The sequence below is a fragment of the Lactuca serriola genome, chromosome 4 (assembly GCF_051521515.1).
Source record: "Lactuca serriola cultivar US96UC23 chromosome 4, Lser_US96UC23_V15, whole genome shotgun sequence".
In the NCBI taxonomy this organism is placed as follows: domain Eukaryota; kingdom Viridiplantae; phylum Streptophyta; class Magnoliopsida; order Asterales; family Asteraceae; genus Lactuca; species Lactuca serriola.
Window position 1 is genome coordinate 112,986,138 of NC_136411.1, and position 72,089 is coordinate 113,058,226.

General features: G+C 36.4%; 1 protein-coding gene and 1 non-coding gene across 2 annotated transcripts; both read left to right on the top strand.

Moving 5' to 3' along the window:
• The first annotated feature begins 13,162 nt into the window (after positions 1 to 13,162).
• Positions 13,163 to 13,269, top strand: LOC145103559 (small nucleolar RNA R71). The gene has a single exon (XR_013706643.1). It is a non-coding gene; the product is annotated as a small nucleolar RNA R71 (small nucleolar RNA).
• Positions 13,270 to 24,696: 11,427 nt separating this feature from the next.
• LOC145102349 (uncharacterized) lies at positions 24,697 to 25,881 on the top strand. Its single transcript, XM_079039736.1, has 2 exons — positions 24,697 to 25,294; positions 25,518 to 25,881. The coding sequence occupies exons 1-2, from the start codon at positions 24,842 to 24,844 to the stop codon at positions 25,743 to 25,745; spliced, it is 681 nt and encodes a 226-aa protein (XP_078895862.1). The 5' UTR covers positions 24,697 to 24,841; the 3' UTR covers positions 25,746 to 25,881.
• Positions 25,882 to 72,089: the final 46,208 nt, after the last annotated feature.

Consider the following 72,089-nt stretch of genomic DNA (forward strand, 5'->3'; position numbering starts at 1 on the left):
TCGCTTGTTAAAACTAGTGCCAACTATTACTACACCAGGTAAGGGTTCTTGAGCTGCTTCAAGTTTCATGTACATCTCATTTGTTTTGTCATTAGAAGCTTGCTTTCTGCTAACTCAACTACCAGAGGGATAAAAGAACTTATTCTTGGTGGGTTTTAATATAATAATCTAAGCCACATTTAGAGCATTATACAAATATATGTTTGGTAGATTATAGGTTTAGAAGCTTTAGTTCAACATAGGCTTTAAATCCATAAAACATTTAATAAGATAGGGATGGAGCCTTTCCATACAAAATCTTGTGAAGAAAATTTTATATCTACAAATTAGTTGGTGTTTATACTAAACGTATAATTGATAGTGTTCTAGGGATTATCCCAAGGAAATAAAAAAAGGACATTTCTACCGATCATAAAGTAAATCACTCCAAGTAAGATTTAATTCATCCTTTATTATCAGTAAGGCCTTCGATAGTTCCTACTGGTTTGTATTTCAACTTTATATTTGAAACTTTCAACAAAGATTTCACAATTATCTTTTAACATGTAAAATATAATTTATAACTACTATAGTTGTCCATAATGTATAGTTCCTTAATAATTATTTTCTCTACTATTTAGTGAAAATATCATTAGAAATCTTTTATATATAAATAAGATTTACATATGTCAAATAAACTATATTATTTGCCTTCAAATATCCCTTTCTTGAAGTTGGAATGTGTCAATCTTATTTATATAATAAAGATAACAATGTCAAATATGAGTTTGATTTAAAATAAGTTTAAGTCAAAAATATTTTTTTATATAGAACTTGTTATTTATAAAACATTGATATTTACTTTATAATTCCTTTTAAGAGATCTAGTCTCATAAAAAAAGATTCTAATCATTTCCGAATATGAAGGTAATCGTTATGAAAAACGATTTAAGTAAATATTCAATTATTCATAAATTGAACTGAGGCATATATTAAGACAAGCTAAACATACATTGTTCCAAAACAAACATTGTTTCATAATACAAGTTAATTATGTTCCTAGCATAATTAATAAATTAAACTCCAAGAGTATAGTTTCAACTTGGTTATGCTCAGCTGGTTGTTTTTCTATAAATATTTGCAAGCCATTTACAAATATTATATTAACATTTAAGTACCAAGTACCTAAGTGTTATATGAAAAGTACGAGTTATATCTAGTAGATACCTAAAGTACTAGTCTTTTCCAAACTTTGTTTGCATATAAGAGGAGAAGTTCCTCTTCCAGTGTCTAGTTTCTCCACAGTAGAAACAAGATCCATCTATGTGGACCTTATTGGATTTCTTGGGCTTAAAGGTATTCAGTCCATAAAACATGTGCCTCTTAGATCACACAAGGTGACTCTCTTTGGCCTTGTATGACTCCTAGTTTGATGTTAAAAACATCTTTAGAATCACGGTGATGCCTTTTCTAGGTATCATGTTCAGGCTTATTGCTCAAAGCAAATAGTTTAAGAATTGGACTTTTAAGTGTATACAATTTCATATCTCTCATGAGATTGTCTCTTAAGACATGAACCTATTCATTGAAGTTATATCTATTGAATGTTATTATTTTATTAAGTCAAAAATGAAAATTTCATGGTAATGAGAATGAATTATTTAACTACCAAATTTTAACAAAATTCATTTAGTATTTTCAATATTTAAACTCTTTAATAATTAATACCCTTTTAGTTTCCAAAAACATTAATTATCAAAGTCTAGGATCCAAGGTGCAAAACAAATAAATGGTTAGGTATCCTTTACCCCATCCATTTGAATTCAACCCGGTAGATATCGATTATCAATTATATCTTACTATGTAATTCCTAAATTTATGGGATCGCTAATAACAAATTTGATTAGACATGTTTGATCTCATCTATGCCTCGGAACTCTCTTACTTAGGTATCCTTTATCACAAAAGATTTCCGATGAAATCGTACAATTTGGAAAACATGTGTAATCGGCCTATAACTCGGTTATTGAAATCGCGAAGACACCCCGACCATCAAAAGATAACACTAAACGGTTAGGTATCATTTATCCCAATAGTGCATGCAAGAGATGTGCAAGTGTTCTTCAAAATGGATTGCATATATTTGAGGTTTGTAAAAATGGTCTTTTATATGTTTTATAATTCTAGTTTTACAAAAAAAAAAAAAAAAAAAAAAAAAAAAAAAAAAAAAAAAATTATGATATCATGGTTATTACATGCATATAATAAACCAGGGTACCGATTTTTTTAAAAGAATATTACTTTTAAAGGTTCTATATAAAAAGCTTGTTTTTATATAATTTAACGCGATTCAATTGGAATAACCGATATTAAGTTTGAGTGCATTTGAACTTTTATATCTTTAATAAAGCTTCATTTTATTACTTGTATATTTGGAGTTTGTATAAGTTACAAAAAATCACCATTTTAAAGCTTATAATTGAGTATTTCAAAATTTGACGTTATTAACGTTTTATAAAACCGGATTTTATTTTAAAATAATAACTTGTTACATCCTATATTCACGATATAAATTTTGAAAACCAAACTCAATGTGATGTTTATTTTGTCCAAAAAAAATTTAGCATGTGAAAAACTAATTTATCAACCACACATAATAATAGCATATAATAAACAACACAAACATGTATAAAATTATATATGCATAAACATAACCAACTAATGACATTTTTGTGAGCCAACACAAAAGTGCCAAGTTCATTCCTAAAGGGACATTTTAAGGGACCAAAAAATATTCTTGTAATGTTGCTGTAGAAGCTCCCACTTGAGAAAACACCCAATTGCTTGCAATAGATTGGAAAAGTCTCTTGGAAGCAATATTTCAGCAACTGTCGCTAAAAGTCCAACAACTCTTAAGAAACAGCGTTAGTGACACTTCTCAGAAACTGTCACTAACTTTCAGCATCTTTCTTAATCACGAAATTTGCTCTTTGGTCTTCAAAAATGGCTTCAACTTCATTTCTTGTTACATTTTTGTACAAATAAATTATTTCTAACAACTAATCTATTATTTTACAAAAATAAACCAAGAAAACTAATAAATTTGATTTATTACATTCCATATGAATAAATAAATTATTGCAACCATTTTTATAATAAAAACAACCAACACAACAAACACAATGGTCATGGGCTAGTTTATGCACATCATACATATCAGCATACACATTAAACAACCTTTGTTTTTCTAAGACATTTTTAAAATGACAAAAGATGCATGAAATTTTTTGTCACATAAAATAACAATTATAAAGTTGTCATAAAAAATATGTATGAACTTGTTGTTTATACAAAACCAAGTTATCCATATTCTCTAAAAATACGATTTCCAAAAATCAAAAATCTAACCAAACTTGCAAGGTGGCTCTAATACCAATTGTTGGGTTTTTATTCAAAAACTAGTTTAAAAAACATAAGATTTAGCAACAGAAGACTAAAAAATTAGAATAAACATAAAAGAAGTTTATACCCACCAAGGATCTTCTTGCAAAGTTTGGAAAGAAAACAAGCACCAACGAGGAAGAAGTGTTTAACAACTTTTGTAGACTTTGAATCCTCAAGGGGAGGCTTGGAAGTTAATGGAGAATATGAAACCTTTGAGACACCAACAATAACTCAACTTGATGTAGATGCTAGTCCATAAACTCTTAAGAACCTTAAGCTTTAGTTCATATCAAAATATGAACCAAAGAGAGTAAGGAAATGCAAGTAAACTTCAATACATGAGAAGAAAAGAGAGAATACCCATGTTAGAGAGCATGTTATGGTTTTTAACTCTTGAAAGGGCTAGTGAAATGCAAGCCTCAAGTCTTGTATATATCGTAATAAAAAACCCTACTTTTTGAATAAACTATTCAAAAGACCATTCCCCTTCCTTTTAAATAAACTATTCAAAAGACCATCCTCTTCCTTTTGAATAAAATAATCAAAAGCCCATGCTTTCAACTTTTGAATAAACTAATAGAAAGTCCATACCTCTTCACCCCTCTCCAATTTTCAAAAATATCTAGTAAAAAGGAGAATATATTGTTTAAATTTTATAAACCCAAAGTTTATAAAATATAAACTTTGTCTTTTTGGTAAAAGACAAAATAATTTCAACAAGTCAAAAAAGTTGTACACGATTTATTAATTCATACCATGTGAATTATGTAATGTTACTTGCTAATGAAAATTATTATTCCCTAGAAATAAATAATTTCCAATTTAATTTAAGAGTTTATTGAATATTTATTAAAATCAATTTCTAATAAATAATCAAGTATATCAAGTTATTGTTAGTGTGACTCATTCGTATCATATGTTAATTAGCAATATCACTTTAATATGAGTCTTGAGCATACTAGATCTTTCACAATTAACCAAATTATAGCTTAAAATGTATTAAAATACTGCCTAGAAATGTGTATAAATATGACACTACCAATTATGTAATTTGTAATTTGAGTCCAAATTTACTAATATTTTCACTAATTCATGTATGGTCATACACAAGCAAACACAGAACTAGTTATTAATTATAGATGGGCTATGTAAGATTTTTTTAAGCAAACACAATTATGGTCACAAATATGTTCTCCAGCACAACTAAATTTGTTACCTTTATTACTTATCTAATATGTGGTCAATCCTAGCTTTAGAAATTTAATAGTCACTAAATCACTTGGTAAACAAATTCATGTAATTTAATGGTCACTAAGCTACACTTAACTTGAATTAAAGCAACAAAGTCACAAACTTTAACATGCTAGGTAATGATAATCAAAGACAAGCACACAACCAACTTATAAAATCCATAAATTAATAAACTAAGCCATAGATTCAAGGTTTCATCTAGCTAAACGAAAGCAAACGAGTCTAGCTAATCATGGCTAAAAGCAAAAACACAACTTCAAAAGAAATTGACATGACTAAAGTAAATCAAACCGATGTGATGATTTGTTCTTCAATTTCTTAATCTCCAAGCAATTTCTGCTTCAAAGGTATGTTTCGTGCACTTCTCTGACCTCTAAAATTGAATATCTAAGACTATTTTTCTTCCAAAAAGCTCTCTCAATCGATAACGCAAAAGGCTTTATATAGTTTTGGAAAATACACAGTTCACGTCGTGAGATAGGGTCTCACGTCGTGAACTGGGTGTCTATCCGTATCGAGCAAGGATTCTGACTTCCCGCGTAGTAATCTTCTAGAATTTCACACATCATGTTGTGACCTTGAGTTTTCACGTCGTCAGATCGGTTTTTCTGCCAAATTTTTTTCTTTTAAGCTTCAATCCTCCAGAGTTCCTATCCTTGTCATTTCTGGTCCATATTCTTCATGAGTGTCTTTATTGGCTGCAAAATACAATTTAATTTAATAAGTATCACATATCTTTGCAATTAACCAAAATATTACTTAAAATGTATTAAAATATTTCCTAAAAATGTGTATAAATAAGACAATATCAAAATACCTCACACTTATCTTTTGCTTGCCCCCAAGCAAAACTAAATTATTTTAAGTTAAACTTTCATCACCAACATCACATAAGACAATCCATTTTTAACTCAACCATTATACCAATACCTTAATGCTAATATTTGTGTCTAAGGTTCCTAAAAACTTCCCAATTATAAATACTCACAATCCTTATGAACCTTCACCCCTTAGTTTATACGACACTTATTTTTGTAACCCTCCGAATCCATCCTCAAAAATCATTTTTAACCTCAAGGTATTTTTGGTTAACCTACCCAAGCATACATAATCTAGAAAGAACTACAATTTTGATTCCGTAATGGAGCTCTTCGAATTCATCTCTTCTTTGATATTGTATTCTCGATTTCTTTGAATTTAACACATTCTTGTTTGATTTTTGATCTTCATACTAATTCCAAAAGTCTTACAACTTTTGCAATTTCTCTTATATATATATATATATATATATATATATATATATATATATATATATATATATGTATATATATATATATATATATATATATGTATATGTATATATATATATATATATATATATATATATATATATATATAACTCACTTTTTCTGCTCAAATCATACATGCTTAAGCAATGGTGCTTAACTTCAACCTTTATTGATTAGAGGTGTTAGTCTAAGTGAAATGACTTTATAAACTCTCCTGGATATATTTTAGTACACGCTGCAAAACTTATTATGCCATATAAACTACTAGATTATCTTTCATATCGCAGGATTTTTCAATAAAACTTGGGAAGTCACAAATATACTATAACATATGTTGGCTCAAGTAAACATTTGAGCTCGCCTTGGATCATCCCACACAACACTAGTAATTTAAGTTTTTAATCATCACTAGATTTAATTTTAAGATTATTATTTCAAATCAATTTTTAACTTTTTAAAATTTTTAAATTTCTATCAATTTTTAAGTTAAATTCCTTTTTCAACCCTTACCCCACACTTATTTCATACAATGCCCTCATTATATGCATAAAACTATAAAAATAAGAATAAAAAGGAGAAAAAGGAACATACTCCCCTGGGGTAGTAGTGGCGAGATCGAATTCTAACCGCATGTGGAAAACTTGAACACCTTGAATATGTATTGGAACTTGGACTTCATTGATACATGTGAATGTGCGTGAAAGATGTGAATCAGAAACTTGCATCTTCAAAAAGTGTGGTGCATAAAATCTTCAAAGCAAAACATTAAGCATACGCCACTTTATAAGAAAGGGTAGAGTAAAATGTTATATTTAACCACTCACGACATGATAAGAGAAGCTCACAAAATGATTATGGTTTAGATCGATTCTGGAAAACGTGAAATCATCGACTTCACGACGTGATAATAGTGGTCACGTCATGAAAACTGGGTGCAACAAAATGCAGCTTCGTAAAAATTCCACTTATTCTAGTGTGATTCAATGGAACTTCTTAATGGATTAAGACTCTTCAAAGACCCTTATGTTTTTGGACCCTCTGTTTCTCTAATCTTTTTTAGCACACAAAATTCACCTCACACTTATTAAAAATTATGGGCTTCGACTCGTAACTCTAAAACACACGACTTCTCTCGATTTCTCTTTTTTCTCATTTTTTCTTTTCTCTATCAATACTCTAATAAATCTGCAACAAAACAACCATTAGTGGAAAAATATAAAACAATCATTAAACATCCGTTACATGTCTTTAAATCATGCCAAACTAAAAACACACCAAAATAAACGAAGAAAACAAAAATAACTAGAAACAAAAATAAAAAGGATAAAAATCAATAATCATCATCTCCATCGTTTCTAGCTCCACTCGTCCCTGCGCAATCTCCTGATCAAGGTCGTTGTCTCGGTCAAAAATAAACCTCACACACACTAGATAGCTAGGGTAAGTAAGGGTCGAATCCACGAGGAGATTGTGGTCAAACATTGCGTTAAAATAGTCAAAAAGAAAGAACGAGTACTTGCAATTGTCACGAAAAAATATTTAAGCTAAGATTTAACTAAAAACTAGAAACTTTATATTCCAAAGGATTACCAACAAAAAAATAAGGTTACTTATGTTTCAGTGTCGGATGATTAAGAGTCACGTGTTTATCTTCTCTTAAATTCCAATTAATTATGAAAACATAACTAAGGTCAATTAATATACAATAAATAACATTGGGCACACAATATGTTATTCCTACTAATTGTCTTACTCCCAATTTCTAATTGGATTAGGACCAATGAGTGGTTTAGCAATATTGTGTCTAATGGTTACCTTACAATGTTTAGCATTTAAAATCACAAGTTTGGAATAGTGCATGTTGATTCAACCGATCATCTTAGTTCCTAAACAATATGAACTCTGCACGATTAGTGAGTTTGACAATATACTATCTTAATTGTAAAATCAAACACATGAATAATACCCAACTTCAATTATCATTAATCAAAATCATAACTTTAAGAACATATAATAACCAAAGTTGATTGGAATAGAAGTAGTAATCAAAACACGTTCATCAAATCATCCTAAACATTCCCGGAAGTAACCTAGGCAGTTTAGCCTTCCATAGAATTCACAAAACACAAAAATTGAATAAAAACAATGTAATTCATAATAAAATGCATAAATCAACTTGAAATCATAGAACTAAAAAAATCTAATGATCAATCAATCATGGAACGATGAAACCTTGGAGAAGAAGTAACAAAATCTGGAGTTTGATGAAGATCCATTGGTTTAACGACTTCAATTGTTGAATGATGATGAACTTGGTGATTTGTAGCCTCGGATTCGGAAATTGATGATCAGAAATGCGTTTGGAGAAGGTTTTAATATGTTTGGAACCCTCCAAAAGTGTGTAAAATCGCAGGGTAGAAGTCCAATTTTGATTAGGGTTAAATCTCTTAATAGGTACTGAAAAACTTATTTTCGGAGCTATTTTCCGCATCGACGTCATAGAGGGTGTCTTAGACGTCATATAGGACGCCCGAGCATCCTTCAGGACGTTTTACATGTCTTCTTCCGTCCTTGATTTGCACTTGAAAATGGCCTAAAATGGGTAGGCGTCCTAGGGGGCGTCTTAGACGCGTTCTAGGACGTCCCTCATCTTTGTCGCTCCTTTTTGGTGATGAAAACGGTAGAATCAGTAAAAACGCAAAACATGAAAGTTGTAGGAAATTTTATCTAGTTTCCATAACTTCTTCATTCATGTCAATCGGAGCTCTATATCTTGAGATATGATCAAAACATTGAAGAGTGGTCAAATTTCTCAGCACCATTTTTCTTCATTCCTTTAGCAATTCTTCTCCCACGCTTGTTAACTTCATTTTGCTCATTTTTCTTGCAGTTCCACCCAATTTTATTCGTATATAATGACCTGCATATAAAGTTCAACAACTCATCAAAGTAGTGTCATTCTTAGGCAATCATACATTAATTCAACATATTTAGTACAATTTATTGTGTTATAAATATAGACCGATCATCTCCCTGTCTCGACCATAGCTCCTCCCATGTCGGACTATAAGGATAATGAGGTGGCATGGTAGGTGGTCTCTCAACCTTAAGGTGTGAAAATAAAACATCGATTGCTTGATTATGATAATTGATACCGCCACAGAGATTATCCGAATATGTACCAACCCGACTTTGGAACAAGTCGGTTGGTACTCCATCCTCGAATTGTTGAGGTGGTTGTTGTGGCATACCCTAATCTCCACGTGCTCTTACGTTCTTCCTTCCTCTTTGCTTCGGTTGCTCATATGGTTGACCAATTTGTTCTTCATCATCTTCCGGGGATATGACATATCCCCCACCTACATTTACCACAACTCGCATAAGACTCAAAGATTGAGTCGTCAAACCGAAGTCCTTGAAACGTGTCAAATTCTGAACAAAGTGAGGACTCAAAATTCCATGTGAACGAGCGAGTCGTGTAACCAAATGTCCACTATGAACAGGACTACCAGGCTGCGAATTTACAACCTTCGTCCCCAAAAATCTCACTAGCATATAAGGAAGATCACAAAAGACTTACGACGTGATGATGCTCCAAAGATAGAAAAGATTCTAGGAAGGCACCTTGTCACCGTGATGTTTGTGATTTATGGTGAAGGTGATCAAGCGATGCAAGAACTGATGGATGTGTGACTGAATCTTTCCTTCGCAAGCTTTCCACGAACTATAATCATGATTGGAAATGGATCTCCAAAATTGCAAATCAACCAATACCGTAGTGAAGTCTTGAACAAAACCCTATAAAATTGAGATGCAATGTGGTGATTGTGTTTCTGCTTCTATGTACAACCCCATTCGCCAAGCAAACTCACGCAGACTACATTCTCGATAAACACGTTCCAATCTAAATTCAAGGGCTCGGTTGAACGTTGGGTCGGTCTTCCGTTCTTCAAAACTAATTGTGGCAAAGAACTCAACGGATAACTCTTTATAAACCTGTTCTTGAATGGAAAATAGATTACGCCACCCATTGCATTGGAAAGTGAACCCGTCTCCTACATATAGATTTGTCCAATATCACTCCAATTAAGTCACCATACCAACCCCAGTCAGCCAAGACCAATCAATCACGGGTGCTAACGCGTACTCATGATTATATAACCATCCTAGTTTATTTGAATAATTTTTTAGCATGGATTGTGAAATATTTTGTGGGAATCAATATACTGGATGTACACTATGAGCATCAATATGTTCTTGTTCATCAGGAAATGCACGCCTCGGTCTCATGGAACCTGAAGAAGAAATAACAGCAAGCAAAACCAACAATACAAAACAGATTAAGCAATTAAGACAAAACAGGAAACTGGAAACCCAGATTTCATGTCGTGGTTTTGAAGACCGTTTCATGAAATCGTTGCGACTTCAATCTGTTCATCGGTCATTTTCAAGGCAAATCTAACTCAAATCCATGTTTCCGGTTTGTTTAGGCTGCTATTATAAGGATTTAAAACATGCATGCATCAATGATTCCTTGAAAAATCGACCCAATTTTGAAATTTTGATTCAAGAACAAACCCTAACTTCTAATTACTAAAAATCTAAGGAAATTAAAGGTTAAGGAACTTAAAAACACATACCTTTGATTATATTAACGTAATGGAGAAGTAGGAAAAACAAGATTGTGGCTGGAATAAAAGTGTGGGGGACCAAAAGCAACTTCAAGTTGTAATGTTGGAAAAGAATATGTTTAAACGAAAGCGACCGGTGTTCTGAACATACGTCCGTGACTTTGACTGCTCCACATCGTGGGCTTGGTCTCACATCGTGGACTTGACTTTGTCGAATTCTATGGGTTGTTGCATGTTGGTCTATATTTGGTTGGGTTGTTTAGTCTAAATGGTCCATATAGAAACTAGTCTTTTCCTGTTATTTAATTTATGACATCATTATTATATGTTTTTTTTAAATGTTGTTCATAAAAATATTTTTTCTTTATGATATGAATCCCACACTTGATTTTGAAAATATATGGAGAGTGACCGAGAAAATTTATCCTAAAAATTCAAAACAAATAAAAGAAGAAAAGAAAAGAAAATGTAAACCGAGCTCGGGTTGCCTCCCGAGAAGCGCTTCTTTTTTATGGAGTCATAAGCCGAACTTCGTATGCCCTACATGGTATTGGTTGGAGGTACGATCTCCATATGCACCTTCTGTTCTCTCCACCTTTTCTTGTACTCTTGCACCCTTCTTAAATACGCTTTCTTAGAATTTTCCTTTTATCATTTTAGAATCGCCTTCCTCAAGCTTTCGTTTCACCCCTTTTTTCTTCATAACAAGTTCAAGTTCTCCTTTTTCTTTTTGTAGCTCCCTAGCTTCAACATCCTCCATATACAAAATTGGATTTCTCAAGTCTTGTTTAATTTCTTCTTCTTCATCACTTGATACCAAACTTTCTTCACTTTCTTCACTCACTAGAGACTTTTGTAGTTTTAAAAGCAAAGACCTCAAAGAACATTAGAATTCAAGCTCTAGGCTTAGTACGCTTGACTTGTTCTCTTGTTTCAATTTTTTCTTCCATCAATTTCTCTAACTCCTCAAGCTCGTTTTCTTCATCCATAAAGAATACTCCATTTTGAGCACAATCCTTCTTGAATCCGTCTTCCACTCCAAAATTCATTTCATCATTACCCACTCGTAAGGTAAGCTTTGACTCACGAATATCCACCAAGGCTCGCGCGGTATTAAGTAAAGGGCGTCCAAGGATAATTGGGACATCTTTATCCTCCTTCATAGCTAGCACCACAAAATCGATTGGAAAAACAATTCCAATTTTTAACAAAGTGTCCTCAATTATGCCTCAAGGATGAGTCACTGAACATTGGCCATATGAATTGTCATTTTAGTAGCCTTCAATTCTGGAAGGTTGAGCTTTTGGTAAAATTAATATGGCATCAAATTTATACTCGCTCCAGAATCGGCTAAAGCATATGTCTTCATATTATTTCCGAATTCACATGGAATTGTAAGGCGTATAGGATCTCCAATCTTCCTTGGTATCCCCTCCATAATGACCATGGAACTTTGCTCATTAAGTACTACCTTGGAGGTCTTCTCTAGTTGTTGGCGAGTTTCGAGTAAATCTTGAAGAAATTTGGCATATTCTGGAACTTTTGCTAAGGATTCAATAAAAGGAGTATTGATCAAAATTCCCTTAACTTTATTCATAAACTTGATATGTTATTGTTCTAATGGGTGAACTCTGGCTCAAGAAGGAAACGGTAAAGGAGGTTGATAAGCTTGAGCACCAGAAAAATTTTTCTACCCAGACAGAGACCATGTCGTGAGGATTGAATTCTCACATCGTGATGACGGTATTTTAGCAACATTTTTTTTCGTTGATTTTCGTTCGCTTTTTATGTGGTTCGGGCTGCTTTGTCTCTTCTTCCATGGGCTCCAAGAACTCACAAATAGTGTCTTCTTCAGTAGCGATGGCCATGACATGTGGTTGCAGTTTATTATCAGGATTTTTAGTAGGTAATCGTTCGTTAACCAATGTGGTTAATTGCTCGAGCTGAGCTTCAATATTTTTGATGGATGCTTGATGATTTCTAATGGTAGCTTCAATTGCATCGTGACATTTTCAGACGCTTTCATGAATCTATGAAGCATTGACTCCAAGTCCACCTTTTTCTCGGGTGGTGTTTGCTCCTTTTGGTAAAAGCCCCAACCAATTTGCCCATATTTCTCTTCTTTTTGCTTTTTATACTCATCATATGGAAACTATTCCTTCTTTGGCTTCTTCCAATCTCCATCATAGCGATCTGCACTTGAGTAGTAATCTTGAGCTTTCCTATTCCCATTTCCGTCCAAATGGCAATCTTTTGTCAAATATGGCCCATCGCAATTTTCACAACCCATGTATTGTCTGTATGGATTGGTCCATCTTAGTCATTCTTCTATCCATGCTACTCAACATTTCCAAAATCACCGCCATATATTCCGAAGCACCATTCACGATCCCCTTAGCTCCATCATTACGAGGTTTGTGATATTCCCATGAATGCTTTGAAAATTCTTCCATTAGTTCTTTAACTTAAGTGGGATTCTTCTTTGTTAAAGGTCCTTGAGAATCAAGGAGTTGGCTTGTCATGATGTTCACCCCATCATAGAATATCGAGACATCTTGTTGCTCGTTTAGATCATTTTGGGGACAATTTCTTATTAACCCTTTGTATCTCTCCCAAGCCTCATACAACGACTCCCCCACTTGTTGCTCGAAATTTGCTATGGCCTTTATGAGTTTAGAAACTTTTGATGGTGGGCAAAAGTGTTGGAGGAACTCTTCATGCATCTCTGCCCAAGTGGTGATTGAACCTGGTGAAAGTGCCTTCAACCAATATTTTTTTGCTCCTTTAAAAGTAATCGGAAGCATTCTTAACAAGATTGTCTCTCGTGGTACATTAGGAATGTTGAAATAGTCAGCAATGTCATTAACTTCATCGAGGGGCTTGTATGTATCTTCATGATCTTTTTCAGAAAATGGAATATCCTTTAGTGTGGAAAGGATGTGTCCCTTAAGCTCGAAGGTAGCAGTAACGTGAATTGCGAGTTGCACAAGTCCTGGACCGGTGTCCTCTCGTTTTCTTTTCTTGTATGCCTCCATCGTCATGCTAGCAATGTCCGTCATGATGCTTTTTGGCTCGCTTTCGGGTTCACTACTTTTTTCTGTTTCTGTTTCTATTTTGGGCTTGTAACCAGCTTCCTTCTTGTTAGAAGTTATTTCAAAGCATTCGAATGTGCTTTCATTTTTCAGGATGTTGCTTGATACTCCTACGTTCTTGTCCTTCTTTTAATGAAAAGTTGAATCTAGATCTTCAAGTGGTGGTGTCAATGGTGTGTTTGATCTGCGGGCCATATACTACTGAAACAAAAAACAAAAATAAAAATGTAAAAACGAAATAAAACCTGAAATATCAGAGCTCACGTCGTGAGTTCAATATTTCAGGAAAAAAAACTAATGCTAAAAATTAACTTTTTGCAGGTTTTACCTCACAAAAGGATCGATTAACCTAAAACAATTAAATTAAAAACTAAAATAGCCGTTCCCCGACAACGGCACTAAAAACTTGATAAACGTAATATTATACTGTAACATCCCCCTCTGGCATGTATCACAATATTGTTCGCTTTGGGCCACTCGGCACGAGGACTTCCCAGGGGGTCACCCATCCTGGTACTACTCCCGCCTGAGCACGCTTAACTGTAGAGTTCTTATGGGATCTGCTGCTCTCACGGCTTTAAAACGCGTTGTGATAGGGAAGGTATCCACACCCCTTATAAAGAATGTTTAGTTCTCCTTCCCAGCCGATGTGGGATCAGATCTAACCCACTTCACCCCCCATTGTCGAACACATCGACACGTGCCCTGGCTCTGATACCATTTGTAACATCCCCTTCTGGCACATATCACAATATTGTCCGCTTTGGGCGACTCGGCACGAGGACTTCCCAGGGGGTCACCCATCCTGGTACTACTCCCGCCCGAGCACGCTTAACTGCAGAGTTCTTATAAGATCTGCTGCCCTCACGGCTTTAAAACGCGTTGTGATAGGGAAGGTATCCCCACCCCTTATAAGGAATGCTTAGTTCTCCTTCCCAGCCGATGTGGGATCAGATCTAACCCACTTTCACCCCCCCCCCCCATTATAGGGTTCGACGTCCCCGTCGAACACATCGACACGTGCCCTGGCTCTGATACCATTTGTAACATCCCCTTCTGGCATGTATCACAATATTGTCCGCTTTGGACCACCCGGAAGCGTAAATAGTGAATTTACGATAGAACGAGACTTAGCCTTAGCGATCTAAACGAAAGTCGTAGAACACGTTAAACTAAGAACATCGATAAAAAGAACGCCCAAATCTGACTTCGTATGAAGAAGTTATGATTTTTCGAAGTTTCGGACTAGCAGTGTACAGCCCGAAATTCGAATATTAGATCGAGTGATTTTTAACCGACACGACCTAAACAGGAATCGAATATCTCGTTATGAGTAGCGTAACGAGAAAAAGATGGGCGAAAACGGACGTCGGATGAAGAAGTTATGAGAATTTAACGGACCAATCCTGTCTCGGCCTGTTAATAATATAAAATTTAAAATCGAGCCAAATTTAGCTGACGGAGTCTAAGCGAAAGTTGTAGAGTACGTTCCCACCTTCGCGTGGATATAAAGAACGTCAAAAACGGAGCTCGTATGCGAAAGTTACGATTTTTAGAAGTCGAGAGTGAAATTTGCGAAGTCTGTTGCTAAATCGATGACGTGGCATGATCTGGACCGTTGCTTGCTGATCACGCCTCGCATCCGATGGTCGCCACGAAGCCTCGTTTTACGCCCAGCGTCCGAAGCTCAGTACGCGCTGCGTACAGCTGCCACCCTCGGTCCACAAGCAGCCGCGTAGCTCCAGCTGATGTCCGACGCGTGTCTCGTACGAAGCCATCTGGTAGCCCAATGCGAACTACGCCCAGCGTACCTCGGAACTACGCCCAGCGTAACCGAGGCTGCTGAGGCTATAAATAGATGCGAAGATTGCCAAGCAAAACACACCATTTCCTTTCTCTCTCTAGATTTATTTCTCTCTCTAGGGTTTCTAACCCCCCCCCCCCCCTAAGCCCTAGTTAAACCCCTTAGCTCCCGAGGGAAGCCCCGAGGCTCCCGGATTCCCGAGAAAAAGAGCCTTTCGGTTTCGAAACGCTGCTCCAATTAAGTTCCGGTTTTCGATAAAATTCGCTGTAAGTGTGCTACGCTTACGCAATTTTTAATATAACTTTCAAATAATTATAGGAATGTTATTAGGTCCTTTAAAATAATTATTTGGGCTATTATTATGAGTTATATTGAGTGTTATTAACGCTTGTATAATAATAAAAGCCAGACTATTAATTTGTCGCGGTTATCGTTAGACTAAACCCTAGTGGTATTGATACTAGGTTTTATCGAAGGAAAGTTGTTTTGAGAGTATCGAAGCGCTGCTCGAGTGCTGAGTCACCACCTTTCAGGTGAGTGCATGGTCCCTTTCATCTTACACATAGATATGAAGTATTTTATATAAACTACGTGATATGTGTGCATATTAATAGAATACTTGCTGTCTATGCTGGATGAACGTTTTATACATGTTTTAAAGGATTTAAACTGTATACGTATTTTATATATACAAATATGTTGGGTATGACATGGGTAGATGAATGATGAGAGATAAGAGATGATGTGAGTATACATTGGCAGCTATAGACTTAGTGCCTATGGGACGAACACCGGTAGCTATGGACTTAGTACCTGTTAGACGTTGGTAGCTATGGATTTACTACCTGTTACGAATTGGTAGCTATGGACTTAGTACCTATTAGTTAGACGCTGGTAGCTATGGATTTAGTACCTGTTAGGAATTGGTAGCTACGGACTTAGTACCTATTAAACACGGGTAGCTATGGATTTAGTACTCGATGAGTAGACTATAGCAGCTATGGAATTAGTGCTTTACGAACGAACATCGACAGCTATGGATTTAGTGCCAGTCCTATAACCCTGGAAGTAAGGGACTTCGGGATAAACGAACGCAGGATAGATGACTCTTAGGATAAATCCTTAAGAGTAAAGAAGATAATGGGGATGGGTAATTGGGTTGATTGTTTGATTATTTAAACATAATAATTATATTATTGTGGGTTGAAAACCCTATGTACTCACCAGGTTTCCCAACCTGACCCACTCAGTTTATTTATATCACAGGTGTTGATATGAAGTCACATTACACTGAGAGATTTAAAAAGATGTAGATCACTAGTGTAAATAAATGTAAGTTCTGTTTATGCTTATGTTTATGTATTAACGATGACATCCCAAACGTTTTGAAATGAATAAAATACGTTTCTTCGAAAATGTTTTAATAACGTATTTATCATGTTTTTCTGGGAACAAATTCCGCAACATTTTTATTAAAAGAAGAACTCTGATTTTTATAAAGCATAAACAAAAATCGGTCTTTTCTGGCCATGAAAATGGGGATGTCACATATACCCACTAGTTTTAGCAACTATTTAATTAACTATTACGACAACGGCAGTGGACCTACTCGCAAATAATATAGCAAAATTAGTCGGGTATCAAACTCACGGAACAGATTTAGTCTACTAAGCATGCAATAATTAAAAAGGGGTTTTATTTGATTTTTCAAGATCAGAAAAACTTAATCACTTAACTAAAACCGGTTTTAATCAATATACTAAAAACACTTTCGTTTAGTCCGAATTCACCTTTTTCCTATGGTTAGTTACTAATTATGGATTATTAAAGTTGGTTACCAATTATTATGTAATTAGCAATTTGAGTCCAAATTTACAAATATTTTTGCTAATTCATGTACTACCATGTATGGTCATACCCAACCAAACATATAATTAGTTATTAATTATAGATGGGTTGTGTAAGATTTATTAGGGCAAACACAATTATGGTCACAATTGTGTTCTCCAACACAACTAAATTTGTTACTTTTATTACTTATCTAAGATGTGGTCAATCCTAGCTCTAGCAATTTAATAGTCACAAAATCACTAGGTGAATAAGTTCATGTAATTTAATGGTCACTAAGCTACACTTAACTTGAATTAAAGCAACAAAGTCACAAACTTTAACATGCAAGGTAATGATAATCAAACACAAGCACAAAACCAACTTATAAAATCCATAAATTAATAAGCTAAGCCATAGATTCAAGGTTTCATCTAGCTAAATGAAAGCAAATGAGTTTATCTACTCATGAATGAAAGCAAAAGCCCAAGTTCAAAAGAAATCGACATGACTAAAGTAAATCAAAATGATGTGATGATTTGTTCTTCAATTTCTTAATCTTCAAGCAATTTCTCCTTCAAAGGTATGTTTTGTGAACTTCTCTGATCTCTAAAATCGAATATCTTAGACTATCTCTCTTCAAAAAATCTCTCTTAATCGATAATGCAAAAGGCTTTATATAGTTTTGGAAAATAGATGGTTCATGTCATGAGATAGGGTCTAACGTCGTGAACTAGGTGTCTATCTGTATCCAACAAGGATTTTGACTTCCCGCGTAGTAATCTTCTATAATTTCACACATCACGTCGTGACTTTGAGTTGTCACGTTGTGAACGTGACATCGTTTTTTCAGCAAAAAGTTTCTTCTTTTAAGCTTCAATCCTCCAGAGTTCCAATCCTTGTCATTTCTGGTCCGTATTCTTCAAGAGTGTCTTTATTGGCTGCAAAATACAATTTAATTCAATAAGTATCAACTATCTTTGCAATTAACCAAAATATTACTTAAATTGTATTAAATTATTGACTAAATTATTGCCTAAATATGGCAATATCATAACCAAACTACATACAAAGCCTGAGGTAAATATTCAAAATCAATTTCCACAAATCGGAACCTACATCACTGGAAGGGAAATGGGATAGGGTTGCATACAAAGTCATCATCGGAGAGATGGCATTCCATCATCTCCGTTTGTCCGTGTCACCACATCGACCATCTCTCCCATCTTCCTATGCGGACAACTATTGTTCACAAAGGAATCAGAGAGGAGAACGTGGGAAGTCACTTGAGATAACCGACATTGGTGATGGTTTGGTGATTGAAGAGGGAGAGGTGAACAATGACAAAAACATGGACGACACTGTAACAAGTGATGGTGGAGATTAGCCGTGGATACGGTTGATTGACTAATTTCAAGTTAGGTTTCAATATTTAGAATAAAATAAAAGAAGATAGTTTCTAATTTTTAATTTGATAAAAATAGAAAAAGCCATGATGCTAAATATAATCGGTGAAACCGAAAATAAATTGGGTCATTCCCTAATTTAGTAGGTAAAATGACATTTTAAGGATCTATTATGCAAAAATAAAAATAACTTCAATGACCAATCCGAGACAAAGCCAAAACTTTGTTGTGCTACAATATCATTTTCCCTTTTGGTTTAGTCAAATCAATCTCCTTAACCGGTAATACTAACAAGTAATGCATGTTATTCTTTTAGAATGACTTCAAGAAGGAATCAAAGATTAATCATACAATAGAAAGATTTGGAATCGAGTTCAACGACAAGTATATTTGCCAAGAATTGCATTCTTACGATAATACATCACATTTTCGTAAAAATAATTGGAATGAAAGTGATTATTTGGACCATTGAATAAGATAAAATGTATTTGTTCGCTAATTATATATATTTAAGAATGCTATTTTTTAAGAATTTTATTCATTTTTTATGACATCCTGTTAGAATATGTATAACTATATTAACGTGTATAATGTTATTAGCTCGTAAGAATACGTATGAATTTGTATTTCAGTTCGGATGTATATAAATATATAAGAATGTTGTGATTATTCCAATGGGGTTCTGGAATTTTATTATTCTTCAATAATATTATGATAGAATAACATTATAACAGAACATCATTTTAACTAAATAACATTCCGATGAAATAAATTTGGTTATGCTTTCAAATTACGTTAGAATTGAAAATGAATTAATTAAAAAAATCATATTTTTTAAATCGATGTCGGGCCGGGCCCAAGGCCGGGTGGGACTCGATTCCGGGCGGAGCCCGATGAAGGGCGGGGGCCCAATATGTGTTTATTATGTATGTTATGTGGTATTTTGGGGAACTCAATAAGCTTTGTGTTAATAGTTTTCTGTTTATGTTTCAGGTACTTCTCGTTCAAAAGAGAAGAGTCTTGGATGATTGCAGAGCACACACCACTTTATTCTGCATTTTGTGACTTACTCTGATATTTTGTGATGTAGTAATATACTTTGGTCTATCTTGGATGTATGATAATGTTTTGGATTACCATTTTATTAAATTAAAAATGAAATTTTTAGGTCTTATTTTTGGGACGTTACACTTACACACCTCACTCTATTAATAACCAGGTCATTTTATATAACTTAATCCATAAAGATCTTTCTTTTGTATACATAAGTACCATTTGTATTGTATAAGGTATGTCCTTTTTTATGCATCATACACTTAACTAATTCACAAGATTTACTTTATTTGCTATATAGAGATGTTAGTTCCTCTAATTCAATGCAAATAACTTAATCTATTAAGCCATAACTTTCAATTTGATCAATTAAGAATTCATAAATTTAGGGTTTCTTCTCCAATTCCAACTCCTTCACCAAATATATAAACATGACATAGAGTTTTTATAAGCTTATTACAATCATTAAAACACTTAATCCATTACAATTTTTCGAATTTATCATCTAGGGTTTCACTAAAGCTTTCAATTTCACCCAATTCTTAACAATCCATATGAGGAGAAGAAAGTTTCTTACCTTAATCCACCAAAGTGAAGGTTAAATCCTTGAAATTAGTAGGTTATCAGACCTCGCCGGTTCTTACTAAGTGAAATCGCCCCTTTGCTTGGTGTTTTTGGAGTGAAAGATGTAAAATAACCGACTTGTTGTTGATTTTATTTTTTTTTATGTTGACATTGGGAACGCATCACGGTATTTTGCTTGATGCATCGGGGTTTGTGTCCTTCGCGACACTTTCTTATCCGATCACTCCAAAATCGTCATAAATAATATATAGCAATCTACTTTTAACCGCGTCGCGGTAATCCCCTTTCACATCGCTGTTATCCCAAAGTACGTTGCCACTACTGTTCAATTTATGTAACTCAAATTACCATTTCCAAAAATCGTGTCGTGGTCCACCCAACCTGCACCGCGTTTATAAGAAAATGTGTTTTTATACATATTTGAACATATGGCTGCTAATACTTATATGTTTATCCTACAAAACACATTTTAACTTGGGGGATATATAATATTTTTATCACAACTCTACATATAAATATAAATACACTAGACGAATTCCCGCGTGTTGCGCAGCGAAGCTTAAAAATATATTGTTAAAATATTGAAAAGTATATATGTTTAAAATGTTTATGTTATTGACATTAACTTTGAGATAATATTTTTACACTTCCATTAAATAAAAAAAATTTAAAATAATAAATTAATTTTTAAGACATAAATAATATTTATATAATATAATAAAAACCGAATTCTTTTAAAGGCAATTATATCACATGTATCTTCTAATGTTTAAGGCCAATAAGTGTCAAATCACATACACTACACTTTTACACTACATTGTCACTTCATTTTTTTCCTTCACCTCATAAAACTTGGATGAAGAAAAATACTAGTCATACCACACTTTGCCATTTCATTTTTTCCTTGCACGATATTAATCATGCCACGTTTTACCATATTTTTATTTTGTTTTTTATTTTTATTTTTTTAATTGAATAAAATGTAATTATATAAAATTAATAAAACGAAAATACTTCATTAATTAAACAAAATGCATACTAAATTAAGAAAAACATAATTGAAACATAGTTGAATAATATGTGACGTCTAATCATCATCGTTCGCCACATTATCATAATTATCGCCCGAATTTCCTTCAAACATTTCTGATTCATCATATGTATCGTCGAACAATTACTCTTTAATAAAATCGTAGACAACAGGATGCGTTCAAGCATTGAATAAGTGTTCCACCAAATCAACGTGAAAGTTGTGGTGCCCAACTCAGTCGTATACTTCCCGTATGTTTGTCATGTACCCCGTCGTACCAATATCAACTCCTTCGACCTTTGGTAAATTTTCATTTTCATTGTAGCAGAAAATAGCCTTCCCCTCATCTTCTAAATCATATTATGCAATATTATACATGCGTACACGAGGCTACTTATTCTTCCGCGCTTCATAGATCGTGTTGATACGGTGAGTATCTGCAAACGTCTCTTTAGAACACTAAATGCTCGCTTGATACCTTCCTTGCAGATTCTTGAGTCGCCTTAAATTTTAATCGTTTGTCATCATCTGGACATGAGTATGATTTCACAAATACTGCTAACACAGGATATATTCCATCAGTAAGGTAATACCCATGTTTGTATAATGTCTCATTTACTTGAAACGACACATCATACGATTTCCCTAGGTAGATGTCGTTGAATATTGACGATTGGTCTAGAATATTGATGTCTTTGTTGTTTCCCGATGTACTGAAAAATGCATTCCACATCCAAAGGTTATATGATGTCACTGCTTCTAAAATTATTGTGGGCTGCTTTTGATTACCTTATATAAACGGATTGCGCCACACATTAGGGCATATTGACCACCCCCAATACATACAATCAAGAATACCAAGCATTCCAGGGAACTCATACTTGTTTTCATGTGCTATATATAGTTGGTGGATGTTGCTAATTATAGACTTGCATAAACAGTGACCACGATAAGAATAATCACAGCTTTAGCAAACATGTATACACAATCTCGTGTCGTTCAATCTGACATCCTCAAAAACTCATCCGATGATCCTGGTCCCATGCCGAATGCTAGTTGACGAATTTCAAGTGTACATTTTTGAATTGTGGAGAAATCTTACTTACCTCTTCCATCAACTTGTTGCCGAAAATATGGAAATCGATTTTGTAAATCATCAACAATGTGTAAAAAGAATATCTTACTAATCCAGAACAGACACATGAATTTTTCCGCATACTTGCATCATCGACAATGTAGTCGTTCACAAGTTGGTTGTGCCCAACTTCATAATTGCTCTGTAAAGGAGGATTTCTTGTTTTTGGGCGCGAACTTTCTCCTTCATTTTCTTGCAAATAAGCAAGTGTTATGCGCATGACGTCCCCGATAAACTCTGTTTCCCACAACACCAACATATCAGATGAAGTGGACGAATATGAAGACATTTTGAAATAAAGTTTTTGTAAAGTATAAAGAGAGTTTTGTGTTTGTTGTGTGATTTTAAAATGAAAAATAGATGTTAATTTATAGGAAAATTAATAAAAGTCAATAAAAATATCCAACGATACAATTCCAATGGTCAAAAAAGAGAAACTCGTTGTTGTAAAAGCATCTCGTGCGGCAAAAGATACAACAGTTTTCTAAAGAGGTTAGTAGGGTATTTCTTTCACACCGTAATGTCAACTCACATACTGCGGTGTGCAACACTTGATGCATCATTGAGTCTAAAAACCTTTATGATATATTTTTTTTTCTTCTGTTTGAACCATCATATATCTGATTTTACTTGAATTAATGTTTGGTGACCATTTTATGATAATTTGTTTTCATTAAAATCGTAATATAACAATTTGTTTTTATTCAAATGTCTATTAAGACAAATATATTCATGATATAAAATGGTCAGGAAACATCAATTTTATAAAATATAAGTAAATTAGTCAATTTAGGTAAATGGAGAACATGAAAATATTTTAATAAGTGAATAAATAATACCTCAATGTATCATTTGGGGTCTAAAAAAGCCTTATCAAATAGAGATTTCTTATTATAATTGAATTGTTAATATGATATATAAGGATCGTTATTCCAAAGAGTATTTTCTGAAAAAAACAATTTATAAAGTTTTCTAATTTATAAACAAAATATATTTAGGAGAAATTAATGATTTCATGAACATTGAATATTGTATATGTTATTTTAAGAAATTTCAAAATTCCTATATACCCAATCACGTGACCTCCACACTGGTTCACCCAATCCACGTCGCCCGTATCAGAATCTTTACAAACCCAGTAAACCCCCACGTAAGACGACACGTCAACAGTATCAACCTCCCCTAAAAATATCTTAGATGTGTGCCCCACCTCTTCTTAAGTTTAGACCACATAAACTAAATCCCAAAATAATTTAAATTTAAGTGCCTCCATGTCGCGACACGTGTTGCTATTAATGGCCACAAGCTACACCCATTGGAAATTCCTTTGCTTTATTCCCCTACTAAAGACATATTCACCCCTTCACGTTCAAACTTTATATATGTCGAAACTCTTTAACAATAATCTAATTTTTATAATCAATTATAGTAGATAATTTAAGATTTTATATTTCATTCTAGTAAGAGAAAATATCAATAGGATTAAATATTAGTATATGTAATTATGGTTTGTTTTTCTTCTAATTATGAAGTAAATATGTTTTTTTTATACAAAATACATAATCATATTTACGTTATAAAATTATACATTTTACATGTAAGTCATTTAATGTTGAAATATATTTTTGGTTAATAATAAATATTAATTTAGGGTCAAGTCAAAATTAAAGTTTAAATAAAAAATTTAAATGTAATTCTCATGATCACCATATATTAAATAAAAAAACATTATTACATATTGAAGCTTTAAAACGTATTTGGATTATTCTTTTAAGGTGTATAAGTTGATGTTTATATTAATAAAAAAAAGGTTATAATATTATCGCATAAATATGCAAAAAATAAAATTAAAACAATGTTTAAATTGTTAAAAGTTAAAACATTATTACATGATATAAGCATCTAGTTTTGCATACTTTGCTTCATTAAAAAAATATATAGATATTTTTTAAAAAAATATTCTATTATTTAAATCATTTTAAGTAAAAGGTTGTTGTAAAACTAACCTATAAATATTAATAACAACATATTTTTGCATAACATATTTTAATGAAATGAAAATATGCACGATTGTTAATTAATTTGGATGGCATTTTCGTTATTTCAACGGAAAGCCAGGGTGGTTTCAACAGGTGAAAGCAAAAGTTGTTCATTTCTGCTGTTGTATATCGTACTACTCGATACTCATCATCCATTTCTTTCCTTTCTTCGCTTTCGCTTGCCAAAGGGTTTCTGGTGAAGTTTGTTGTTTTAGAGAGAGAAAACTTCTAGTTCTAGAGAGAGAAATTCAGAGATCTGGTTGGCTGTTGAAGAAGATGAAGAGATGTGAGCTTTGTAAATCTTTCGCCACGATATACTGCGAATCAGACCAAGCTAGTTTGTGCTGGCGCTGTGATGCAAAGGTTCATTCGGCCAATTTTCTTGTAGCTAAGCATTCGAGGTGTCTTTTGTGTCATTCATGCCAGTCTCCGACGCGGTGGAGCGCATCCGGTGAGAAACTCGCGCCTGCAACGGTGTCGATCTGCGACAGGTGTGTCGTTGACGATGATGGAACTGGTACGGATGCTGATGATGATTACGACGGAGACGAAGATGAGACGGATTTAGACGATAAAGAGATTAGAGATGTTAATCAGATGGTAGCTTGGTCATCTACGCCGCCTCCATCGGCATCCAGTTCCTCCGGCAGCGTGGAGAACTTTAGGGTTGCGGATAGAGGCGTTTCAATGAAGCGACAACGTCAGAATGTCGCAGATCTTTCGTTCGAGGTATGAAAACATTTTTCCGTTGTACCTAATTTTAAATTTAATTGTAGTCATTGAAAAAGTGCTTATGATGAAACGGTGATATTGTTTGAACTTCAACAAATTGTGAAAAGATTTACACGAATATTGTTCAGATTCTACCCTAAATCTTTTTAGCTAGTTTGTAGATGAACTCTCGAAATCAGACGATAATAAACGTTGATAATTTGTTGGTTTTTGAAATCAGGTTGACCTCAACTGTTCATTACGGCAAATAAAACACCAGAAACGGTCGTCTACGGTGACGCAACCGGCCATCGGAGGTGATGAAGCAGTACGGATTCACTCATTGCCGTCGAGATCAGAATCGAGCGTGAGTATAATCTCCGGCGATAATGAGTCTGCCACCGCCGTTGAAAAGAGTGAAGCAACGAGAGCCGTTGGATTCGACTTAAATTCATCTCCGTGGTTGTAACGATTGTGTGTCCGTTTGTAAGTAGAGTAGTAGACGATCAAAATCCCCATCGGTAGATAGCTTGATTGCTTCATATTCATCACCATCTTTATTCTAGTGGTTGAAATCACAACATCAATGGCTTCTTTGAGATTCACATCACCATGGTTTTTATTTGGTTTGATATTAGTATAATTTCGCATTTGAAAGACAAACTTCTTTGTTTTTTAATTCATATTCAAGCTACCTATAAAATTTAAATTTACTGATGTTGTGTCACGCCTACCACACAATCTCCTATAATTTTTTTTAAAGTTATTTTTATTTAGATATTAATATTTTATTTTATTAATAATTAGTCAATCTGTTTAATTAAATTAAAAAACAGAAAATAAATATTTTTTTTTATAGAGAAGTTAGTAATTATTAAAAATTTCTAAATAAAACAATTATAGAATGTTAGATCATCTTCAAAGTCCAACACTCCTCAAAACTCTTTTTTTTTTCTCATTCTTATTGTACCCCATTTTTATTATCATTCTTCTTGACAAAACTGCACAAATGGTCCCTGTGGTTAGCTGAAAATTGTCATTTTGGTTCAAAAAGATTTGGACTAGCACCACAGGTCCAAACTTTTCATTTTGTTGCGAGTTTGGTCCAGTTTTCTATTAACTTTTTCATAATGACTATTTTACCCTTGGTACTCCTTTTTCTATTTTTTTTATTTTTTTAAATGTTTTTTTTTCTGATTAAAGGAAAAATAAAAAAGAATTTCTCTCTCACTTAATACTCAACAATCCAAACACCCCACCATCGATCAAGTTGTTGCTTCCTTCCTCCGTCGTCCCCATCTCTATTCACCTCCTTTCTCGTCGATGAGCATCAAAACGACACACGACATCACCATCGGTTGTCATCGCCGCCTCCCACTGTTGTTGGGGAAGTTCCAACAGCCACCACTACTACTTTGTTGTTGTTTCCGATCACTAACAACCCATTACTCCTCCTTCCTCTCCCTCTCGTTCGCTACCGGAAGAAGAGAAATGAGGCGGCTAGAGCCACCGCCACAATCACCAAACACCCATTGCCTTATCGCCGCCATTAACTCCGACCACCACCACCTACAGCTATGTTTGATTCACCCTGCTACCATCGCCTTGTTTTCTCTCCCTAACTCGTGTGTTCACCCAACCTGTTATGCTATTTTCGATCTACTTCACCCTCCTCTGTTCTTTGCGTTTTCTGCTGGACTGAAGAGAGACAACCGAGATTGATGACTGCTGCTACTGCTTTTCTTCGATTGGGTCTTCGTCTTATCAAATTTAATTACTTAAACCTAAATGGGTCTTCGTCTTATCATGGATCTGGAAACTGGGTCTCGTCAAAATCATCTGAGGGTAAGATTAGTATGTTTATATGCTACAATTTGTTGATTTAGGGGTTCTTCCAATACACCCATTTGAGTTTTTGTGTTGTTTTCTTCTTCTGATTTTTGCAGAAGCAGTCATGGAGGGCAGTTTTGACATTGGCGTATCAACGTTTGGGGGCTGTTATGATGTTTGAGTGTGGTCATCGGAGGTGGGTTTGATTGAATTCATTGTTATGATATTTCTTTGTTGTTGTATGTGTTTGAGGACGAGAACGACGGAGATGATGGTGGAGAATGATGCCATGACCGGACCCGTTGATGAACAGAACTGGGTTGGGTACTGGAACTTGGGTTCGATCGACTGTGAAATACAAACGATTGGTGCTTCGGGGTAGCTTGATTTGAACTAGGATATCGTTTTATTTATTTAGAGAGATAGAGATTGGAGAGAAAAATCGAAAAATAATAGTATCTCCGGCGAGATTGAATGAACTCTGGTGAAGTTTTCTGATAAAATCTTTTAAAGAGATAATCGGGATCGAGGAGCATCAAAATGAGATCATCAATGATCCTCCAGGTCTCTGGTATAATCACAAATTAGGTTTGAGTGTTTGTGACAACACAGTAAAGTAAAGAGAGAGAGAGAGAGATTTATTTTTTTTATTTTTTATTTTTTATTTTTTATTTTTTATTTTTTTAAATCTGAAAATCAGAAAAAAAAAAAAATTAAGAAAAAAAGAAAATCATATTAACAGGGGCAAATCCGTCATTTTGAAAAAAAATAAGAAAAGATTGGACTAAACAAGCAACAAAATGAAAACTTTGGACCTCTGGTGCTAGTCCAAACATTTTTGGACCAAAGTGGCAATTTTTGACATACCACAGGGACCATTTGTGCAGTTTAGTCTTCTTTGAGAGATAAATGAATACTATTCATTCCTTTAAAAATAAAGTTGAAATTTGAATGTTTGATTTTAGTCCCTTTTTATTTTATATATTTCTAATTTATTTTTATCTATTATATTTAAAATATAATATTTAATATTTGTAATGTCATGTTATATATTAAATTATATTAATTAATAATAAATATAAAGTTTAATATTTATGTATAAACTTCATATAAAATATTAAATGCATATTAAAAATTTGAAACACCGTAATATATTTTATAAAAGCTTATAATCGAATAAGACATTTTCATATCTACAACTTTTTCATATGTAGTTCATGTCGATAAAAAAAATCATTTTCGTATATATTGGTCTTAGTCCAATTTTACTAACGTCTTTTGGGTTCGGTCCGAATCTTACCTGGAAATTGTAAATTAAAAACATTTGAACTGGGAACTGGCCCCGATATAGATACTTTCGGTTCAGCTCAGGGCCAGTTTTGGGTTTCTCCTTTACGACCAACGAAATATGTTAGTTGATCATTTATTGAAAATTTATTTGAACGCAAACATATATAATAGTTTTTTTCAAATCCATGTTTAATATTTTCTAAAAGATGTATGTATAATATTTATTTATAAGTGTTTTATAAATATAATCTTATTTATTTAATAATCGTTGTTAATAAATTAGAAATTAATTCAAATTCATTATATATGAACATTTTATTTTGTTATAATTCTATGATAATATTAGTGTAATGAAGAAAGATAAAATATATTTTTGTTAAAATCTAATTAATAGAATGGGTGTGTTTGATAATATATATATATAAGTTGCAAAAATAAAATGTATTATAAATATATTTTTGGGATAAGAAATTGGATAAAAAAAATATATTAGGGTTAGAAATGAAACATTATTTACTTTATCTTTTACTTTATTTTTAAAGGAAAAAGTAGAAATGGGTTAGAGCAATTCCAACCATTCCACTAAAAGTATCATTAAATTGGTGTATTTTTAACATCAATTTTTTTTTTACTCCAACCACACACTAAAATTTTATACTAAAAACATATTTTCATATTATAATATAGTATAGAATAATTATTAAAGTTGTAAAAGTTATAAAACTAACCAAAATAGTATTTAACAATTTAAAAAGTTGTTTTTGTATGATGAATAGTATTACACCAAATATAGAGGCCACTATTCAATCCCACTATTTTTGTGTTGAGTTTAGTGGTCCATTGGAACACATTTTCACACCAAAACACTATTTTTATGTATCCATTGGAGGTGGTCTTAGAGATGGTCTTATAAAACATTACAATCACATCATACTTTATTAATATTTACCTTCATGACCTTGTTATGAAAAATTATTGATAAATCAATCCCTTGAGGTGTTTTGGAGAAACACATGTTTCATCCAGTACGCTGAGTATATTCCTAATACGTCAAGCGTACATGGTCTGGATCAAAACCCTAATATTTAGAGTTTGTGCACTATTTAAACACCCTTATAGCCTTGTTAACGTTACCATGTACTGTCACGTTAAACTTAACGGAAGGCCTAGACGGAGTGTTAACATGCTAGTACCTTGGCCGAGACCTGGTCTTGGCCTACGTGATCCAACGCCAGGTCGATAACTCACTTCCCATCACAAGGAAAGAACATTCCACGTGATCTCCTCATTCACTCATGACCAATCAGGACATGACAGAAAGCTTAGGTGACGCTCTGACATCAGTAAACAGTTAGTTAACGTGGGTGTAATTCTCCCAGTTATAGGAGGCCTAGTTTCACGCTAATCGGACGAGGTCCCCACGATCCGTTAGAAGGAGGTATAAAAGAATCTCTTCTGCCTCAAGGAAGGGATCCCATCTTCTCTCTCAAAAAGATTACCCTAAAATTACCTATCTCATAAATCTAACTTGATCGTCAGAGCAACGTCCTGGGAGAACACCCGGACATCCTTTAACGATTCTTCTTTGTGTTGTGTCCTCAAGAAAGCTCTCAAGGCAGATCCATCAGCCGACATCAAAACCCCCTGAAACATGTCACAACATTTGGCGCCATTCGGACGTATTCTCAGAGTGATACAACCAATTAACGACATTGGTTCTTCGCAAAACAATGATCTAAGCCCAACAACACTTACGCCTATCGTAGAAGATCTGTTTCAAATGTCGGTCGTGATACCCAGAGGACACCACCGCGAGTATAAGTCATAGAATCCAATCCAAGTGCCCAGGGTACAGATCTCACCGGCTACGAGGCCATTACTCCAGAGCAGTTTCTGGTAGTTGTCATCGAATGGTTAACCACCTGAGACAGGGATATTGCATCTTGATTTGCGACAAGCCCTTTCGCACAACAGCATGGCAGTACTTACTATCTCTAATCCTCGCAAGAGAAACATGACTCACCAGGCAGGGGAAGAAATAGAGGTACTATCAAGAAATATACTCAATATCAGTTTTTTGAGCAACCATCGAACTGGGATCCACAAGATCCACCCATCATGTCTGAATTCACTCGTAGCACGGAATTCCATCAAATATATATTGACAACGATAGTTGCTCTGATATACTATACGGGCACTGTTTTAGACAACTACTAAACGCATGGAAGGAGGGGCTACAACCTCCATCCCGGTGGGACATTGATAAGGTTCACCACACATAGTTTATAGCCATTGGGCACAATTCAATTGCCCTTAATGATGGTCAGTCACGATGAGAGGGATCGAATCACAAGAACAATCAAATTCTCTTTGACCCGATATCCGGCAGAACACAACATTTTGTTCGGACGGTCGATAATTTCTCCACTACACCTCATTCAATTAACGATCCATGGCTTCGTTAAATTTAGCAAACGCCATGGATCAGCGACGACCTTTGCCGCAAACACCAGGGAGCAACCCTGTCAAACAAAAAAAGAGGGGGGCATGCAGTAGACCGGAACAGGGCTATAAATGCAGATGTGGCTGACCTGGTGAATGTTGACATCCTCTGGGAGGTCATGTTCCCAATGTGGATAGCAAATCTTGTCATGGTAAAGAAAGTTAATGGTTCGTGGCGAATGTGCATTGATTATTCAAATCTTAACAACACCTACCCGAAGGATTGTTACCCTCTCTCGGTGATCGATCAGAATGTCCAGTCGCTTGAAGGTTTTTTGCTCAAATGTTTCCTCGACGCGTACAAGGGTTATCACCAGGTACAGATGAAACGAAGATGAGGCGAAAACAACCTTGCATACAGAAAAAGGCACTTTCTGCTACCAAAAAATACCATTCAGGCTAAAAAACGTGGGCGCTACTTATCAAAGACTGATGGACAAGGTCGCCGATCAAATTGGTAGGAATATCGAAGTGCACACCGTCGACATGGTAACCAAGAGTCGCGATGAGGAAACATTACTCCAAGATGTGGAGGAAACCTTCAGAACGCTAGTTAGAGCGCAGACAAAGCTAAACCCAGCTATGTGCACCTTTGGAGTTAATGAAGGGCAGTTCCTTGGGTATCAGGTATCCAAGGAAGGGATCCTCCCTAATACCGCCGAAATACAGGAGTTCCTCGAATCGAAAGCCCCCCCCCCCCCCCCCCCAATCTCAAAGGGGTACAGGAGATCAATGGTATGTTGACGACATTAGGAAGGTTTATTGCCAAATCCAAAAAGAAAGCACTTCCTCTGTATCAGACACTCAAAGGATGTTTAGACAAAAACAGTTCAAAGGGACAAAAGAAGTAGATGTAGCATTGCAAAAACTCAAAGACGCCCAGCAACAACCGTAGACCCTCGCCTGCCCGCTGCCAGGGGAAACAATACATATATATATATATATATATATATATATATATATATATATATATATATATATATATATATAGCCGCCTCCAAAGAAGCTATCTCCTCGATGTTAGCAGTGGAGGGGGACGGCAGACAGGTTCCCATCTAATTTGTTAGCAAGACCCTACAAGGCTCGGAGGTCAATTACCCGACCTTTGAAAAACTAGTCCTCGCCCTGGTATATGCCATCAGGCGACTACAGAGGTATTTTCAAGACCACAAGGTGGATGTTTTGACCAGTTACCCAATAAAGCAAGTACTTCTAAGGCCGGAAAAGTCCGGACGCCTAGCCAAGTGGGCCATAGAGTTAGGTGAGCATGATATCCATTATCACCCCCGGACTAGCATCAAGGCCCAAGCCCTCGCAGACTTCCTGGTTGAAATTCCAGATACCATTAAGGGAGTGCCAATGACGATTTCCATCGATCCACTCGAGCCTAAAACTAGCAAAGAACTTTGGAAACTGTATACCGACGGCGCAACAAGCAAGGAAGATTCAGGCGCATGCCTGATCCTACAAAGCCCCAAGGGCGAAGAAATCACTTACGCGTTGCAGTATGATTTCCAGGTATCAAACAATGAGGTAGAGCATGAAACGCTTTTAGCAGGTCTGAGGCTAGCCAAGGAGGTTGGCACGAAACAACTAGCGACTCTCAACGATGCAAGAATACCTAGATGCAGTTTGTAGCTTAGCCAGCATGTTCAAAAGATTTTTCATAAAACAAACCTCCCAGGAAAAGAATGCAAGGGCGGACGCTCGCAGCAAGTTAGCATCGACTTCCTATGGTCACTTAACAAAGAAACTGCTAGTCGAAATGCTCCCGAAGCGAAGTATCAATAACCAAAGGGTCAATATAGTATCGACTGCATTGGAGTGGAACAAACCGTATGTCGATTACTTGTGCCATGGCGTGCTACCAAATGACCCTGAGGAGGCAAGAAAAGTCAAGATCAGGGTATCACATCTTGCAATCAGGGATAACCAATTATACAGATGAGGATATCTCAGTCCATGGCTAAGTACACCTCCAAGGAAGAGGGACATAAATTCCTAGAAGAAAGTCATTCAGAGAATAGCTTTCACATGAAGGAGCTTGAGCACTCACAAGAAAAATACTCCGCCTAGGTGTATATTGGCCAAATATGCACAATGACGCTGCAGCCCTAACCAAGAAATGCAAGGAATCCAAGGCATTCGCTCCTTTCCAAAATCAATCGGCCATGCCGTTGACAACCATCACTAGCCCCTGGCCCTTCCACCAATTGGGTAATTGACATAGTGGGACCTTTCCTACCAGCGCGGGGAGATGTGAAATTTTTGCTAGTGGTCGTGGATTATTTCATGAAGTGAATAGAGGCAGAACCACTGGTCGCCGTTACTGGCAAACAAATGATAAAATTCATGACCAAGAACATCTTGGCCCGTATTGGCACACCCAGAATCCTCATAAGCGATAACGGCACACTACTTTAAGGAAGTCCCTTCAGCGAATGGTGCGAAGACAAAAAGATTCATCGCCGCTTCACGTCAGCGGCACACCCTCAGACCAATGAGCAAACCGAAATATTGAACAAAACCATATTTAATGGTTTTAAGAAAAGGCTACTCAGATCAAATTCCGCCTGGGTGGATGAACTCCCGACAGTGCTGTGGTTCTATCGTACCATATCAAGGTCAAGCACAGGAGAAACGCCTTTTAGCCTAACCTACAGGACAGACGTGGTCCTTCCACTAGAAATAGTGGTAGGCTCCCTATGAACAAAGAGTTTCAGAAAAGCAGCTAACGAAAAAGGCCAACGCCAGGACCTGGACATGCTCGACGAAAAACATGAGGCGACACAACTGCACCAAGCACTATACAAATCACGAACTGAGAATTATTACAACCGCCAAGTCTGGGTCAAGAATTTCAAAGTCGGAGAATGAGTTCTAAGAAAGAGCGAGTCGAGCGATGCTAAAGCATTAGGGAAACTCAGTGTCACGTAGGAAGGACCATACAAATTCGTGGAAGCCCATAAGATTGCTGCATGTGCCCTACAAGCTCAGGATAGGCGTGCCATTCCAAGAACGTGGAATGCCCAGAGCCTGCACCACTTTTACTCTTAAAACGAGTGTTAAAGGTACAACCAATGCTAGCAAAGGCATTGTGTATTAATTTTTACATGTAAATATAATCAACAAAAATTACTTTACTACTTTCAATTTTATTACACTCTAAACAAAACTAGAGTAAACCAAAAGGGCAATTCAGATGCAACTTATTTTCAAGCTTGAAAAACAAAACAAAGAGGCTGTGTACATTTACCGTGTGACAACAAGAACTGATCATCCAACATCACATGAGCAAAATCGTTACAAGGAGGCAGCCAAGGAGTTTTCATATAGAAGGCTCATAACCTTCCTCCTGAAACATGCTCATCATTTACATCATAGCAAACATACAAATAAACATGTGAGATGAGTGTAGAAGGATCATAACCTTACACCAAGAAAACAAAAAAGTATAATGCGAGCCTCAAGATGACGATCTTGGCTACACCTAGGGTCTTTAAGTAGAAAATTAGAACAAATTTCTCAACTACTAGCTTTGCTAAAACATACAGGGTTCAACAATAACAGAACTCAAGCCACGAGTGCAAGAAAACCCAATGTAAATACCATGTGATGGCCAACATAAACCATACATGAAGCAACCAAACAAAAAGAGTAGGCAAGGTAATGTCAAAACATTCATGCCCGCAAATATAAAGAAAACATTGTCATAGTTGCCGAACTCCCAGACTTTTGAATGGCCACAGATAGTAGAAGAGACCATAAACAAACAAAGGAAAAGAAAATATTATTCAAGGGGATCACACCGGAACAAACCACAAAACGGGGTTACTTATCACTAGGATCAGAGTTTGGGTCGGAGCCTGGCCCATCACTCTGGGCTTCTTGACAAAGACTACGGAGCCCAACCATGTCCAGACTGCCCAGGCGAAGGTGGTTGGCAAAGTTTGTTTCATTGAAAGCTACAGGGCATCTTCCATCTCTTGAGTCCTGACAGCCACATTCTCCTTGAACTTTGGGTCAGACTCCCCAACAGTTACCTGCTCCCAGACGATCCTTTTTCCCTATTCTACCCCCGCAACAACACAAGCTTTCTGCACATGTTCCAAGCCTTGGAGAAATTGAGGGCTCTTGATCAGCCAAGCCTGCCTTCTCGCACAACACCACCTCCTGCTCGGCCTTCCAACTGCGCTTATTAGTTTCTACCTTTGCCAAATGGGCCCTCAACTCTTCATATTTAATACTCTTCCATTCAGAATCAAACTGAAGAGTCTCCATCTCAGAGATGCGTCCAACGGCTGTGACCAAATAAGATGACACCTGGGCGGCAACATAACGCAAACCGTCGGCTATGTGTTCATCTGATTAAACCGTTAGGGCCTCAGTGGTAGTGGGAGGAAACGTGTGTCAGCAACACTTAAGAGCGGCGTCATGATCGGAGACAAGGTCTTGGGCGGTTAGCTTCCAAGTCGGCTTGTAGGCATTCAGACGAGAACCTACAAAAAGAGGAACAATTGTGGTCTTATAAAAAGAAGCTAACGCAAGACCATGAGAAGGCGAAGACGCAACCTTCTCCTTGGCTCCTCCAGCGGTGGGGATAGGGTTGGCCTTGTCATTCTTTCCCTCTACTATACGACCAGGTGGTTCAGTTGCCCTATTGTGTAACGCCTGTGTTTCCGGGCTTGCCATTTTTAGCAATGTAATAGTCTAGGTTAACCTTTGTAACCCATTTTGAAATAATAAGAATGTATTATTTGAGTATTATGTGTTTTGTGCTTAATTGCTTAATTATGTGGTCTGATTAATTAAGAATAAAAATAAGCGTCAAAATTTAAGTGTAAAATAAACTTAATATCTTTGGTTAATGTTGTAGTAGTTGAAACGAGGTTTTCGAATATATATAGAACGCCCAAATCTGACTTCGTATGAGGAAGTTATGATTTATCAAAGTTTCGACTTAGCGGTGTGCAGCCTGAAATACTCGATTTGAGATCGAGCGGTTTTTAGCCGAAGCAATCTAAATGAGAATCGAAGATCTCATTGTTGGTATCGAAGCGATAAAAAGTTAGGCGAGAACGGACGTCAAACGAAGAAGTTATGAATTTATAACGAAGTTTTTCTGTCGCGGCCTATTAAAAATAAATAATAAAAATAAAGTTAAAATTAGCCGACGGAGTCTAAACGAAAGTTGTAGAGCGTAGTCTCACCTTTCCGTGGATATAAAGAACGTCGAAAACGGAGTTCGTATGAAGAAGATATGAATTTCCGAAGTTTGATAAATAAATTGTATTTATTTTTAAATCAAAAATCCGGCATTATCCGAAAAGGGAGTCACCAGTCCGATCCGACGTACGCCCCGCGTACTCCGAAAGTGTCGACACTTCGGATGACGCATGCAGTGACGATTTCGGAAGCAGTACGCGCTGCGTACTGCAGTACGCCTCGCGTACTCCGAGGTTCCAGCCTCTATAAAAGGGATCCGAAGGCAGCCGAGAGTTTTGTTCATTTCTTCTCTTTTCTCTCCCGTTTTGCATCGTTTTGCGTGCCAGAAATGCCCCGAAGCCCCGGTATTATTATCTAGCCCCGAGGCAAGTCCCGAGATCCCGAAGATCCCGAGAAGTGCGGTTCCCGAGTCGAAGCTCTGCCCGCGAGAAGTTCGATTTTTGAGGAGATCTTCCAGATCTGCTGTGGATTACTACTTCTGCAAGTCGTAGTGCTGTCCGATCATCTTTTGATCAAGTGAGTGTATACTACCTTTCATAAACACGATAATAATACAAGTACGGTTTGAGTGTATTAAGTAAATTGTGGTTTATATGTGTGAGGGTATAGTTACTTTCTTCTAACGAGTAACTATGAAGTATTTTATATGATATACTTGTTATGTGTATATTTTGTGATTGTATGCGTGAATGGATATTCACTTTATTCTATCTCATAGATCTGAATTGTTTTCTATGGAATACGTGTTATGTGGTATGCCTCATCTGTTATCTGGAATATATATTGAATGAAAATGATATACAGGTTTTAAACTATGTATGAAAATATATATTTTTGTCTACTAATATGTTGGGTAGAACATGGGTAGATAGTTGGTGTGTAATAAACAGATGAGAGGCCTCGATGTTGTTGTTGTTGTTGATCTAGTTATTCAGCGAAGTATGGATAACGACCACGGACTCTTTCTAGACAGTCCAGTGGAACGCTAGCAGGTTCATAACCTTTAGGTGTTGTGAACGATGTGTTCACCGGTGTACTCTATCCCCCTCATGGTTGCCTTTAGGATATCTATTGTTGAGGAAACCCCTTCGCAGTGATGTCCGTCCCGATGAAAATCCTAGATTAGGTCCCTTGAGATAGTTGTTGTTTTAGGGACGTAAAGTGAGGATAACGGGAATGGGTAATCGGGATAGTGATTGGTTGGTGAAATTAAATATAACTTATTTATTGTGGGTTGAAAACCCTATATGCTTACCAGGCTCCCAAGCCTGACCCACTCAGTTTTATTTGTATTACAGGAAGTGGCACAAGGGCGTAAGATGGATGGATCATCTTGTTGTTTTGTTTACAAGTCTGTATATGTATATATTTGCTGAATGACTTGTAATGTTATCGTTTATGCTTTATGGTCTGTATCGGAACATGACATCCCGAGTTTTGATTATATAATGAAATGCATCTCTTGATGAAATGCTTTGATAAATATTATTTTATCATGTTTTGTTTTGGGAACAAATTCCGCAACTCTTTCAAATCAAAAGGATTTACTCTGAAATTATTTAAAAGCATAAGTGAAAATCGGTCTTTTCTGGCCGAGATTTTGGGGATGTCACAGTTGGTATCAGAGCATTAGTTTAAGCGAACTAGGAATTTGTAGGATTTCTAGACTTAAACTTAGAATGCTAAGTGGAATTTTAAGATGTGTGTCTGTTGGATTTTAGACACGAGCACTAGTTTATTTTAGGAAAGTTGCCTAAAATGCTTTATGTGCTAAATGTTATATGTTGCCATATATGATATTAATTGTTAGGATCTACGGTCTGTTGCCGACCGGATCTAGAAACCTTATGTGTGTAGGATTCTAAGCGTGCGTCTACGTTATTAGAACTAGCATGTAAACGTTTCGGAGTGATAAGGATGATTTGAATATCTATCGTGAATGAGGATCTAATTTCACCTTATTCGGTGTGTAGATCAAAATGGTGAGAACAAGGAGTGGCGTTGGAAACGCGGATGAAAACAGGAATCAACCGCCAGTGATTGAGCAGATAACTGTTGTAGCAGCAGCACCAGAACCAATAACAATGGCTGCGGTGCAAGCCATGATTCGGGCTATGCTAGCCGAACAAAGGGAGGAGATGCGACAAATGTTGCATAATAATAGGGATGAACCTATCATACCTATTGAGGAACCCGAATTAATTCCCAAGCAATCGGAGGAAGGGAACAATAGTCGCATGGTGAGTCAAGTTGGGACTCAAGGGGAACGAAGGAACGATCCGGAAAGGAGAAACAACAAGGATGGGCGTATGTACAAGAATTTCTTGGGCGCCAAACCGCCAAGTCTTTCTGGGAGCCCAAAGCCTGTTGAGATAATGGATTGGATCTCCGAAATGGAGATGGTATTTGAAAGTTGCGACTGTAGCAACAAACAGAAGACCGTCTTTGCAGTTAGACAACTGAAGACTGGAGTCTTGAGTTGGTGGAAGTTGTTGGCAGATACTATGCCACGAGGAGAAGCCCTGAAAATGTCATGGGAGGAGTTCTTGGAACAGCTGAGGGTGCAGTATTGTTTAGAGATAGATCTGATTGATCTGAACAATGAGTTCCAAAACTTGAAGAAGGGGAAGATGAGCATAGATGGCTATGCTACTGCATTTACTGAAAAGATGAAGTTGTTTCCGTACTTAGTGCCAACAGAACTCTCCAAGATTGAGAGGTTTGCTAATGGACTGCCTGCCGAATTTGGTCCGATAGTCAAAATGGCAACCACTCTGAAAACGGTTGTTCGTGCAGCTAAGAATGTGGAGGCCCAACAGAAGGAAAAGGGTCTGGAAAGAATAGATGTTGGTGAAAAGAGGAAGTTCGATGGAACTTCAGGGTCCAACAAGAAAAACAAGTTCTCGAAGTCTGGTTCGAGGGGAAGTGGAGGTGAAGCGAAATGGTGCGACAAATGTAAGAAGAAGCATCATGGAAAATGTGAGGTGGCGAACATATGCTACAAGTATGGAAAGCCAGGGCACTATGCCAATGAGTGTACCCTCACAAAGAAAGTTTGCTATGGTTGTGGTGAGGAGGGTCATGTGTCGAGAGACTGCCAGAAGAAGAAGGAGGCAGCTAGACCCAACATTCCGCCAAAGCCAAAGGCGAGATCATTCCAGATGACACTGGAAGCTGCTAAAGATGAAGCTGATGTCGCTTCAGGTACCTTTCTCGTTAACGAATTGCCTGCCCAAATTTTATTTGATTCTGGAGCCAACTACTCCTTTATATCGCATGAATTTGGTAGAAAGCTAGCTTTGCCTGTTGTTAGACTAGATAATGCCTTATTAGTCGAAGTTGCTAGTGGCAAGTTTGTACCTGTTAGCTATCGCATGAAAAACATCTTAATTGATCTGAATGGGAATAAGTTCCACGATGAATTATTGCCTATCGAACTTAATGGTTTCGACATCGTGCTTGGAATGGATTGGCTTAGCGCCAACGACGCCGGAATTTTATGCAAGAAGAAAATAGTCAAAGTAAACCCGCCTGGGAAAGATTCGTTTATGGTGTATGGAGATAAACGCAGAGTGAATTCTGGAATCATTTCATTGATGAAAGCCAGAAAATGTTTGACCAAAGGGTGTACATCATACTTAGCATTCGTGATCGATGCTAAGAAGGAAAAGAAGGTGATGCAAGATATTCCAGTGGTGTGTGATTATCCGGAAGTATTTCCCGAAGATCTTCCTGGATTACCACCAGATCGACAAGTGGAATTCTGTATTGACTTGTTGCTAGGAACGACGCCAATTGCAAAAGCACCTTATCGATTAGCACCGACGAAGATGAAGGAGCTGATGATGCAACTTCAGGAATTATTGGACAAAGGTTTCATTAGACCTAGTTCATCACCCTGGGGAGCTCCGGTGTTATTTGTAAAGAAGAAAGATGGAAGCATGAGAATGTGCATTGATTACAGAGAGCTGAACAAGGCAACAATAAAGAATAGATATCCGTTGCCGAGGATTGATGACCTGTTTGATCAATTGCAAGGTTCGAGCTATTTCTCGAAGATCGATCTAAGGTCAGGATACCATCAGCTGAAAGTAAGAGAGTAAGATATCGAGAAGACTGCATTCAAAACAAGTTATGGACACTACGAGTTCTTGGTTATGTCGTTTGGACTAACCAATGCTCCGGCAGCGTTCATGGATTTGATGAATAGGGTTTGTAATCCTTTCCTTGATAAATCCGTGATAGTGTTCATAGACGACATTCTGATTTACTCGAAAAGCCAAGAGGAGCATGGCAGACACTTGCGAGAAGTGTTAGAAGTCTTGAAGAAGGAGAAGCTGTATGCTAAGTTCTCCAAATGTGATTTTTGGATTCGTGAAGTCCAATTCTTGGGTCACGTGGTCAACCAAGAAGGGATAATGGTTGATCCAGCGAAGATCGAAGCTGTGATGAAGTGGGAGCAACCGAAAAGTCCCACGGAGATCCGAAGCTTTTTAGGATTAGTCGGGTATTACCGAAGGTTTATCCAAGGCTTTTCTTTGATTGCTACTCCGTTGACAGCTTTGACCCACAAAGGAGCTACTTATGCTTGGAGTGAGAAGCATAAGGAAGCATTCGAGAAGCTAAAGAAGAAGCTATGCGAGGCACCGATACTTTCTCTACCCGATGGAGTTGAAGACTTCGCTGTCTATAGCGATGCGTCTGGGGTTGGATTGAGTTGTGTTTTGACCCAAAGAGAAAAGGTGATAGCATATGCGTCTCGACAGCTGAAAGAGCATGAAAAGAACTACCCGACTCATGATTTGGAGTTGGCGGCGGTAGTTTTCGCTCTGAAAATATGGAGGCATTACCTCTATGGCACGAAGTGCAAACTTTTCACTGATCATAAGAGTCTCCAATATCTCTTTAATCAGAAGGAATTGAATATGAGGCAACGACGCTGGCTAGAATTACTTAAAGACTACGACTGCGAGATACTTTACCACCCCGGTAAAGCTAATGTTGTTGCTGATGCTCTCAGTCGGAAAGTCAATCTTGAAAGGAAAAGGCCAAGAGCGTTGAGAATTGAAGTTGTCTCGACTATTTTGGAAAGTATAAAGAAAGCTCAGAGCGAAGCTTCTGAGAAGAATGACAGAAAGGAAGAACGTTTGGGCAAAACGTTGGTGTTCGGTGTAAACAGTCATGGACTGAAGGTGTTCCAAGATCGGATTTGGATACCTAAGACAGGAGGAGTCAGAGATCTTCTGATGGAAGAAGCTCACAAGACCATGTACTCGATTCATCCGGGTAGCACTAAAATGTATAGGGACCTGAAACCCTACTACTGGTGGCCGACGATGAAGCTTGATGTTGCAAAGTATGTGGCCGAGTGTGTGACTTGTGCGAGAGTCAAGACACAACATCAGAAACCGTACGGGAGTTTAGAACCTTTGCCTGTGCCTATGGGTAAGTGGGAAGACATTGCTATGGATTTTGTCACTAAACTGCCCAGAACAAAGAATGGTCACGACATGATTTGGGTGGTCGTTGATCGATTCACTAAGAGTGCGCATTTCATAGCTGCCAAGGAGAAATGGTCTATGGAGAAGCTTGCGAATTCTTACGTGAAGGAAATTGTGAGGCTTCACGGTGTTCCGTTAACGATTGTGTCGGATCGTAATAGCCGTTTCACATCGAGGTTTTGGAAAAGTCTACAAGTAGAATTGGGTACCAAGTTGTGTTTAAGTACAGCTGACCATCCGCAGACTGATGGTCAGAGCGAACGAACGATACAAACACTTGAAGATATGCTGAGAGCATGTACTCTGGAATTCCTAGGTAATTGGGATGAACATTTACCGTTGGTAGAATTTTCCTATAATAATAGTTTCCACTCGAGCATTAAGATGGCACCTTACCAAGCTTTGTATGGACAGAAGTGTCGTACGCCGTCTTGTTGGCTTGAGGCTGGGGAAAAGCAGTTTATGGGACCGGAGTTGGTTCATCAAACTGCTGAAAAGTTGAAAATAATTAGGGAAAGAATGTTAGCGGCTCAGGATCGTCAAAAGAGCTATGCTGACAAGAAGCGGAGACCGATAACTTTTGAGGTTGGGGATTCGGTTTTGCTTAAAGTCTCGCCGTGGAAGGGACTTATAAGATTTGGTAAAAGGGGAAAGTTGAGTCCAAGGTTTATTGGACCGTTTAAAGTTCTTCAGAGGATTGGGAACCAAGCTTACAAGCTCGAATTACCAGAAGAACTGAATGGAATTCATAACACTTTTCATGTGTGTTATTTGAGGAAGTTCACAGGAGAAGTTCCCGACATAATTCCAATCTATGAATTGAGAATTGATGAGAACAAAAGGTTGATTGAAGAACCAAAGGCAATTGTTGACCGAAAGACTAAGAAATTGCGACGCAAGATGGTTGGGTTAGTGCTTGTCCGATGGAAACACACGAATGGGCCGAATCTCACCTGGGATACGGAGAGTGACATGATGGGTCGCTATCCGCATTTGTTTGTTGATGTGTGATTCCGGGGACGGAATCATTCTAAGGTGGAGAGAATTGTAACGCCTGTGTTTCCGGGCTTGCCATTTTTAGCAATGTAATAGTCTAGGTTAACCTTTGTAACCCATTTTGAAATAATAAGAATGTATTATTTGAGTATTATGTGTTTTGTGCTTAATTGCTTAATTATGTGGTCTGATTAATTAAGAATAAAAATAAGCGTCAAAATTTAAGTGTAAAATAAACTTAATATCTTTGGTTAATGTTGTAGTAGTTGAAACGAGGTTTTCGAATATATATAGAACGCCCAAATCTGACTTCGTATGAGGAAGTTATGATTTATCAAAGTTTCGACTTAGCGGTGTGCAGCCTGAAATACTCGATTTGAGATCGAGCGGTTTTTAGCCGAAGCAATCTAAATGAGAATCGAAGATCTCATTGTTGGTATCGAAGAGATAAAAAGTTAGGCGAGAACGGACGTCAAACGAAGAAGTTATGAATTTATAACGAAGTTTTTCTGTCGCGGCCTATTAAAAATAAATAATAAAAATAAATTTAAAATTAGCCGACGGAGTCTTAACGAAAGTTGTAGAGCGTAGTCTCACCTTTCCGTGGATATAAAGAACGTCAAAAACGGAGTTCGTATGAAGAAGATATGAATTTCCGAAGTTTGATAAATAAATTGTATTTATTTTTAAATCAAAAATCCGGCATTATCCGAAGAGGGAGTCACCAGTCCGATCCGACGAGCGCCCCGCGTACTCCGGAAGTGTCGACACTTCGGATGACGCATGCAGTGACGATTTCGGAAGCAGTACGCGCTGCGTACTGCAGTACGCCCCGCGTACTCCGAGGCTCCAGCCTCTTTAAAAGGGATCCGAAGGCAGCCGAGAGTTTTGTTCATTTCTTCTCTTTTCTCTCCCGTTTTGCATCGTTTTGCATGCCAGAAATACCCCGAAGCCCCAGTATTATTCTCTAGCCCCGAGGCAAGTCCCGAGATCCCGAAGATCCCGAGAAGTGCGGTTCCCGAGTCGAAGCTCTGCCCGCGAGAAGTTCGATTTTTGAGGAGATCTTCCAGATCTGCTGTGGATTACTACTTCTGCAAGTCGTAGTGCTGTCCGATCATCTTTTGATCAAGTGAGTGTATACTACCTTTCATAAACACGATAATAATACAAGTACGGTTTGAGTGTATTAAGTAAATTGTGGTTTATATGTGTGAGGGTATAGTTACTTTCTTCTAACGAGTAACTATGAAGTATTTTATATGATATACTTGTTATGTGTATATTTTGTGATTGTATGCGTGAATGGATATTCACTTTATTCTATCTCATAGATCTGAATTGTTTTCTATGGAATACGTGTTATGTGGTATGCCTCATATGTTATCTGGAATATATATTGAATGAAAATGATATACAGGTTTTAAACTATGTATGAAAATATATATTTTTGTCTACTAATATGTTGGGTAGAACATGGGTAGATAGTTGGTGTGTAATAAACAGATGAGAGGCCTCGATGTTGTTGTTGTTGTTGATCTAGTTATTCGGCGGAGTATGGATAACGACCACGGACTCTTTCTAGACAGTCCAGTGGAACGCTAGCAGGTTCATAACCTTTAGGTGTTGTGAACGATGTGTTCACCGGTGTACTCTATCCCCCTCATGGTTGCCTTTAGGATATCTATTGTTGAGGAAACCCCTTCGCAGTGATGTCCGTCCCGATGAAAATCCTAGATTAGGTCCCTTGAGATAGTTGTTGTTTTAGGGACGTAAAGTGAGGATAACGGGAATGGGTAATCGGGATAGTGATTGGTTGGTGAAATTAAATATAACTTATTTATTGTGGGTTGAAAACCCTATATGCTCACCAGGCTCCCAAGCCTGACCCACTCAGTTTTATTTGTATTACAGGAAGTGGCACAAGGGCGTAAGATGGATGGATCATCTTGTTGTTTTGTTTACAAATCTGTATATGTATATATTTGCTGAATGACTTGTAATGTTATCGTTTATGCTTTATGGTCTGTATCGGAACATGACATCCCGAGTTTTGATTATATAATGAAATGCATCTCTTGATGAAATGCTTTGATAAATATTATTTTATCATGTTTTGTTTTGGGAACAAATTCTGCAACTCTTTCAAATCAAAAGGATTTACTCTGAAATGATTTAAAAGCATAAATGAAAATCGGTCTTTTCTGGCCGAGATTTTGGGGATGTCACATATTGGATGCCCCATCCGACAGTTTTGAAGAACTATCATCGGGGGCATCGGTGGAGCTCCTGGAACCCTCAAGAAGGAAACTCAGATTACGTTTCTTGTGAAGAGGGGGCTAAGAGTTAGCGGTCTTGGCAAGACTGCCAACAAAGGCTTCCAGAATAACAAAGCACCTCTTAACACAACGGAGACTTCTTGGAGACCCAGAAGGGGTAGGATCCTCCTGGGAAGCACCAGTGGCAACGAAGTATTGGAAATCCGACTCATCATCACCACCAACACCACCATCGGCGGTGCCGTCTTCACCGGCAAGAGACTCGTGTAAAACATCGATTCCTTGGCCAGAACAGGAGGTGACAGAGCTTCTATACGGTCAACATTGCGACATTGAATTTTGCCCTCAAACAGACCCTGAAGTTCTCTCTCCAAGGATATAATCTCCTCCCTGCCTGGAAAAAATCGAAAACAACGACGGTTGGACAAAACTCTGACTTCAACGCGTTTTTCCTAAAAAGGAAAAAGAGGGGGGGGGGGAGAGATACGGGAAAAGGAGTGTTATCAACCTTAGATTGTGTGCTAGTGATAACTAAAAGGTTTATTCTTAATTGACTCTTGAAACACTCAAGATCATTAAGACTCCCACTTACTTCTTGACATATAAGTTTTATCTCTTCAAGGAACATTCTTTTGACGAGCAAAACAAATATTCAAAAGTTAGTATGAATTCTTGACAATAAAACACTTCATATAATTGGTCTTAGTTTATCCTTTGTTTGAACCAAAACATCACAACTACCAATTTCTAATGTGCCAGAGTAAGAAATCATTATTAATCCACATTTTATGAGGTGTTATAAACCTAGTTAGTAGGAACACAAGCTTTAAGGTACGATTCGAAGTAACTAGAGTATGACTCTAAAACTTGATTAGAAACGAAGTATGAAACATCTCTTGACTGAACTATATCAACAATATCTAATTCCTCTTCTTAGTAAAATAATTGCACTAATATGTTCTTCGGGGATCAATTTTGATATAGTTCCATGACCATTAAGATGATCATATAACATGATACTAAAGTACTCTCATCTCCTTTAAGATTGGAGAAAATTTTATCTTTTTGCCTAATAGATTCTTCTTATTCGTTTTGTCACTCTTTGAAACTTTTCAAATATCATAATTATGTTTAATCTTATAAACACAACCGTATTTACTGAAATCATAAGTAAATGTAAATCATGACGAATAAAGTTATCATCCTTTGTGGCGGATTTGATTAGTCCACATCAATGTGTAGTAGAGCCTTTAGTCCTTCACATGACTCACATAAACACGTGATCAACGAATTAGTCATAATCTTCCAACGATCAAGATTCTCATATATCACACTATTCAAATTGCATGACTCCAAGTTTCTATCCAATTGAAACGTGGGTGATGAGAAATTTTCTTTTCACTTGGTCAATTATGAAATTACCACAAGTGATACAACAAGAATCAAATCCATAATTAATATTGCTAATAATAGAAATACAACCAACACTCTCATAAATGCAGTTGCAAGGAAATACAAAGTAAACTTGATAAATCAACAATACACTTTTATTGATAATAAGCGGAAAAATTTGTCCTTACAATGCAAAATATGAAAACAATGTTTCTAGACATTTCCTAAGAAATCTATTAAATCATCATAACTCCTAAGAGTAGCTTCCAAAATCTGATCATCGAACCATGCGAGCGAAATCCATCTCTCTTGATTAGATTCAACTTACTCTTCTTATGCTTCCTTCTTTCTCTTAGATCCTGCAAAACATCAAAATGTGATTATCACATCTTGTATCAAGAATCTATGAATAGAAACTTATTAAAATAACTGAGTTAGATAATGGATATACCTGAAGTGGAGTCATACTACTCGACTTTACCATCTCCAAGATCTTTCAGCTAGTCAGGATGGCTTCGCAACCAATGCCCCTCCAATTGGCAATAGAAACATATGGACCTTTTGGATTAACACATGGAACTATCTCAGAACTAGACTTTCTCTTTACCATATGGTCAAACAGTTTGACCTTGGCCAATCCCTTTCCATTGGGAAGAGAAATCTGTTCATCGTCAATGTCCATGGAAATTTGGGAGACGGATCCTTGATGAGATTAAAAACGTTTAGATCGATAAAATTCTTAAACAAATAAATCAAGAATATAATGTAAATAAAAAACTAGATGAATCAATGCTTATGTCGAATGATTAATAAGTCACGACCTCAGAAGAACTCTATGAAGAATTGCTACTGTAGAGGTGTGCTAGGGTTGCAATACGATCAAAGAGAAAACTATCAAAAGCGTACATACTAAGATACATGCATGCACTATATAATGTAAACCCTAATAAATGTAATGCGGCCGGACACGCTCATAACCGATAATACAATGGACCTAGACAAAAGCCCAATGACGCAACACTTCATAACTCAACAATCTCCCCCTTTGCGTCAATTGAGGTGAGAGATTAATGCGGAACAACCTGAATAGTCTTCTTAACTGTTTTGAACAACTTCGGTATCATAGCTAGAATAGTACGACGAAAGTTGATATACCACAGAATCATGTAATTGAAGATCTTCTTTGCTACATCGTCATTGGATTTACATCTGTTGACTATATCCAGAATGTGTTCAAGAGCAACAGTGGAAAATAGATGCTTGTCAGACAAAGTGAACAAGCACTTTAATGGAGGAGCCAAACCTCCAACATCTTTCGTAAACATCACCGTCTAATGTTCAGTGTCAATCTTGCCCATACCCATCTTGTTCACATCACTAACCTCGCCAATGGGTCTGACAGTGGGCCTCTTCCTCAGAGCTGCAGCAATCGCCTGATCAAGCTTCGCTACTTCATGTATATACAAAACCAACATTCTCTTTATGTGATCAAGAATTGGTTTGTACTTCTACTCATTTGACAACAAAATGTTAGTCAACAGAATCTAATCATGAGGGTTAAGATTCGGAAAATTAGCAAGAGAAAATTCATGAACCGAATCATCTGAACCACGAGTAACACGAAATTTCACATTGATGAACTTCCCCGCAGCAAGTGGCTTCAAGACCTTGACTGTGGTAATCCTCTTTGCATTCTAGGTCAAATATTGAGGTTGCGAGAAAGCAAGATAGTAATCGATTAGTTCTCTATCAACCTTCAGGTCTGGTGAGGGAACCGAAGCAATTGGCTCAAAACAATGAAAAATGAAAGCCCTTCGAGTGATCGGCATATCGAATTGCATGTCTTTATAATTAACCAAGTCAAAGGAAATGACTGGTTCAAGCCAATGATTACTTGGGGATTCAATCGCTTCCTTCAGCAGGTTTTCCAATGTCCATAATGGAAAAATAGTTTTACTTCGTTCCAAAATGTCATGGTCCTCTTTAGCTTTTCTTTCCTGCTATTTGGTTTCATGGGTTTGCTTTAACGAACCTTCATGATTCACATTTTCTTCTTCTCCACTTTCACTAACAATTCTCTTTCCTTTCTCTTGAACAGTTGAACCCGAAGCTTCATTATCCTTCGATTTTGTGGTGACACTTGGTTTAACAGGAGGAGGTGGAGGATTTTCAGTTGTTGGAGTTTATTTTGGTGGAGCTTGAGTTGCTTCTCCCCTTGTTTTGGAGGGATGTCCGCCTCCGAAACACCCTTGATTCTACACAGAAGTCCAAGAGTTGGATGTAGTTTTTCGGCTAAACGCCTCCTGAGGGTGATTGTGAGAACTATATCATGGGCATCCAGGATATCAAGCAGAATAGCATGAACATGAGCAACACAGAATTTTACAACTGCTCGTTCGGTTGTGATATCATCAATCTCCTTCTGGGCTTGGGTGAGCTTGAGAGACTTAGTTTTGATCAAAGTGGATTGTCGAGCGAGCTCATCCATCACTTTATTTTCCATAGCTAGATCAGCCTGGAGTTTGTCTAAACGAGAGTTAATAGACTTATTAAGCACCGATTGATCAGAATGGATGTCAGAGAAAATAGTTTCAAGCTTTACCAGTTCGGCTTGGAGAGAAGAAAAAAGCTTCTCGACAGAAGAGTTCATTGTATTCACCTGTTGCTGCGACTCAGCTTGTAGAGACTGCAAAAACTCTTTAGCATCGGCCACTAGTTTTTCGACTTTTCCGGTCGCTGTCTTAGTGTATTCATCGACGGATTTGGTTGCTTTCTCGATTGAACTCTCAAGTTGCTGAACCAAAGTGGCTACTAAGGCTTTAATGGCAACATCAGAATATTTCGAAGTGGAGGACTGAGATGAGGAGGCGAGCAAAGTGTCAAGCTTCGCATTTAACTCCTTGAGGTACCTCTTGGTGACAGGGGCATCTTCATCATCATCACTTTGGACAGTGTAGGGACTGTAGTGAAAAGTGTCAAAATCCATATCCGCCCTACCGAGAACAGTATCTGATTCTTCTGAGTTGATTGGTGACAAAGGTTTTGAGGTAATGAGGGTTTCAACACTGGAAGTTTGTACCCCCGCATCAGATGCGTTGATAGGAGGTGTAGGGACAGTAAAAGTAGTAGTGGTGGTGGATTCGGTGAATAATGGTGGTGGTAGAGGCGTAGAAGTTGGAATCTGAGTGGAAGTTGGAGGAGGGCATGGAGCGATTGACATAGGAACGATAGTATGATGTGGAGATAAAAAAGTGTTGGTATCAATTACCTCTGGAGAGACTTTTTGGACCGAATCATCAGAGTTATCTTTCTCCGGCTCTTGTTCAACTTCAACGTCTTGATCTGAAGGAACATAGTTACTGTCACCAGATGATGGAGCTTTTGCCTTATGTGCCATATTTTTCAGCTTTTGCTTCTTAGGAGCCGAAGGGTCTGCAGTGGAACCCTTTCGCTTCTTTGGTGTGACAGGCTTAGAAGAGGGACCTTCTTGAATTTTTTTCCTCGTATCCGCTTTCTTGCCCAGTTTGGCTGTTTTATCAGCCATATCAAGTGATTGTTACATCTCTGGGGTTAACGGTCTCGGCCTCGTGGCTGTAAGCTTTTTGTACTCACTAATTAACTTGTTGGCCTTGGAAACATACTGATACATGGACTTCGGAATTGAACCAATAAAAGAAAATTTTGTGGAATCAGCCATAATGATTTTTGTGGTGTGAAACGTAGCGATCTTAGACTTTAAGGAATCGGCCATAACTGGAACTTGGAACTTATCCATCGCTTGTTGAGTGATAATCATCCAAAATCTCCCACAATAAATCTCAATATGACGAGATGAATAATTCAAACTTTGAATCAACTGTCCCCAGAGAATTGACCCATAGTCAAGGTTAATTCCATGATATGGACCATAAAGAATGGTCATGAAACCCTTGCTAGCACCATCAGAACCTGTGACACGCTCAGAGAAACTCTTTGATAGAAGAGTAAATAACTCATTCCATTGAGGAGGAAGACATGACTTCTTAACCTTGGTAATAGTAGTGAGAATGTCATTATACCCCATGTTGTAAAACATCTCGAAAAGTTGTACAGTAGAAATCGAGTCAGGGTTCACCAATGAGTCATCTGAAGGTAGCCCTAAGAGAGAACAAAATCTGGCCTTCAAGACTGAAGTCTTCTAATCAAAGATCTCAAATGAAATTCTTTCATCGGCCTTGATGTATTTTGCAAAAGAATAGAATTGAGAAAGGGAAGACATTGGAATGACGTCGAACTTGGTAAGGGCATTCACCAATGGTGAGTATTCCAGACATTCGAAAATTTGCAGCATGTAGGGATCATAGGAGTAAGGCACCAAGTTGATAATCAGATTTTGGTTGGGCTTGATGGTAAGGAGAGAGGATTGGGCGGTGTTTTCTTGAATGGAAGAAGAGTTTGCCATTGTTGAAGCTTGGTGGGGAAGATGAACAGTAGAGAGAAGAATTCTCCTTATGAATGTGGTAAAAAGAGAACGGAGTGAAGGAAAATCCTTTATACAATTTCCAGGAGAGAGAAAGTTCTCTTAATGATAATAGCGTGACATTCTGAAACGACGCCTAAAAGTAGCGATTTGACAATTGTCGTTCCCCAAAAAGCTTGTCAGGCGGCGTGATGATAGAGTTAACGTTTCAAATTCACGCGCCCTTTTAAAAATCTTATCCATTCATCTTCTCTGTAGAGTAACCAATCATTTCAAATTCCTTTTCGAAACCGATTCTCCCATTTTGTCTTATATGCCAAAAAGATTAATCAAGCACCTGTTACTTCTTTAATAATAAGATCACTGTTGTGTTTTAGAAGTGAAACAACATGTTAGAAAAATTGCCATCGAAACAACGAATCAGACGTTGGAAGATCGTAAAGAACTTCGTGCAAGAGTGTTCCCAATAAAAAGAAATAAAGCAAGTTACTTATGTGGGATATTAGTGATGTCTTTGACGACATGAAACTGTGGATCCCGGGCACAAATCGCTTCCTTCAAAGTCAAGAGAGACTGAGAAGTGTCTGTGTGGTTTCTCGTTGAAGTACGATCAAATGCTTGTTAAGTAGAAATGAAAGACATCTTTTCAATATTCAGTTATGAGGATGGCTTTCGCTCCAACTGAACCACGAAACTTGATATAAGACCGAAAGTTGAGTGAAGTACTTGTGTGACCAGTGTAGCCAAAACATCAAGTAGGTTGGTTCATTTTTCAGTGACTTGGCAATAATATAGAAATCTCAAAACAAAATTAAAATTGGATCTTTTGGGTAGAAATGTCCTGGTGTTGGACCATTTCATAAAGATATCATAAAGTGAACTAAAAGAGATTTTAAGGTAACGACCACAGATGTGGTTTCGTTAATGCAAGGGTGAAAAACTAGAACATTTGATTGTTCACCGTCAATTCATTTAAGGCATTGGATTGTGGGTTTCACTTAGTACGTGGTGAAACGAAAATAAGATCATTAGCTTTGTGTAACCGTAAACCTCTGTGGTAAATTCAGAGAGTCTCAAGAGTTACGATTATGAAACGTAAGGAGATGGAGAAAAGTATAAAGGTGGTTAAGGAGCCAAAAGTACCTCTGCTATACAATAAGGACCGAGCAGATAACTCTTAACTCAGTGTGAGAAGAGTAAGGTAGCTCATTACTTAAGTGATTTCTGCAGTCTTATTGCGAAGAAACGATTTAGAATCAGTAAGACTTCACTTAGAGTTTGTGAGGCTTTGGACAACATGCAACAACATGCTTCTAGGGACACTTAGCTAGTATACAGAGTAAGAATATATACCTTCCCCATAATTCATGGTTGAGACAAGCAGCAAGATGGATAGAATTCAAAGAAAATATAACAAAATATTTTTGTGTTTTAATAGATAAATAAAAAAAAATAAAAGGAAACAGAAAGAAAAAATATTTTTGTATTTTTGATGTTTCTTAAAGAATAAAAACAAAAAGAAAAAAAATATATTTTTGTATTTTAGATATTTCTGAAAAAGGAAAAAAAATACATAAAAAAACAGCCAAACGTTCATCTTTGTATAGATTTGGTTACCGAAAAATCCAGAACCGAAATAAACCGAGCGTTCGCTCTATTTCGCTTGTTAAATTTTAAAGAGGCGAAAGCGAAAGTGAAGCTTAATGAAGCGAAGATGGGTTCGATACTGATTCAACTTCCATCATTCCTAATCCTTGGAGCATTCTATTGAAGGTTGCTTCAGGCAAAGCTTTCGTGAAAATGTCGGCCAATTGATCAGCAGATCGAACGAAGTGAACTTTAACATTACCGTCTTCTACGTGATCCTTGATGAATTGATATTGCAGTGCAATGTGTTTCGTCTTGGAATGTTGCACTGGGTTGTGACAAATACAGATTGCACTTTCTGAGTCACAATATAAGGTAATTTTCTTCATGTTTAGGTCGTAATCTCTTAGTTGGCTTTGGATCCAGACAACTTGTGAGGTACAGGATGTTGCGACAATAGATTCAGATTCAGTTGTGGATAGAGATACGCAAGTTTGTTTCTTGGACTGCCAGCTGACGAGTTTACCATCAAGAAATTGACAACCTCCAGTTGTGCTCTTTCGGTCTAGACCACATCCTCCAAGATCGGCGTCAGAGAATGCTTGAACAAAGAATCCTGATTTGGCTAGATACCATATTCCGAGAGACGAGGTTCACTTTAAATATCTGCGAATGTTCTTAACAGCCACCATGTGAGGTTCGCGTGGATTGGCTTGGAACCTGGAACAATAACAAACATTAAACATGATATCTGGTCTGCTGGCAGTTAGATACATTAGTGATCCAATTACCTGACGATAGAGGGTCATGTCAGCAGCCGGTTTATCCAGGGATGGTGTCAGCTTCGTTCCGAACGCCATTGGAACGTTTACTCTTGAGTCTCCTATCATGCCAAATTTTGCTACCAATGTCTTTGTGTAAGCCTCCTGGTTGATAAAAATGCCTTCTGGTCCCTTTCTTATGTTTAGGCCAAGGAAAATGTTAATTGGACTCATTGAGCTCATCTCAAATTTAGTCTCCATCAATTTTCTGAATGCAACTGTTAGTTGGGATTCGTGGTACCGAAGATGATGTCATTGACATAAATTTGGACTATCATTAGGTGGTCACCCTCTTTCTTGTGAAAGAAGGTTGGGTCAACTGAACCTTGTTTGAATTTAGACATTTTCAGAAAACGAGTTAAAGTTTCATACCATGCTCTAGGGGCTTGCTTTAGACCGTAAACTGTTTTGTCAAGAATGTAGCAATGATCGGGATATTTCTCATTCACGAAACCTGGCGGTTGTTCAACATATACAATTTCTTCCAATTCCCCATTTAGGAAAGCACACTTAACATCCATTTGAAAGACTTCAAAATTTTTATCTGCTGCGTATGACAGAAAGATACGCACGGATTCTAACCTTGCAACTGGAGCGAAGGTTTCTTCATAATCGATCCCTTCTTCCTGACAATACCCTTTCATTACAAGTCTTGCTTTGTTTCGTATCACATTCCCTTCTTTATCCATCTTATTAAGGAAAACCCATTTTAAACCAACTACGAATGCATCTTTTGGAGTAGGAATCAGTCTCCAGACTCGGTTTCTCTCAAATTCATTGAGTTCGTCTTGCATGGCCTGTACCCAATCAGAATGATCGAATGTAGTGTAGAAGATTTTCGGTTCTATCTTGGAGACAAACGAATTAAACATACAACATTCCACTTGTGAGAATAAAGCAGTTTGTTTTGCTTTAACTTGAGAGCATGTGAGGACTCCCTCAGATGATTCACCAATCACTTGTGTTTTTGGATGATCTCTTGTACATTTAGTGAGTGGAGGGTAATCTGGATCATAGACAGGATCCATTTCAGCGTTTACATCCTCTTCAAATTTTGACTAATCGTCCGAATTATCATTTGTATTCTGATTCTCCCCATGGAATGATGAGACGGTTTCAATATCAGGTTCAGAATTCTCCCCCTCGATTGGACTATCATGGGTCTTGGTTGGTGATGAGTTCTCCCCCTGGAGAGGCGAAGCTTGTTTACTTGATGAGGGTGAGTTTTCCCCTTGATGAGGGTTCAGAATTCTCCCCCTCGATTGGACTCGAGGGTTCACTTTCCATGTCTTTTGTAGCGTCAATGATCATCTTCTTTAGGTTATCGATTTTTTTATCGGTTGCATTCACCTTAGAGTGGATGGCCTTTTCTGGTTCATCAAACAACAACATGTATTCTTCAAACTAATTGGATATTGGTGCAGTGACTTTACAAATGACAGGAAAAATTTCCTCCGTGGAACCTACGCTTAATTGGAATTTCTTCATGTAATTGTCATCAAACGTGATATAATAGGTTTCTTCTAACTTCTTTGATCTTTTTTTTGAGAACCCTATATGCCTTGGAGGTTAGAGAGTACCCCAAGAAAATCCCTTCATCAGCTTTCACATCAAATTTGTTTCGGCTCTCTTTAGAGTTGAAGATGAAACACCTGGAGCCGAAGACATGAAAAAACTTTACGTTAGGTTTGCGATTATTAAAAATTTCATATGGAGTGATAGAAAATCGCTTATTGATAAAGGATCGATTCTGGGTAAAGCAAGCAGTAGCAATAGCATCGGCCCAGAAATAAAGAGGAAGAGAAGCGAAACTCAGCATGGTTCGGGCAACTTCACACAAAGATCAGTTACATCTCTCAACTACTCCATTCTGATGTGGAGTTTAAGGAGCTGAGAAGTTGTGTGTGACTCCCTTTTCGGCTAGAAATTCTTCAAAGTCTTTGTTCTTGAATTCCAATCTGTTGTCGCTTCTGATGTTATGAACCAATTTTCGCAACTGAACTTCCACTTGCTTCATGAAGTTCTTCTGCTTTGAAGTAGCCTCTAATTTCTGTTTAAGAAAATATACCCAAGTAAAACGGGAAAATATCATCAACAATAACAAGTATAAACTTACTACCGCCGATACTCTCAATTGCAAATGGTCCACATAGATCAATATGAAGAAGCTTAATAGGCTCGATGATCTTTGTATTTACAAGAGTTGGATGACTCTTTCTGCTTTGTTTTCCAATTTCTCATGCAGTGCGTGCACGTTCTTTTATCAAACTTGAAGAGGGGAAGACCTCTCACATGATCACTAAGAACGAGCTTGTTGATATCTTTAAAGTTGAGATGCGAGAGCCTTCAGTGCCACAACCAGCTTTCATCAGAGTGAGCCTTAGTTAGTAGACATACAACAGGCTTCCCTCGTATCGGATTTAGATTAAGTGGATACATCTCGCCTTTTCGTTGTGACTTCAGAAGAAATATTTTTGTTTTCTTCTCTATGATATCTGATCCTTCATCATCGAACGAAACCTTCAGACTTGTTCCTATAACCAATTGTGAAACACTAATTAGGTTGTGTTGCAATCCTTCCACATAGGCAACTTTACGGATTGAGAAATCTCCATTTATAACCATCCGGTAGTCCTTTATCATGTCATAAGAGTTGTTTCCATACATGACACATCCCTCATCTTTGAGTGCACGAAACTCCCTCAGCTCTTCCTTCCTTCCTGTCATGTAACTTGAGCAGCCACTATCAATATATCATTCGTCGTCGAACTGCTTGTCACATATAATCTGCAAAAATTAAGCAGATTTAGGAACCCAAAGTTATTTGGGTCATGGTGAGCCTTTTATAGGACAGGGAAAAGCAATAGAAAGATCGACCATATACATTCGTTTATTAACGTGGTTTCGTCTTTTTTTTAATGGTGAAAACTTTGATTTTGTTATTTGTTTTGTTTGAATCAGTTTCTTTTTCTTTATTTTGATTCTTAACAACTCCTTTCGTATTCTTCCTAGGGTTAGTAGTCGTCTTCTTTATTTGTTCTTCTGAATTGGAGAAGAGTTTTCCCTTTCCTTTAATATCCTTGAGAGGAGTTTGATTCTGTTGAGAGCGAGGATGGTTGTTTTTCGCGGTGAACCTTCTTGGTGATGATGACCTATGAATGAGATGTCCCTTTTGCTTCTGTGTAGCACAAGAATGACAGTGAGAACACTGCTTGGGTTTTGCCTGCGAATTTGCGTTCGCTCTTTGAGTGGAAGACTTTTCTTTATTCACATAGTTAGAGTTCTGGGATTGCCAAAACTGCTTTCTTTTGTTGAGATTCTTCTGATATCTCCTGTTTCATTGACACTTTTTCTCTGCAAGTTGCTTGGAAGATTTGTGAATATTCACATTCGATTTCGGTTTCCTTGCATGAGTTTCGCTCCTTACTGACTGAGAGTCGCTTGTCCTTTTGGTCTCGCTTTGAGCTTCTTTTGTACCACTTGTACTTGCTTTAGTGAAGTTAGATGGCTTATTGATTGGTTCAGCAAGATGCTCGTGTCAATAATCCTTTCGTTTCATCTGCATTATCAATCGAGGCAGACCGAAAGTACTCATCAGAACCATTAGCATTATCTTCATCTAACAAGGAAGTTAGCTCAATTGTGTGCTTCTTGGTAACTCCAGTGGTGGTGTACACTTGATTTGGTATAGTTTGTACCTTTCAGTATACCATAACCTTTTTCTTTTAGGACTTTGTTCTGATCTTTAGACGATCGAGCAAACTCAACAGAGTTTTCAAATACAAGGACTTTTGCTAGTTCGCTTTTAACAAATTCAGAACAGTCAACAACGTCCTCTATAGAAATTTCACTCATATCATTTTCCTCCTCAAATTCAGAAGTATTATCAACATCAATCTTGTTTTCTGGACTTAACTTGGTACTCAATTAATCAAAAATTTGTACGGTTTTGGTCTTAATTTTCAACTTATCATTTTCGTCCAATAAGTTTTTAAGCATGTCCTTATGCTCTTTTGACTTAATAAAGGACTCAGTTTTGTACAGACCAATCCTATAGGCATCAGTGGTTTCTTCTGACGAGACAATTGATTCACAGTTATAAAAATCAACATCTATTTCGTCTTCCTTTAATTCAAGGAAGGGCAAAATCATTTTGTGAATCTTTTTGCCAATATCGCAATCTAGATGCAACTGAGTAATATTTGTATAAAGACGCTTAGAAATTAAACAAAAAATATCCCTTTGTTTAAAAATTTTCAAATTGTCACGTTGCAAATATATCAATTCGTCTTTTTCCCTAACCAAATATAACTCCTTCTGCTCTATCCAAATCCTTCGCTCCTCACTCTTGGAAGACACCCTGCTAATTTGATCAGTTAGGTTAGCATTTATGAGGCGAGTTTGTTTTAGACTACCGCTTAGACTAGAAAATTTAGATTGTAAACCATTTAATTCCTTTTCATAGTTATAAACGGGTATTTTGAGTGTTTTAAGGATAGAATTTACCTTCTTGATCAATTAATCACATTCATTGATCTGTTCTCCAACCGGTTTCGCTGTGAAGCATCTATCCTCCCTCTCTTTCGCTTCATCATCCCCACCATCTGTATTGTAGCATGTTATTTGTGACACTCCAGTCGTCACCATCAGACACCTTCCTACCAAATCAGAATCTTCTTCCTTCACAATGAATGTCCTGCCATGACCATACCTCTACCACCGAACTCGTTTTCTTCAACATTTTCCTGCACAAGCAACACATGCCTGGATTTATCGTTAGATTTCTTCTTCTTGGCTTCTTCAAGCTTACGAGTGTGATAAGCTTCATCATCTTCACTCTCTTTCTTCTCATTTATTCTTCTTAGCATACATTCCTTCGCTAGATGGTTTTTTCCATGACAATAATTGCAGTCATAACCCGAGTCACCCACAAGTTTGCTCTCTTTCTTTTCCTCTTCTTTCTGAGGAGCACTTTTAATCTCCTCTTTCGCCTTCTCCGAACTGTAGCTTCCCTGCCAATTTCAGTTCTTGGCTAGGAACTTCTTTCTTGCAAACCATTTGGGATTGGATACCATAAGTGCTTATTCGTCTGTCAGATCACATTCAGAAAGTTTTGACTCTGTTTCTTCTTCAATCAAATTCTTACCCTTTCAGATAAAAGCCAATGATCCCATTCTGGAAACTACTTTCGTTTTCTTGGTCACAACACTTTCATGAGATTTGAGAATTCTCACGAGCTTCGCTAGTGAGTAGGATTTAAACTGTTCATGAGCTTTAACAGTTGAAACCACATCCATCCATTCTGGCCTTAGACCATTCATAAAAGTGACTTTCTGCTTGATCACCTCTCCGCCAATTCCATGCTTGATCGTTTTGCTGAGAAGATGGTTGTAACGATCAAATGTTTGAATGAGACTTTCATCTTGCTTTTGCTTGAAGTCACCACACTCCAAAAGCAAAAGAGTTTGAGTGGAATGTTCGAGACCCTCATTGGTAGAATACAACTCCTTAAGCCAGTCCCAAATCTCTTTTGCAGTGGCACACGTACTCACTAGACGAAAGGTGTCAGACTGTAAAGCGAATCTGATCATCCTCATTGCTTTTACATTGCTGAGCAGCTTATCCTTCTCGTCTTGAATAACATCTTTCACGTCAATCATCAGCTGATTATACTCTTTTTGAGTCTTAATGGTTCTTTGGGTTCCAATATGAGAAAAAGGACCCACGGTGATTGCCTCCCAAATTAAATATCCATTGTCATCTAAACCAAGGACATAATCTTCAAAGTGAAGAGCTCAGACTTCATACTCCTGAGTATATAAGATTGGAATCCTTGTAGTCGAACCAATGTTGTTGGAGATGTTAATGGGATTGGTTTGAGAGTCATCGTAATACATAATGACTTGATCTTTTTACCTGTTAAGAATCAGACTTGTAAAGCGGTATTATGGTAATATCGAGATCTATGAACAACGTCAATGAAGAGATGAAGGCTCAATAGATTCAATAAAAACAGAAACCCTAAAAAGATATTCTTCAAACAGAAGAGATGCGTATGATTTACACAGCCTTCTGCTCTGATATCAACTGACGGGATTAAAATCTTTTAGATCGATAAGATTCTTAAAAAAATAAATCAAGAATACAATGTAAATAAAAACACCAGATGAATCAATGCTTATGTCGAATGATTAATAAGTCACTACCTCAGAAGAACTCTATGAAGAATTGCTACTGTAAAGGTGTGCTAGGGTTACAATACGATCAAAGAGAAAACTATCAAAAGCGTACATACTAAGATGCATGCATGCACTATATAATGTAAACCCTAATAAATGTAATGCGGATGGACAGGCGCATAAGCGATAATACAATGGACCTAGAAAAAATCCCAATGACACAACACTTCATAACTCAACAATCCTTCAAACACTTTTGATTGACTTGTGCTCTTAAGTGTTTCTGCTTCAGCAACGATCAACACATGTGTTAGATCAATTAGGGTCATGTCGTGGTCTCTCATATAGTAGTCTTTAAGGAACTAACTATATGATTCATGAAGCGAAAGTAGAACCAAGTCAATGGATATCTCCCTTTGGAAAACGAAACCCAACATCCCCAATTTTTCAATATACGATTTTATTTTCAGAACATGCGCACATACATATTTTTAATCTTGATGTTTACATGCCAAAAGGCTCGAGTAACTTCGTACTTTTAACCTTGAAGAAAGCATGACTTAGGGGGAGTCACTGGAGGAGGTGGGGGAGGAGTTGGATAAGCATCATCTCGAGATCCACCATTGCTTGAAGAAGGGAATATTCTTTCACCTTGATCAACATGTGGAAGATCATCTTCAGAAGGAAGAGGAAAACCACTTTCCAAAGAACGAGGAAGACCATTGTTGTCTGAACTTGACATCTATAATAGGAGAAAAGAGAATTCAAGTTAGTTGATTTTAATCCTTAATTATTAACCCATAAAATTAAATTAAGGCTAGGATCAATATTTTCAATTCGAACTTTGAAGAGGGATGTCGTAATCAAACTCGAATCTATTTTAGGTAAGTAAAACATTTATCAATTTTAATCTCATGAAACTCCTAGATCTTTGAGATTCATTGAACTATTCAATGACATGTTCAATCTCGATTATGCTCTTACCTTTGTGACTGGGATGTCGAGGAAACGAGATGTGAATAACCATGCAAATTAGCTTGGTACTCTCGATGTCATTTACCTTCTCCTTTTAATGTGCCGATTAACCACACACGCTCCATTAATCAACGATAATTTTTGAGACACCCATTACCATCTTTATTAGTCCGATATTAGTGTGTCGGTTAACCACACATGCTTCACTAACGAATTATAAAGTGTAATGTGCAATTTCATGAATTAGCATCAAATTCACATTTTCCTAAAGTAACTAAGAGTGGGATTTTAGAAAATAGTTTAGTTACTTTTATCATTATACTTATAATAAGATTATGTCCTATCAAACCCGTTCTACTAACGACCCTCCACGAATCAAGGGAGCGATGGGTAAGAATGGATACCCAATGACGTTCATTTTATAGGCCGCTTCCTTAAACTCCCCTTATAGATCGACTTCGTGAATGGGGCGCACTAGCGGTTCGACTGACTTGTCTTATGCATATAGTAAATATTAAACATTTAATTTTACATATAGTATAAGATGTATTTTAAATATTTCAATATACTTGGTTTAATTATTAAATTTCAAAAATTAAAACAATTTAACTTAAAATTAAAATTAAACCAAATGATTTAATAATTATTTATTAATTAAACATTTAGTTAATTTGTTAAATCAATTTTAGGATTATCCATTAAATAAGTCAATATAATTTAACCTAATCCACTCCCCTAATTATTTTCAAAAATATGGGAGGGATCCAACAAAACTAGCAATTATCTAGTTAAACAAGTAAGAAGATAACAACCAAAAATAAGAAATCTCAATCATATCTATAAATTTTCAAAAATATGGAAGGGATCAAACAAATCTTGCAATTATCTAGTTAATCAAATAAGGAGATAACTGCCAAAATTAAGAAATCCCTACAAAAACCCTAATTTCCAAATTTTGGCAAATCTTGGGGAGGAAGGCAAGGATTTCAAATCTTTGCCTAATTTTGAAATTTCATAGGGTTAGGAAACCCTAAAATCGAAATCTTGTAGGCCAAAGGAAAGGGTTACAACCCTTTTCCAAATTTTCAAAATCTAGGGTTAGGAAACCCTAAATTGCGAAAACTCTAAGTCCAAAGGGTTTAATTGCCATAAACCCTAATTAATCAAGTTCAACCAATTGCATCAAATTCAATAGAAAACAAATCTACCTTGTGATACCACTAATGGGTTTTGATCATAACAAATAATCCCTATGTGTGCATGCAACCATAATATTCTTAGATCTATGTTTTCTTTAATTGAACATACAAGTATTGAAAATCAAAAGGAAACCCTAGGGGGTATCTACTATTTTAGAAAATCATAATAAAAGATAGTAAACATACCTAATAACAATTAGAATCCTTAGTGGTGTTGAAGCTTTGAGAGCAAGCACCACAAATGTCGTGCCTCTAATGGTTCACACCCAACACTAGCAAGAAGATGAGAGAGGAGAGAGGAGGAGAAGAATTGAGAATTTTGGCTATACTTCTTAGGGTTGGAGTTGGCCGAAATCATGAGGGGGTACAACTCCTTATATAGTTGAGGTAGCTTAGAGCCAAAGTTAGGGTTTGTTGGAGGAAACCCTAATCCTTAGCTTAAGGCCTAAACAACCAAGAACTCCATCCAAGAGGCCCTTGGACAGAATTTCTAGGGTATTCCTAGAAGATTTCATCCAACCCATCTAGGAGGTTCAAGATCCCAGTTTCTCAACTATCAATAAATTGTCAAACAGCTCCTGCACTTTTAATTAATTCCATTAATCCCAAAATTAAGTCCAAATTAATTTCTGATTAACTATTAATTAAATAATATGATTTCTAATTAATAAATTATTTTCATAATACGTAAATAAATCATTTATTTCAATTTATTAATCAAATAATAATTTTATTCTCTCTCCAAAAGTCATCCTGTTCAGTTCCTAGTTTTGAGGGCAACCCAAAAGGATTGTGCTACTATCAATTTAAGTATACACCCATTATAGTTATGGGCTTAAACACCTAATCCAATAATATGCCTTTGGTGTTTAAGTGTATCCTTGGTGTTTAAAGTGTTCCCTTGGTTTTTAGAGTGTTCCCTTGGTTTTTAGAGTGTTCCCTTGGTGTTCAAGTGTGCCCTTGGTGTTCAAAGTGTACCCTTGGTGTTTAAGTGTGCCTTTGGTGTTCTAAGAGTGCCATTGGTTTTGAAAATGTGTCCTTGATGTGCCTCTTAGGAAGCTTGGTGGGCCACAAGGAATCTTGGTATGGTCCTTGACAAAGATGCACTAATTGGAAGCAGGGAGCCCCCTGAAGCTTGGTGCACCACCTTGAACCAATATGTGCCCCTTGGAGTAGGGTACACTACCTTGAAGCAAAGTGCATCCGATTAGAGTTTGATGTGCCACTTTGGGTGCACGGTGTGACCCTTGGCACCTGATGCGCCTCTAAGAATCCAAGTGTGCCCCTATGGATGCGTCATGGCTTTCTAGGTGCACTCCTAAGTTCATGGCAGGTGGGCATGCACATCCTTCAAGGCTGAAGATTCTAGAAGCACCTACATATCATCTTGAGATTGGTTGACAATTAGATCATCTCCTTCACATAATAATTATGGATGGCATGGGCCATTATAGTTAGGGTTTCCCATGCTTTCCTATAAATAGGCACATACCCTTTCATTATTCATTGACAAGAAAATTCAAGAGATCAATCATTGTAAGGTTAAGAGCACATCTTTTAGAGCGGTTTGTAAGCAAGAAAGATTCTTTTGTTTTGGGAATTCAAATGAGGTGCATCATTAATGTATTGTAACTGTTGTTGAAAAATTAATAAATCCTCCCTTTTCTCTCTCTCTCTCTCTCTCTCTCTCTCTCTCTCTCTCTTTCTCTCTCTCGTTCAACTATAGACATATGTCACTTTGACCGAACCACATTAAATATTATGTCTAGTTTTAATTGCATTTTTCAAAAGTATTATTCTGCAAGTTTATATGAAGTTCGTTTATCATTAGTTTGAAGTTCTTAACATGTTTTGTTGAGTTGCCCAACATCGACTGATACAATTGAAATTGATTTTCGTTGGAAATCAACTAGTTTTTATAGGTTTGACTCGATCTGACCCAATGCAAGTATTGTTGAGTCTTTTATTTTTATTGGCTTCACTTAATAACAAAATTACATGCTTTTCTATTCTAAATTCGCCATTGACTACACCCACCCGAACCCCCACCTTATGCCCGCATACACACCCACACCAACACTCTCATCCAATCTTACACCAACATCTACACCCATACCAACAACCACACCCACAACCCTACTCCATCCTATCCCACCGCATCCACGCTCTTATCTGACCCCTTCTGACCCCTACCTTTACCCATCAAAATATTTAATTTTGACAATCAATAAAGTAGAAAGTTCAAGAGTAAACATATTTTTAAACTTTTTAAATAATAGAAAAGGTTATTTTCGACTTAATAAACTAAAATAAAAGGTTATTTTCTATAAACTTAAAGAATAAATGGACAATTTTTAATTTTTTTTACATTTTCTACGCTTTTAAAACCTATATGTAAAGTTGTGTATAGAGTGGTTTGATTCAATTATATAGAAACTATTTATATAAGTCTACGTATTAAAACACATAAATATTAATAACACATAAACAATTTCTGTAGTTATTGCATTAGAAAACTTTGGTTGGTGTGCTTTTAAAAAGAATGCATAACATTTACTAAATGTTATGTAGATTATATGTTAGATATTGTTTTATTTGAAATAATAAAAATTAGAAAAAAAAAAGTTGAAAGTTTACAAAAATTATATATCTAAACACGTTTACTAAGTATTTAAAATGAAAAATAAAAACTGCATCAATTTTAACCATACATATTATTTTGTTTTTCTACTAAAATTTTCTTTTCTTTTTCTTAATATATAAAAAAAAAACAGTTTATATGACCAAACGATTTGTAGTTTAATTGTATTGAAGGTAAAACCGACAATAGATCGACCTGAGTTAGATTCGGGTTCAACCAATTTATTAATTGGGTTGAAGATTTTAACCCAACCCTAGGGGGCGGCTCAACCAATTTGAGGCCTCTAAGCGAACTAAAAATTTGGGGTCCTTTGGCCTTTACTATACTTGTATTTTCTATTTTCTTTTTAAAGCCCGTGATTCATTTTTTTCTCTTAGAAATGATTATTAGTTATTCGATTAATAATAAGAATGAACAATCACCAATACAACTACAAATAAACAAATAATAAACTTGAAGTAATGAATTATAGATTAATATAAATATATGTTTCCTTGAGACTAGAAGGTAATAGAAAGCTTAAAACTGGAAAGACTCAAATTCATTCCATTCTTTATTTTGTAATAAAACAAATATAAAAGTGAAGGTTGTTTTTTTTCTATTTAAACTTGGAGTGTTTTAATTAAAAAAAAGAACTTATCTATAACTTTTAAGGGAACTTAAACTTGCAAGGATTATTTTTAACTCAAATCTATGTACAACTCAACACATAAATCAATTAACAAGCCACATAGAAATCAATCAATAACCAACATTTCACGTGGTATGCTTAGGTGTGATGTAAAAATAGAGGAACGCACGTTGCATGATATTATAATTAAAAAGGGAAACATAAAATCAAGTTGCAAGCTAACGCAAAAACTGAGTGGAAACACTAACTCAAAAAACAAAAATCAAACAGAAACAAAGAAATCGAGCATTAATCAATGAGCAAAGAGAAATGGGAAATGAGATAATGGCAAAAATTAACCCTAGTCGGCTATTAACCCTAATATATAACCAGATAATGGAAAATCAAGTGAAAACATTGATTACACGTACATTGAATCAGTTGAATGAATCATCTCAGATTTTTCAACAATGGAGAATCAAAGAAATTCATCAGAAAAGTCGAGAATAGAGAAGGAATCGAGATTAGCGGTTCATGCAGCCTATCACTGTCTAGGAATCGAGATTGGAGAAGCTTAAATCGATAACCAGTCAATCAGTAACATCGAGAATGGAGAAGAAAAGATGAAGAACAGAAGTTAGAATGCATCTTTTGATTTTTGAGGAGGTATCTTTATCAGTAATTAGCTAGCGAATGGAGTTGAAGAAGAGAAGTATCGACATTGAGGTGTTTGGGTTATGTGGGGCCCTTTAAAAATGGGGCCCTAACTATAACTTAACTCAACAACACAAAGAGCAGCCCTTGCCCAACTCAACTTATTTATTTAAATGAGTTGATATTTTCAATCCAACTCAACCTTTCAAATAAATGGATTGGCATCGGGTTGATATGTTTATATAGTTCTGAAACCAACCTATTAAATAAATGGGTTAAACATGGATTAACCCATTTAAAATAAAATAAAAAAAATTAACTAAAGATTACATCACTTAAACTAGTTCCAAAGTTAAATAAAATTTAAAAGTACAACAAAAACTCAATCTCAATTGAAAAATACAAATAAGTTGTTCAAATCATATTAAATATATGTTCGAAGTGATTTTGGAGAATAACTAGAGTTGTCGATACAAAAAAAAAAGATAAAAATTAGGATTGTATTTTCAAACATAAAAAATAATACAACATTGTAATTTATAAATTAATAATTAGATTAATATGTGATGCTATTTAAATAAATTATTAAATTAAATATATTAAAGTTTAATGGATTGATGAGTTGAAAAAAGATTGATAATTTTATCCAATCAAATTTATTTAACTAAATGAGTTAGACACGTTGACCAATTTAATTTTAGATTGATTTTGGATTATATTGATGGATTGGATCAATTTTTACTAACTCTAATTGAACATATATCTCTATCCAAATAATCAAGCAAATAAACAAGATTCAAGTTTCATTAAACACAAAATATATAAATTGAAGAATAAAATTAATTGATATGTAAGTTTGGCTTTTAAAAAATAGAATAAAATGAAACAAAATTTAAAAAAAAAAAAAAAATATAATAAAAAGTTAACACGACCATACGGACCTAAGTTTTTGTTCGAGTGAAATACATGTCATGTCATCTAGACTCTAGTTAACGATATCTTATCAGTTTAAAAAATTATCTCAGCTTTTTAGGAAGTTGGGTGGCAAAAAGATCATGTACTAATAAGGGAAGTCGTGTCAACTTCTCTTGTTATTTTAACTTGTCGTTTACTGCATAATGACATATCGATAATATTAGTTAATAGCGACGAAAGCTGCATGGCAAGAAAAATAGATACAACAAACCGATGGATTTAAGTAGAAGTTTTCTTAAAAACCACAATTACCCTTGAAATTGATGTCTTAGAATTAGTATGGGATAATTATATATACCTTTGTTTGAATTTTAGGTTTATTAAAACTAAACGTTTATTAAAGCTTTTATGATTGATATAAATATTCAATTTTATCATTTTTTTCAAGTTCATATAATTACTTAAGTTTGTTTTTTAGTTGATTAAATCTTTTAAGTTTAGCAAAATTTTACAGTTTTACCGGATAAATTTATAAAAAAAATAAAATTAAAAAAAAAAGTTAATTTGAAAAATTAATGGTCCTAAAATATGACTTTAGGTAAAATCGATAAAACTTTTAAATTTGAAGGGTTTCTATGAAATTTTCTAAATTAATATTTGGGTTGCAAATAACAAAATACCTCTTCCAAAATAGGGAAATTTACATAAAAGACCCTACATTTTAGTTCTATTGACAAAAAACATCTTATTTTATTATTATTATTATTATTTTCAATTTAACCATTGGAATCGATTATTATTTACAATTGATCTTCATTTCCCGGTAACCACATATAATAGCAAGTTTCGATGGTTAAATTGTAAAAAAAATTATCAATGATGACTTTTATGTTAATAAACCAAAGTATAGGTACTTTTTGTCAATGTATAATAATTTTTAACCTTAAATCTTATATATGTAACATCACAAAATCACACAAGTTTTAAATTTTTCAAAACAACTCATTTACTAAAAGAAGTGTCTACAAAATCGTTGTTTTCAAAACATTATTTAAAATCAGAGTCTCCCAAGATCTGATCAGTCGTAAAACAAAGGATATGTATGGTCACGCATTCGCCTTGTCACGGTTCTCAGAAGTACAAAAAACAATAAACTAAAATTGTAAGCATGAAGCTTAGTCCGTTCCCCCAAAATACCATCACATACACATAACAAACAACAACATGCATACAAAGCCTTCAGCCTGACTGGACCTCCGCGCCGACCTACAAACTATCTGGATCACTCACAGAACCTTCAACATGACCGGACCACCTCATCAATCCTTCAGCCTATTTGGACCGTTCTTCGGGTCTTTGGCCTGACTGGTCTGCCTCACATGCCTTCAGTCTATCCGAGCCGCCCTAGGTCTCTCGGCCTTCAGTCTCCATTGGTCCACCTCAACCCAACCACACATAAGATGTCGACATAAACATACAAATAACGTATATCCAGTTAGCAGACAGCAAACAGATCTAACAGACCACTACAACATGGCATCATCATATATACCAGGATACAGATCTAACAAATCACTTACAACATAGCAACATCCTATATACAAGGATACAGATCTAACATATCACTAGCAACATACGGTAAAATAGGATATCAATCCAATGGATTGGCCTTGGTGCCTTCGACCCATAAGTATAGTAAAGAAAACTCATCTCTCAATCTGAACAATAGCTGATGAGGTCCCGACTCCGAATCTCAGTTTAACCGTCACCTGTCCATCAAAATGACAAATTTTCAAATACAATCCAAAATACCCAAAATACCCCAAGATCAACGTGGTAAAAGTTAACACCCAACTGAGCCAACCCGACCGAGTCGACTCAGGTGAGTATGTTGGGCGTACTCTTTTGTTCATGAGGCGTACTCGGTGTTTGACCAACTTATAGGGCGTTGATAGATTACGCGTAGCGTACCTTTAGGTACGCCCAACGTATGCTGCTCAGTCCCAAAACTTCATTAAGAGCTTACTCAGATCCAAGCCCAAAATAAATTTATGGCTTTGCATGGCTATTAAGTGCTTAATCTAGGGTAAGGGTTTAAAGAGAGGGTCTTGGAGAGGTGGATGCTGAGAATGGAATGGGTTTGGGGGAGTTAAGGAGCTTAAATAGGGATCAAACCACGAAAATAGGGTTTCAACACTGATTGCGTACGCCCAGAGTACTAGGGATGCCCTAGTATGCCCAACGTGCATGTTGAGTACACCCAACATACTAGGGATGCCCTAGTATTCCCTGCGTACTCCTTGTGCGCTTTGCGTATGTGGCTGACCCAGAAATCGCCTAACTTCAAACGGTCATAACTTCTTCGTTCCAACTATGTTTTCGACGTTATTTATATCCACGAAAAGGTATTGAAGAGATCTAAAATTTCATATAACAATATTAGACTAAAAACTTCTTGAACAAAAATCCATATTTTTCATGCAAGAACCCGACCTATGACTTTTCCCTTTCTAACCTTCAGCCTAAAACACAATTCAAGGGTAAAATCTCTTAACTAACATTACCCCTTCCACAAGGACTAAGCTTCGCCTCCTCAAGGCCCAAATACTTAAGCAATTGACTTTCGGCCCACGACCCAGAAATGACAGGAACAGGATGTTACAATTCTCCCCCACTTAAATTAGATTTTTTCCTTGACATCCGTCTTAGTTACCATTTCTAAAACAACACTAACATATTCTATAAACTCCCTTTAACTATTTCGGAATCAAGGCCTCTTATAAATAAAACTCGAGAGACCACTCAGAAATCCTCAACTGCCAACAAGTAACCCAATAACTTGAAAATGCCCAACGGAAAACTTTTCTTTCTCTCCCTAACTACACGGCCCAGCTTCCAGAGAAAACCACACAAATCGGGGAATCTCAGTACTATAATCACAAACCATCCTCGTTACTATACTTCCTGAAACCGGGAACCCATCAGTCTGTTATCAGAAACCTACCCCTAATCACTGGCTGGGGACACCACCAAAACATGCTGAAAAGATACTCAAAACATTCCGATCGCAAATTCAACCAATTCCAAATATATAAGACGTACCAAAAACCTTAAATAAACCCTTGACTCCCTGAGACGCCATTACCAACCACTTTTCTTATGAGCAGAGATGATCAATCCAAGATTTTTCACATTGCATCAAACCCTTATCAGCTAAGGTGTAATCCCACCCAGAAAATCACTCGACACATTCACAACCGATGCCCACCCTTGGTAACCAAACCCCTAATAATAGCTCCTGAACCAACGGAATTTATAATGCAAACACTATGCAGGAGACATTCTGATGAACGATTGATACTTCCAATAAACCTTAACTGCTCACTTTATCCAAACCAGCTGGTTATTGAGTCTCCTGATTCCCAAGAACCACAGCCTGCATCTAACCATGCCAAAAACTAATGATCTAAGACCTAAGAGCCTCAACCAAATGACTACCAGGTCTAAAGATACTCAACCATCAACCCACTTCCTTGCAGGAACCCAAACAACATCCCTCTCAATGCTAACCGAGCGCAACAATTCCATACTCTTTTACCGCACACAATTCCTTTCACAAAACAAGCTGCCACTAACGTAAAATCCAAAAAAAAACATGATCGCACATGACTTGAGAATGGGACAAACGGTTGTACTCTTATTTCAATTCAAAAACTTGTTGGTTTTTTATTCAAAAACTAGTTTCAAAACATAAGATTTAGCAATGAAAGACATTAAAATTAGAATAAACATAAACGAAGTTTATACCCACCAAGGATCTTCTTGCAAGGTTTGGAAAGAAAACAAGCACCAAAGAGGAAGAAGTGTTAACAACCTTTGTAGACTTTGAATCCTCAAGGAGAGGCTTGGAAGTTGATGAGGAATGTGGAACCTTTGAGACACCAACAATGACTCAACTTGATGTAATGCTAGTTACAATTCTTAAGCTTTAAGCCAAAACAAAAGTATGACTTAAAAAGAGTATGCAAGCAACAATTTCTTCAAAGTGCAAGACTAGAGAAGAGATGGAGATGGAGAGGGAGAGAGTCATGGATTCGGCAATTGCATCAAAAAAGAAAGAATGAGTGCAAGCCTCATCTTTTATATGCATAAAGTGAATTATGGACCATAAGTCCTTAACACTTTAAGACAATAATGTCTCCTAAAGCCTACTTGTCTCCCTATGCTTTTAATCCATGCATTCTTTTCATTATTATAGGTAAAATGCCATAACTAGCATCATGGAATCCTACCCACGGTTTTACATATATAAAAAGAAGTCAAACTTGGTAATTTTTATAAACTCTTTTATAAAATATAAACATTAACCTTTTTGGTTAAAGACAAAAAGTGCTTATGGTCTAAAATGTTGTACATGACTTATTAATTCATACCATATGAATTATTTAATGTTACTTGCTAATGAAAATTATTATTTCCATGAAATAAATAATTTCCAATTTAATTATAAGAGTTGATTGAATATTTATTAGAATCAATTTCTAATAAATAATCAATTATATCAAGTTGTTGTTAGTGTGACCCATTAGTATCATATGTTAATTAGCAATATCACTTTAATATGATTCTTAAGGATACTAGATCTTTCAATCTCCCATTTGCACAAGATTCATATTAGATTGACATAGACAGTGGTGAACGTCTAGTAAAATTTCACTGCCCACATCAACATACGACTTTATGCCATTCTATCAACTCCCAATTCCCAGAAGCCCAAGGCTACAATTGGTGTATAAGGTAAGTTTATCAGTTATCCCTTTGCTATAGACATTGTGTTCAACATGAGATACGGATCGCGATCAATCTCATTAGTTGTTCAACTTTTGGTAAAGCGCCTTAGATGTCTAAATCTCAACACATAAGAGGAACAAATCCCATCTTGACTACATAAGTCTCTTGTATAGCTCACACCATACTTAAAAATGGATTTTATAACTGCCCGATTAAGGAACAACATTTAACTATATCAATGCATAATACTCCCTACACTTAAGTCCAGTTAGATTTGGTGCTAAGACCATAACTATAATTGATATGTACTTGACCCGAGAGTAGCATGGTCCATTTAGGGTTGCATTCACAAGAACAATCAGATAGGATGGATATTTGAGAAAGAGTTTTATTATTTAATTAGCATTGATCAAGTATTAATTTGGTGATAAAAAAAGAGACTAATTAAGTATATAGGGACTGATTGTGTAAATCAATGATACATATAGGGTGGGCTAATAATCCATGGTGGATTAGTGATGGGCTAAGCTTATGTAAGGTTTCATATAGTGTTAGCCCATTACAAGCTCAAGTGTAAGAATTAGGGTTTACACACAACCCTTGGAATTCTATAATATATATGTAACCCGTTGGCAAGAATTGACACACATTAGTGATCTTAGAGATACTATAGTCGAAATCTTGAGTGCCTCTAACCTCTCTCTCAAGTGGTGGTGTTTTGTGAACCATTTGTGGCATCACACTTGAGGTGATAAGTTCTTAAAGGCCAAGTAATTCAAGCTACTACAAGAGGTAACCTTCTAACTAGATTTTATGATTCATATGTCAAATTGCATGCTAGTTAGGATTCATGCTTTGGAAAATTGTTTATCGCATGTATAACTAGACAAAACTTAGATCCAAAGCATTAGGGTTGTATGTGCGCAATAGGAATGTTATAGTGCTTAAAACCCATCAGTGATATCAGA

Excerpts from the sequence above, each read along its gene's own strand:
- LOC145102349 (XM_079039736.1), top strand. The coding sequence starts at position 24,842 with ATGAAGAGATGTGAGCTTTGTAAATCTTTCGCCACGATATACTGCGAA. Across the intron at positions 25,295-25,517 it reads TCGCAGATCTTTCGTTCGAG|GTTGACCTCAACTGTTCATT; the intron begins GTATGAAAACAT and ends TTTTGAAATCAG.